This window comes from Fistularia commersonii, chromosome 9, assembly GCF_037954325.1.
Source record: "Fistularia commersonii isolate RoL2024-O1a breed Wild chromosome 9, RoL_Fcom_v1.0, whole genome shotgun sequence".
Taxonomy (NCBI): Eukaryota; Metazoa; Chordata; class Actinopteri; order Syngnathiformes; family Fistulariidae; genus Fistularia; species Fistularia commersonii.
The window spans coordinates 18,998,300-19,070,388 of record NC_141292.1 but is presented as its reverse complement, the minus strand read 5'-3'; positions in this window follow the sequence as shown (position 1 = coordinate 19,070,388).

Genomic DNA, 72,089 nt, shown 5'->3' with positions numbered 1-72,089 from the left:
TTGAAATATGTTGTTTAGGACATGATTTTGCACAATATATTTCAAATTCAGTGTAATCCATCCAAGAGTTTAAAAGTTATAGCCATTCATTGAACAAGTGCTTATCTCACCGAGTTGAAGCGTTTTTGATTCGGAGTGGAAATAACTAATGAATTTCAACAAGCTGGTTTCTGCAGTTTAAATATGTTGTTCAGGACATGATTCTGCACAATATATGTCAAATACAGCGTAATCCAGCCACAAGTTTAAAAGTTATAGCCATTCGTTCAAAAAGTGCTTATCCCATCGAGTTGAAGCTTTTTTGATTCGGAGTGAAAATAACTTATGAATGTCAATAAGAAGCTATCTGCTGTTGAAATATGTTGTTTCGGACATGATTTTGCACAATATATGTCAAATTCAGTGTAATCCAGCCAAGAGTTTAAAAGTTTTAGTCATTCATTGAACAACAGATTATCTAACCGAGTTGAAACGTTTTTGATTTGGAGTGGAAATAACTAATGAATTTCATCAAGCAGGTTTATGCTTTTGAAATATGTTGTTGAGGACATGATTCTGCACAATATATGTCAAATACAGCGTAATCCAGCCACAAGTTTAAAAGTTATAGCCATTCGTTCAAAAAGTGCTTATCCCATCGAGTTGAAGCGTTTTTGATTCGGAGTGAAAATAACTAATGAATGTCATCAAGGAGCTTTTGCTGTTGAAATATGTTGTTTAGGACATGATTCTGCACAATATGTGTCAAATTAAATGTAATCCAACCACAAGTTTAAAAGTTATCGCCTTTCGTTCAATAAGTGCTTATCTCACCGAGTTGAAGCAATTTTGATTCGGAGTGGAAATAACTAATGAATTTCATTAAGCAGGTTTCTGCTGTTGAAATATGTTGTTTAGAACATGATTCTGCACAATATATGTCAAATTCAATGCAATCAAACGACAAGTATAAAAGTTATCGCCATTCGTTCAAAAAGTGCTTACCCCACCGAATTGAAGCGTTTATGATTCGGAGTGGAAATAAAACTAATGAATTTCATCAAGCAGGTTAATGCTTTCGAAATATGTTGTTGAGGACATGATTCTGCACAATATATGTCAAATTCAATGCAATCAAACGACAAGTATAAAACTTATTGCCATTCGTTCAAAAAGTGCTTATCCCACCGAGTTGAAGCGTTTTTGATTCGGAGTGAAAATAACTAATGAATTTCAATAAGAAGCTTTCTGCTGTTGAAATATGTTGTTTCGGACATGATTCTGCACAATATATGTCAAATTCAGTGTAATCCAGCCAAGAGTTTAAAAGTTATAGCCATTCATTGAACAACAGATTATCTCACCGAGTTGAAACGTTTTTGATTTGGAGTGGAAATAACTAATGAATTTCATCAAGCAGGTTTATGCTTTTGAAATATGTTGTTGAGGACATGATTCTGCACAATATATGTCAAATTCAGTGTAATCCAACCACAATTATAAAAGTTATCGCAATCCGTTCAAAAAGTGCTTATCCCACCGAGTTGAAGCGTTTTTGATTCGGAGTGAAAATAACTAATGAATGTCATTAAGAAGCTTTCTGCTGTTGAAATATGTTGTTTAGGACATAATTTTGCACAATATCTTTCAAATTCAGTGTAATCCATCCAAGAGTTTAAAAGTTATAGCCATTCGTTCAAAAAGTGCTTATCCCATCGAGTTGAAGCGTTTTTGATTCGGAGTGGAAATAACTAATGAATTTCATCAAGCTGGTTTCTGCTGTTGAAATATGGTGTTTAGGACATGATTCTGCACGATATATGTCAAATTCTGTGTAATCCAGCCAAGAGTTTAAAAGTTATAGCCATTTGTTCAAAGAGTGGTTATCTCACCGAGTCGAAGCGTTTTTAATATGGAGTGGAAATAACTACTGAATTTCATCAAGCTGGTTTCTGCTGTTGAAATATGTTGTTCAGGACATGATTCTGCAAAATATGTGTGCAATTCAGTTTAATCCAGCCAAAAGTTTAAAAGTTAAAGCCATTTGTTCAAAAAGTGCTTATCTCACCGAGATTAACCGTTTGTGATTCGGAGTGGAAATAACTAATGAATTTCATCAAGCTGGTTTCTGCTGTTGAAATATGTTTTTTAGGACATGATTCTGCACAATATATGTCAAATTCAGTGTAATCCAGCCACAAGTTATAGCCATTCGTTCAAAACGTGCTCATCTCACTGAATAAAAGCGTTTTTGATTCGGAGTGGAAATGACTAATGAATGTCATCAAGCAGGTTTTTGCTGTTGAAATATGTTGTTTAGGACATGATTCTGCATAATATATGTCAAATTCAGTGTAATCCAACCACAAGTTTAAAAGTTATAGCCATTTGTTCAAAAAGTGGTTATCTCACCGAGTCGAAGCGTTTTTGATTCGGAATGGAAATAACTAATGAACTTAATCAAGCAGGTTTCCACTGTTGAAATTTGTTTTTTAGGACATGATTCTGCACAATATATGTCAAATTAAATGTAATCCAACCACAAGTTTGAAAGTTATCGCCATTCGTTCAAAAAGTGCTTATCTCACCGAGATGAAGCGTTTATGATTCGGAGTGGAAATAACTAATGAATTTCATCAAGCAGGTTTCTGCTGTTGAAATATGTTGTTTAGGACATGATTCTGCACAATATATGTCAAATTCAGTGTAATCCAACCACAGGTTTAATTTAATAGTTATCGCCATTCGTTCAAAAAGTGGTTATCCCACCGAGTTGAACCTTTTTTTATTCGGAGTGGAAATAACTAATGAATTTCATCAGGCAGTTTTATGCTTTTGAAATATGTGTTTGAGGACATGATTCTGCACAATATGAGTCAAATTTAGTGTAATACAGCCACAAGTTATAGGCATTCGTTCAAAAAGTGCTTATCTCAACGAGTTGAAGCGTTTTTTATTCGTAGTGGAAATAACTAATGAATTTCATCAAGCTGGTTTCTGCTGTTGAAATATGTTGTTTAGGACATGATTCTGCACAATATATGTCAAATTCAGTGTAATCCAACCACAATTATAAAAGTTATCGCAATCCGTTCAAAAAGTGCTTATCAAACCGAGTTGAAGCGTTTTTGATTCGGAGTGAAAATAACTAATGAATGTCATCAAGAAGCTTTGTGCTTTTGAAATATGTTGTTTAGGACATGATTCTGCACAATATGTGTTAAATTCAGTGTAATCCAGCCACAAGTTTAAAAGTTAAAGCCATTTGTTCAAAAAGTGCTTTTCTCACCGAGATGAACCGTTTTTGATTCGGAGTGGAAATAACTAATGAATTTCATCAAGCTGGTTTCTGCTGTTGAAATATGTTGTTTAGGACATGATTCTGCACAATATATGTCAAATTCAAGGTAATCCAGCAACAAGTTATAGCCATTCGTTCAAAAAGTGCTCATCTCACCAAATTGAAGCGTTTATGATTTGGAGTGGAAATAACTAATGAATTTCATCAAGTAGGTTGATGCTTTTGAAACATGTTGTTGAGGACATGATTCTGCACAATATATGTCAAATACATTGTAATCCAACCACAATTTTAAAAGTTATCGCCATCCGTTCAAAAAGTGCTTATCCCACCGAGTTGAAGCGTTTTTGATTCGGAGTGAAAATAACTAATGAATGTCATCAAGAAGCTTTCTGCTGTTGAAATATGTTGTTTAGGACATGATTCTGCACAATATATGTCAAATTAAATGTAATCCAACCACAAGTTTAAAAGTTATCGCCATTTGTTCAAAAAGTGCTTTTCTCACCGAGATGAGCAATTTTGATTCGGAGTGAAAATAACTAATGAATGTCATCAAGAAGCTTTCTGCTGTTGAAATATGTTGTTTCGGACATGATTCTGCACAATATATGTCAAATTCTGTGTAATCCAACAAAGAGTTTAAAAGTTATAGCCATTCATTGAACAACAGATTATCTCACCGAGTTGAAGCGTTTTTGATTTGGAGTGGAAATAACTAATGAATTTCATCAAGCAGCTTTCTGCTGTTGAAATATGTTATTTAGGACATGATTCTGCACAATATATGTCAAATTCAGTGTAATCCACACAACAATTATAAAAGTTATCGCCATCCGTTCAAAAAGTGCTTATCCCACTGAGTTGAAGCATTTTTGATTCGGAGTGAAAATAACTAATGAATTTCATCAAGCTGGTTTCTGCTGTTTAAATATGTTCTTCAGGACATAATTCTGCACAATATATGTCAAATTCAGCGTAATCCAGGCACAAGTTTAAAAGTTATAGCCATTCGTTCAAAAAGTGCTTGTCCCATCGAGTTGAAGCGTTTTTATTTCGGAGTGGATATAACTAATGAATTTCATCAAGCTGGTTCCTGCTGTTGAGATATGTTTTTTAGGACATGATTCTGCACGATATATGTCAAATTCTGTGTAATCCAGCCAAGAGTTTAAAAGTTATAGCCATTTGTTCAAAAAGTGGTTATCTCACCGAGTCGAAGCGTTTTTGATATGGAGTGGAAATAACTTATGAATTTCATCAAGCTGGTTTCTGCTGTTGAAATATGTTGTTCAGGACATGATTCTGCACAATATGTGTGAAATTCAGTGTAATCCAGCCACAAGTTTAAAAGTTAAACCCATTTGTTCAAAAAGTGCTTATCTCACCGAGATGAACCGTTTGTGATTAGGAGTGGAAATAACTAATGAATTTTATCAAGCTGGTTTCTGCTGTTTAAATATGTTGTTCAGGACATAATTTTTCACAATATATGTCAAATTCAGTGTAATCCAGCCACAAGTTATAGCCATTCGTTCAAAAAGTGCTTATCTCACCGAATTGAAGCGTTTTTGATTCGGAGTGGAAATGACTAATGAATTTCATCAAGCAGGTTCATGCTTTTGAAATATGTTGTTTAGGACATGATTATGCAAAATATATTTCAAATTCAATGTAATCCAACCACAAGTTTAAAAGTTATCGCCATTTTTTCAAAAAGTGCTTATCTCACCGAGTTGAAGCAATTTTGATTCAGAGTGGAAATAACTAATGAATGTCATCAAGAAGCTTTCTGCTGTTGAAATATGTTGTTTCGGACATGATTCTGCACAATATATGTCAAATTCAGTGTAATCCAGCCAAGAGTTTAAAAGTTATAGCCATTCATTGAACAACAGATTATCTCACCGAGTTGAAGCGTTTTTGATTTGGAGTGGAAATAACTAATGAATTTCATCAAGCAGGTTTCTGCTTTTGAAATATGTTGTTGAGGACATGATTCTGCACAATATATGTCAAATTCAGTGTAACCCAACCACAATTTTAAAAGTTATCGCAATCCGTTCAAAAAGTGCTTATCCCACCGAGTTGAAGCGTTTTTGATTCGGAGTGAAAATAACTAATGAATGTCATCAAGAAGCTTTCTGCTTTTGAAATATGTTTTTTAGGACATGATTCTGCACAATATATGTCAAATTCAGTGTAATCCAACCACAATTATAAAAGTTATCGCCATCCGTTCAAAAAGTGCTTATCCCACCGAGTTGAAGCGTTTTTGATTCGGAGTGAAAATAACTAATGAATGTCATCAAGAAGCTTTCTGCTGTTGAAATATGTTGTTTAGGAAATGATTTTGCACAATATATTTCAAATTCAGTGTAATCCATCCACAAGTTTAAAAGTTATAGCCATTCATTGAACAAGTGCTTATTTCACCGAGTTGAAGCGTTTTTGATTCGGAGTGGAAATAACTAATGAATTTCAACAAGCTGGTTTTTGCTGTTTAAATATGTTGTTCAGGACATGATTCTGCACAATATATGTCAAATAAAGCGTAATCCAGCCACAAGTTTAAAAGTTATAGCCATTCGTTCAAAAAGTGCTTATCCCATCGAGTTGAAGCGTTTTTGATTCGGAGTGAAAATAACTTATGAATGTCATCAAGAAGCTTTTTGCTGTTGAAATATGTTGTTTAGGACATGATTCTGCACAATATGTGTCAAATTGAATGTAATCCAACCACAAGTTTAAAAGTTATCGCCATTCGTTCAAAAAGTGCTTATCTCACCGAGTTGAAGCAATTTTGATTCGGAGTGGAAATAACTAATGAATTTCATTAAGCAGGTTTCTGCTGTTGAAATATGTTGTTTAGGACATGATTCTGCACAATATATGTCAAATTCAGTGTAATCCAGCCACAAGTTTAAAAGTTATAGCCATTCGTTCAAAAAGTGCTTATCCCATCGAGTCGAAGCGTTTTTGATTCGGAGTGAAAATAACCAATGAATGTCATCAAGAAGCTTTCTGCTGTTGAAATATGTTGTTTAGGACATGATTCTGCACAATATGTGTCAAATTAAATGTAATCCAACCACAAGTTTAAAAGTTATCGCCATTCGTTCAAAAAGTGCTTATCTCACTGAGTTGAAGCAATTTTGATTCGGAGTGGAAATAACTAATGAATTTCATCAAGCTGGTTTATGCTTTTGAAATATGTTGTTGAGGACATGATTATGCTCAATATATGTCAAATTCAGTGCAATCCAACCACAATTATAAAAGTTATCGCAATCCGTTCAAAAAGTGCTTATCCCACCGAGTTGAAGCGTTTTTGATTCGGAGTGAAAATAACTAATGAATGTCATCAAGAAGCTTTCTGCTTTTGAAATATGTTTTTTAGGACATGATTCTACACAATATATGTCAAATTCAGTGTAATTCAACCACAATTATAAAAGTTATCGCCATCCGTTCAAAAAGTGCTTATCCCACCGAGTTGAAGCGTTTTTGATTCGGAGTGAAAATAACTAATGAATGTCATCAAGAAGCTTTCTGCTGTTGAAATATGTTGTTTAAGACATGATTCTGCACAATATGTGTCAAATTAAATGTAATCCAACCACAAGTTTAAAAGTTATCGCCATTCGTTCAAAAAGTGCTTATCTCACCGAGTTGAAGCGTTTTTGATTCGGAGTGAAAATAACTAATGAATGTCATCAAGAAGCTTTCTGCTTTTAAAATATGTTTTTTAGGACATGATTCTGCACAATATATGTCAAATTCAGTGTAATCCAACCACAATTATAAAAGTTATCGCCATCCGTTCAAAAAGTGCTTAACCCACCGAGTTGAAGCGTTTTTGATTCGGAGTGAAAATAACTAATGAATGTCATCAAGAAGCTTTCTGCTGTTGAAATATGTTGTTTAGGACATGATTTTGCACAATATATTTCAAATTCAGTGTAATCCATCCAAGAGTTTAAAAGTTATAGCCATTCATTGAACAAGTGCTTATCTCACCGAGTTGAAGCGTTTTTGATTCGGAGTGGAAATAACTAATGAATTTCAACAAGCTGGTTTCTGCAGTTTAAATATGTTGTTCAGGACATGATTCTGCACAATATATGTCAAATACAGCGTAATCCAGCCACAAGTTTAAAAGTTATAGCCATTCGTTCAAAAAGTGCTTATCCCATCGAGTTGAAGCTTTTTTGATTCGGAGTGAAAATAACTTATGAATGTCAATAAGAAGCTATCTGCTGTTGAAATATGTTGTTTCGGACATGATTTTGCACAATATATGTCAAATTCAGTGTAATCCAGCCAAGAGTTTAAAAGTTTTAGTCATTCATTGAACAACAGATTATCTAACCGAGTTGAAACGTTTTTGATTTGGAGTGGAAATAACTAATGAATTTCATCAAGCAGGTTTATGCTTTTGAAATATGTTGTTGAGGACATGATTCTGCACAATATATGTCAAATACAGCGTAATCCAGCCACAAGTTTAAAAGTTATAGCCATTCGTTCAAAAAGTGCTTATCCCATCGAGTTGAAGCGTTTTTGATTCGGAGTGAAAATAACTAATGAATGTCATCAAGGAGCTTTTGCTGTTGAAATATGTTGTTTAGGACATGATTCTGCACAATATGTGTCAAATTAAATGTAATCCAACCACAAGTTTAAAAGTTATCGCCTTTCGTTCAATAAGTGCTTATCTCACCGAGTTGAAGCAATTTTGATTCGGAGTGGAAATAACTAATGAATTTCATTAAGCAGGTTTCTGCTGTTGAAATATGTTGTTTAGAACATGATTCTGCACAATATGTGTCAAATTAAATGTAATCCAACCACAAGTTTAAAAGTTATCGCCATTCGTTCAAAAAGTGCTTATCTCACCGAGTCGAAGCGTTTTTAATATGGAGTGGAAATAACTACTGAATTTCATCAAGCTGGTTTCTGCTGTTGAAATATGTTGTTCAGGACATGATTCTGCAAAATATGTGTGCAATTCAGTTTAATCCAGCCAAAAGTTTAAAAGTTAAAGCCATTTGTTCAAAAAGTGCTTATCTCACCGAGATGAACCGTTTGTGATTCGGAGTGGAAATAACTAATGAATTTCATCAAGCTGGTTTCTGCTGTTGAAATATGTTTTTTAGGACATGATTCTGCACAATATATGTCAAATTCAGTGTAATCCAGCCACAAGTTATAGCCATTCGTTCAAAACGTGCTCATCTCACTGAATAAAAGCGTTTTTGATTCGGAGTGGAAATGACTAATGAATGTCATCAAGCAGGTTTTTGCTGTTGAAATATGTTGTTTAGGACATGATTCTGCATAATATATGTCAAATTCAGTGTAATCCAACCACAAGTTTAAAAGTTATAGCCATTTGTTCAAAAAGTGGTTATCTCACCGAGTCGAAGCGTTTTTGATTCGGAATGGAAATAACTAATGAACTTAATCAAGCAGGTTTCCACTGTTGAAATTTGTTTTTTAGGACATGATTCTGCACAATATATGTCAAATTAAATGTAATCCAACCACAAGTTTGAAAGTTATCGCCATTCGTTCAAAAAGTGCTTATCTCACCGAGATGAAGCGTTTATGATTCGGAGTGGAAATAACTAATGAATTTCATCAAGCAGGTTTCTGCTGTTGAAATATGTTGTTTAGGACATGATTCTGCACAATATATGTCAAATTCAGTGTAATCCAACCACAGGTTTAATTTAATAGTTATCGCCATTCGTTCAAAAAGTGGTTATCCCACCGAGTTGAACCTTTTTTTATTCGGAGTGGAAATAACTAATGAATTTCATCAGGCAGTTTTATGCTTTTGAAATATGTGTTTGAGGACATGATTCTGCACAATATGAGTCAAATTTAGTGTAATACAGCCACAAGTTATAGGCATTCGTTCAAAAAGTGCTTATCTCAACGAGTTGAAGCGTTTTTTATTCGTAGTGGAAATAACTAATGAATTTCATCAAGCTGGTTTCTGCTGTTGAAATATGTTGTTTAGGACATGATTCTGCACAATATATGTCAAATTCAGTGTAATCCAACCACAATTATAAAAGTTATCGCAATCCGTTCAAAAAGTGCTTATCAAACCGAGTTGAAGCGTTTTTGATTCGGAGTGAAAATAACTAATGAATGTCATCAAGAAGCTTTGTGCTTTTGAAATATGTTGTTTAGGACATGATTCTGCACAATATATGTCAAATTCAGTGTAATCCAACCACAAGTTTAAAAGTTAAAGCCATTTGTTCAAAAAGTGCTTTTCTCACCGAGATGAACCGTTTTTGATTCGGAGTGGAAATAACTAATGAATTTCATCAAGCTGGTTTCTGCTGTTGAAATATGTTGTTTAGGACATGATTCTGCACAATATATGTCAAATTCAAGGTAATCCAGCAACAAGTTATAGCCATTCGTTCAAAAAGTGCTCATCTCACCAAATTGAAGCGTTTATGATTTGGAGTGGAAATAACTAATGAATTTCATCAAGTAGGTTGATGCTTTTGAAACATGTTGTTGAGGACATGATTCTGCACAATATATGTCAAATACATTGTAATCCAACCACAATTTTAAAAGTTATCGCCATCCGTTCAAAAAGTGCTTATCCCACCGAGTTGAAGCGTTTTTGATTCGGAGTGAAAATAACTAATGAATGTCATTAAGAAGCTTTCTGCTGTTGAAATATGTTGTTTAGGACATAATTTTGCACAATATCTTTCAAATTCAGTGTAATCCATCCAAGAGTTTAAAAGTTATAGCCATTCATTGAACAAGTGCTTATCTCACCGAGTTGAAGCGTTTTTGATTCGGAGTGGAAATAACTAATGAATTTCATCAAGCTGGTTTCTGTTGTTTAAATATATTGTTTAGGACATGATTCTGCACAATATATGTCAAATTCAGCGTAATCCAGCCACAAGTTTGAAAGTTATAGCCATTCGTTCAAAAAGTGCTTATCCCATCGAGTTGAAGCGTTTTTGATTCGGAGTGGAAATAACTAATGAATTTCAACAAGCTGGTTTCTGCTGTTGAAATATGTTGTTTAGGACATGATTCTGCACGATATATGTCAAATTCTGTGTAATCCAGCCAAGAGTTTAAAAGTTACAGCCATTTGTTCAAAGAGTGGTTATCTCACCGAGTCGAAGCGTTTTTAATATGGAGTGGAAATAACTACTGAATTTCATCAAGCTGGTTTCTGCTGTTGAAATATGTTGTTCAGGACATGATTCTGCAAAATATGTGTGCAATTCAGTTTAATCCAGCCAAAAGTTTAAAAGTTAAAGCCATTTGTTCAAAAAGTGCTTATCTCACCGAGATGAACCGTTTGTGATTCGGAGTGGAAATAACTAATGAATTTCATCAAGCTGGTTTCTGCTGTTGAAATATGTTTTTTAGGACATGATTCTGCACAATATATGTCAAATTCAGTGTAATCCAGCCACAAGTTATAGCCATTCGTTCAAAACGTGCTCATCTCACTGAATAAAAGCGTTTTTGATTCGGAGTGGAAATGACTAATGAATGTCATCAAGCAGGTTTTTGCTGTTGAAATATGTTGTTTAGGACATGATTCTGCATAATATATGTCAAATTCAGTGTAATCCAACCACAAGTTTAAAAGTTATAGCCATTTGTTCAAAAAGTGGTTATCTCACCGAGTCGAAGCGTTTTTGATTCGGAATGGAAATAACTAATGAACTTAATCAAGCAGGTTTCCACTGTTGAAATTTGTTTTTTAGGACATGATTCTGCACAATATATGTCAAATTAAATGTAATCCAACCACAAGTTTGAAAGTTATCGCCATTCGTTCAAAAAGTGCTTATCTCACCGAGATGAAGCGTTTATGATTCGGAGTGGAAATAACTAATGAATTTCATCAAGCAGGTTTCTGCTGTTGAAATATGTTGTTTAGGACATGATTCTGCACAATATATGTCAAATTCAGTGTAATCCAACCACAGGTTTAATTTAATAGTTATCGCCATTCGTTCAAAAAGTGGTTATCCCACCGAGTTGAACCTTTTTTTATTCGGAGTGGAAATAACTAATGAATTTCATCAGGCAGTTTTATGCTTTTGAAATATGTGTTTGAGGACATGATTCTGCACAATATGAGTCAAATTTAGTGTAATACAGCCACAAGTTATAGGCATTCGTTCAAAAAGTGCTTATCTCAACGAGTTGAAGCGTTTTTTATTCGTAGTGGAAATAACTAATGAATTTCATCAAGCTGGTTTCTGCTGTTGAAATATGTTGTTTAGGACATGATTCTGCACAATATATGTCAAATTCAGTGTAATCCAACCACAATTATAAAAGTTATCGCAATCCGTTCAAAAAGTGCTTATCCCACCGAGTTGAAGCGTTTTTGATTCAGAGTGAAAATAACTAATGAATGTCATCAAGAAGCTTTGTGCTTTTGAAATATGTTGTTTAGGACATGATTCTGCACAATATGTGTGAAATTCAGTGTAATCCAGCCACAAGTTTAAAAGTTAAAGCCATTTGTTCAAAAAGTGCTTTTCTCACCGAGATGAACCGTTTTTGATTCGGAGTGGAAATAACTAATGAATTTCATCAAGCGGGTTTCTGCTGTTGAAATATGTTGTTTAGGACATGATTCTGCACAATATATGTCAAATTCAAGGTAATCCAGCAACAAGTTATAGCCATTCGTTCAAAAAGTGCTCATCTCACCAAATTGAAGCGTTTATGATTTGGAGTGGAAATAACTAATGAATTTCATCAAGTAGGTTGATGCTTTTGAAACATGTTGTTGAGGACATGATTCTGCACAATATATGTCAAATACATTGTAATCCAACCACAATTTTAAAAGTTATCGCCATCCGTTCAAAAAGTGCTTATCCCACCGAGTTGAAGCGTTTTTGATTCGGAGTGAAAATAACTAATGAATGTCATCAAGAAGCTTTCTGCTGTTGAAATATGTTTTTTAGGACATGATTCTGCACAATATATGTCAAATTCTGTGTAATCCAACAAAGAGTTTAAAAGTTATAGCCATTCATTGAACAACAGATTATCTCACCGAGTTGAAGCGTTTTTGATTTGGAGTGGAAATAACTAATGAATTTCATCAAGCAGCTTTCTGCTGTTGAAATATGTTATTTAGGACATGATTCTGCACAATATATGTCAAATTCAGTGTAATCCACACAACAATTATAAAAGTTATCGCCATCCGTTCAAAAAGTGCTTATCCCACTGAGTTGAAGCATTTTTGATTCGGAGTGAAAATAACTAATGAATTTCATCAAGCTGGTTTCTGCTGTTTAAATATGTTCTTCAGGACATAATTCTGCACAATATATGTCAAATTCAGCGTAATCCAGGCACAAGTTTAAAAGTTATAGCCATTCGTTCAAAAAGTGCTTGTCCCATCGAGTTGAAGCGTTTTTATTTCGGAGTGGATATAACTAATGAATTTCATCAAGCTGGTTCCTGCTGTTGAGATATGTTTTTTAGGACATGATTCTGCACGATATATGTCAAATTCTGTGTAATCCAGCCAAGAGTTTAAAAGTTATAGCCATTTGTTCAAAAAGTGGTTATCTCACCGAGTCGAAGCGTTTTTGATATGGAGTGGAAATAACTTATGAATTTCATCAAGCTGGTTTCTGCTGTTGAAATATGTTGTTCAGGACATGATTCTGCACAATATGTGTGAAATTCAGTGTAATCCAGGAACAAGTTTAAAAGTTAAACCCATTTGTTCAAAAAGTGCTTATCTCACCGAGATGAACCGTTTGTGATTAGGAGTGGAAATAACTAATGAATTTTATCAAGCTGGTTTCTGCTGTTTAAATATGTTGTTCAGGACATAATTTTTCACAATATATGTCAAATTCAGTGTAATCCAGCCACAAGTTATAGCCATTCGTTCAAAAAGTGCTTATCTCACCGAATTGAAGCGTTTTTGATTCGGAGTGGAAATGACTAATGAATTTCATCAAGCAGGTTCATGCTTTTGAAATATGTTGTTTAGGACATGATTATGCAAAATATATTTCAAATTCAATGTAATCCAACCACAAGTTTAAAAGTTATCGCCATTTTTTCAAAAAGTGCTTATCTCACCGAGTTGAAGCAATTTTGATTCGGAGTGGAAATAACTAATGAATGTCATCAAGAAGCTTTCTGCTGTTGAAATATGTTGTTTCGGACATGATTCTGCACAATATATGTCAAATTCAGTGTAATCCAGCCAAGAGTTTAAAAGTTATAGCCATTCATTGAACAACAGATTATCTCACCGAGTTGAAGCGTTTTTGATTTGGAGTGGAAATAACTAATGAATTTCATCAAGCAGGTTTCTGCTTTTGAAATATGTTGTTGAGGACATGATTCTGCACAATATATGTCAAATTCAGTGTAACCCAACCACAATTATAAAAGTTATCGCAATCCGTTCAAAAAGTGCTTATCCCACCGAGTTGAAGCGTTTTTGATTCGGAGTGAAAATAACTAATGAATGTCATCAAGAAGCTTTCTGCTTTTGAAATATGTTTTTTAGGACATGATTCTGCACAATATATGTCAAATTCAGTGTAATCCAACCACAATTATAAAAGTTATCGCCATCCGTTCAAAAAGTGCTTATCCCACCGAGTTGAAGCGTTTTTGATTCGGAGTGAAAATAACTAATGAATGTCATCAAGAAGCTTTCTGCTGTTGAAATATGTTGTTTAGGAAATGATTTTGCACAATATATTTCAAATTCAGTGTAATCCATCCACAAGTTTAAAAGTTATAGCCATTCATTGAACAAGTGCTTATTTCACCGAGTTGAAGCGTTTTTGATTCGGAGTGGAAATAACTAATGAATTTCAACAAGCTGGTTTTTGCTGTTTAAATATGTTGTTCAGGACATGATTCTGCACAATATATGTCAAATAAAGCGTAATCCAGCCACAAGTTTAAAAGTTATAGCCATTCGTTCAAAAAGTGCTTATCCCATCGAGTTGAAGCGTTTTTGATTCGGAGTGAAAATAACTTATGAATGTCATCAAGAAGCTTTCTGCTGTTGAAATATGTTGTTTAGGACATGATTCTGCACAATATGTGTCAAATTGAATGTAATCCAACCACAAGTTTAAAAGTTATCGCCATTCGTTCAAAAAGTGCTTATCTCACCGAGTTGAAGCAATTTTGATTCGGAGTGGAAATAACTAATGAATTTCATTAAGCAGGTTTCTGCTGTTGAAATATGTTGTTTAGGACATGATTCTGCACAATATATGTCAAATTCAGTGTAATCCAGCCACAAGTTTAAAAGTTATAGCCATTCGTTCAAAAAGTGCTTATCCCATCGAGTTGAAGCGTTTTTGATTCGGAGTGAAAATAACCAATGAATGTCATCAAGAAGCTTTCTGCTGTTGAAATATGTTGTTTAGGACATGATTCTGCACAATATGTGTCAAATTAAATGTAATCCAACCACAAGTTTAAAAGTTATCGCCATTCGTTCAAAAAGTGCTTATCTCACTGAGTTGAAGCAATTTTGATTTGGAGTGGAAATAACTAATGAATTTCATCAAGCTGGTTTATGCTTTTGAAATATGTTGTTGAGGAAATGATTATGCACAATATATGTCAAATTCAGTGCAATCCAACCCCAATTATAAAAGTTATCGCAATCCGTTCAAAAAGTGCTTATCCCACCGAGTTGAAGCGTTTTTGATTCGGAGTGAAAATAACTAATGAATGTCATCAAGAAGCTTTCTGCTTTTGAAATATGTTTTTTAGGACATGATTCTACACAATATATGTCAAATTCAGTGTAATTCAACCACAATTATAAAAGTTATCGCCATCCGTTCAAAAAGTGCTTATCCCACCGAGTTGAAGCGTTTTTGATTCGGAGTGAAAATAACTAATGAATGTCATCAAGAAGCTTTCTGCTGTTGAAATATGTTGTTTAAGACATGATTCTGCACAATATGTGTCAAATTAAATGTAATCCAACCACAAGTTTAAAAGTTATCGCCATTCGTTCAAAAAGTGCTTGTCTCACCGAGTTGAAGCGTTTTTGATTCGGAGTGAAAATAACTAATGAATGTCATCAAGAAGCTTTCTGCTTTTAAAATATGTTTTTTAGGACATGATTCTGCACAATATATGTCAAATTCAGTGTAATCCAACCACAATTATAAAAGTTATCGCCATCCGTTCAAAAAGTGCTTAACCCACCGAGTTGAAGCGTTTTTGATTCGGAGTGAAAATAACTAATGAATGTCATCAAGAAGCTTTCTGCTGTTGAAATATGTTGTTTAGGACATGATTTTGCACAATATATTTCAAATTCAGTGTAATCCATCCAAGAGTTTAAAAGTTATAGCCATTCATTGAACAAGTGCTTATCTCACCGAGTTGAAGCGTTTTTGATTCGGAGTGGAAATAACTAATGAATTTCAACAAGCTGGTTTCTGCAGTTTAAATATGTTGTTCAGGACATGATTCTGCACAATATATGTCAAATACAGCGTAATCCAGCCACAAGTTTAAAAGTTATAGCCATTCGTTCAAAAAGTGCTTATCCCATCGAGTTGAAGCTTTTTTGATTCGGAGTGAAAATAACTTATGAATGTCAATAAGAAGCTATCTGCTGTTGAAATATGTTGTTTCGGACATGATTTTGCACAATATATGTCAAATTCAGTGTAATCCAGCCAAGAGTTTAAAAGTTTTAGTCATTCATTGAACAACAGATTATCTAACCGAGTTGAAACGTTTTTGATTTGGAGTGGAAATAACTAATGAATTTCATCAAGCAGGTTTATGCTTTTGAAATATGTTGTTGAGGACATGATTCTGCACAATATATGTCAAATACAGCGTAATCCAGCCACAAGTTTAAAAGTTATAGCCATTCGTTCAAAAAGTGCTTATCCCATCGAGTTGAAGCGTTTTTGATTCGGAGTGAAAATAACTAATGAATGTCATCAAGGAGCTTTTGCTGTTGAAATATGTTGTTTAGGACATGATTCTGCACAATATGTGTCAAATTAAATGTAATCCAACCACAAGTTTAAAAGTTATCGCCTTTCGTTCAATAAGTGCTTATCTCACCGAGTTGAAGCAATTTTGATTCGGAGTGGAAATAACTAATGAATTTCATTAAGCAGGTTTCTGCTGTTGAAATATGTTGTTTAGAACATGATTCTGCACAATATGTGTCAAATTAAATGTAATCCAACCACAAGTTTAAAAGTTATCGCCATTCGTTCAAAAAGTGCTTATCTCACCGAGTCGAAGCGTTTTTAATATGGAGTGGAAATAACTACTGAATTTCATCAAGCTGGTTTCTGCTGTTGAAATATGTTGTTCAGGACATGATTCTGCAAAATATGTGTGCAATTCAGTTTAATCCAGCCAAAAGTTTAAAAGTTAAAGCCATTTGTTCAAAAAGTGCTTATCTCACCGAGATTAACCGTTTGTGATTCGGAGTGGAAATAACTAATGAATTTCATCAAGCTGGTTTCTGCTGTTGAAATATGTTTTTTAGGACATGATTCTGCACAATATATGTCAAATTCAGTGTAATCCAGCCACAAGTTATAGCCATTCGTTCTAAACGTGCTCATCTCACTGAATAAAAGCGTTTTTGATTCGGAGTGGAAATGACTAATGAATGTCATCAAGCAGGTTTTTGCTGTTGAAATATGTTGTTTAGGACATGATTCTGCATAATATATGTCAAATTCAGTGTAATCCAACCACAAGTTTAAAAGTTATAGCCATTTGTTCAAAAAGTGGTTATCTCACCGAGTCGAAGCGTTTTTGATTCGGAATGGAAATAACTAATGAACTTAATCAAGCAGGTTTCCACTGTTGAAATTTGTTTTTTAGGACATGATTCTGCACAATATATGTCAAATTAAATGTAATCCAACCACAAGTTTGAAAGTTATCGCCATTCGTTCAAAAAGTGCTTATCTCACCGAGATGAAGCGTTTATGATTCGGAGTGGAAATAACTAATGAATTTCATCAAGCAGGTTTCTGCTGTTGAAATATGTTGTTTAGGACATGATTCTGCACAATATATGTCAAATTCAGTGTAATCCAACCACAGGTTTAATTTAATAGTTATCGCCATTCGTTCAAAAAGTGGTTATCCCACCGAGTTGAACCTTTTTTTATTCGGAGTGGAAATAACTAATGAATTTCATCAGGCAGTTTTATGCTTTTGAAATATGTGTTTGAGGACATGATTCTGCACAATATGAGTCAAATTTAGTGTAATACAGCCACAAGTTATAGGCATTCGTTCAAAAAGTGCTTATCTCAACGAGTTGAAGCGTTTTTTATTCGTAGTGGAAATAACTAATGAATTTCATCAAGCTGGTTTCTGCTGTTGAAATATGTTGTTTAGGACATGATTCTGCACAATATATGTCAAATTCAGTGTAATCCAACCACAATTATAAAAGTTATCGCAATCCGTTCAAAAAGTGCTTATCAAACCGAGTTGAAGCGTTTTTGATTCGGAGTGAAAATAACTAATGAATGTCATCAAGAAGCTTTGTGCTTTTGAAATATGTTGTTTAGGACATGATTCTGCACAATATGTGTTAAATTCAGTGTAATCCAGCCACAAGTTTAAAAGTTAAAGCCATTTGTTCAAAAAGTGCTTTTCTCACCGAGATGAACCGTTTTTGATTCGGAGTGGAAATAACTAATGAATTTCATCAAGCTGGTTTCTGCTGTTGAAATATGTTGTTTAGGACATGATTCTGCACAATATATGTCAAATTCAAGGTAATCCAGCAACAAGTTATAGCCATTCGTTCAAAAAGTGCTCATCTCACCAAATTGAAGCGTTTATGATTTGGAGTGGAAATAACTAATGAATTTCATCAAGTAGGTTGATGCTTTTGAAACATGTTGTTGAGGACATGATTCTGCACAATATATGTCAAATACATTGTAATCCAACCACAATTTTAAAAGTTATCGCCATCCGTTCAAAAAGTGCTTATCCCACCGAGTTGAAGCGTTTTTGATTCGGAGTGAAAATAACTAATGAATGTCATCAAGAAGCTTTCTGCTGTTGAAATATGTTGTTTAGGACATGATTCTGCACAATATATGTCAAATTAAATGTAATCCAACCACAAGTTTAAAAGTTATCGCCATTTGTTCAAAAAGTGCTTTTCTCACCGAGATGAGCAATTTTGATTCGGAGTGAAAATAACTAATGAATGTCATCAAGAAGCTTTCTGCTGTTGAAATATGTTGTTTCGGACATGATTCTGCACAATATATGTCAAATTCTGTGTAATCCAACAAAGAGTTTAAAAGTTATAGCCATTCATTGAACAACAGATTATCTCACCGAGTTGAAGCGTTTTTGATTTGGAGTGGAAATAACTAATGAATTTCATCAAGCAGCTTTCTGCTGTTGAAATATGTTATTTAGGACATGATTCTGCACAATATATGTCAAATTCAGTGTAATCCACACAACAATTATAAAAGTTATCGCCATCCGTTCAAAAAGTGCTTATCCCACTGAGTTGAAGCATTTTTGATTCGGAGTGAAAATAACTAATGAATTTCATCAAGCTGGTTTCTGCTGTTTAAATATGTTCTTCAGGACATAATTCTGCACAATATATGTCAAATTCAGCGTAATCCAGGCACAAGTTTAAAAGTTATAGCCATTCGTTCAAAAAGTGCTTGTCCCATCGAGTTGAAGCGTTTTTATTTCGGAGTGGATATAACTAATGAATTTCATCAAGCTGGTTCCTGCTGTTGAGATATGTTTTTTAGGACATGATTCTGCACGATATATGTCAAATTCTGTGTAATCCAGCCAAGAGTTTAAAAGTTATAGCCATTTGTTCAAAAAGTGGTTATCTCACCGAGTCGAAGCGTTTTTGATATGGAGTGGAAATAACTTATGAATTTCATCAAGCTGGTTTCTGCTGTTGAAATATGTTGTTCAGGACATGATTCTGCACAATATGTGTGAAATTCAGTGTAATCCAGCCACAAGTTTAAAAGTTAAACCCATTTGTTCAAAAAGTGCTTATCTCACCGAGATGAACCGTTTGTGATTAGGAGTGGAAATAACTAATGAATTTTATCAAGCTGGTTTCTGCTGTTTAAATATGTTGTTCAGGACATAATTTTTCACAATATATGTCAAATTCAGTGTAATCCAGCCACAAGTTATAGCCATTCGTTCAAAAAGTGCTTATCTCACCGAATTGAAGCGTTTTTGATTCGGAGTGGAAATGACTAATGAATTTCATCAAGCAGGTTCATGCTTTTGAAATATGTTGTTTAGGACATGATTATGCAAAATATATTTCAAATTCAATGTAATCCAACCACAAGTTTAAAAGTTATCGCCATTCGTTCAAAAAGTGCTTATCTCACCGAGTTGAAGCAATTTTGATTCGGAGTGGAAATAACTAATGAATGTCATCAAGAAGCTTTCTGCTGTTGAAATATGTTGTTTCGGACATGATTCTGCACAATATATGTCAAATTCAGTGTAATCCAGCCAAGAGTTTAAAACTTATAGCCATTCATTGAACAACAGATTATCTCACCGAGTTGAAGCGTTTTTGATTTGGAGTGGAAATAACTAATGAATTTCATCAAGCAGGTTTATGCTTTTGAAATATGTTTTTTAGGACATGATTCTGCACAATTATATGTCAAATTCAGTGTAATCCAACCACAATTATAAAAGTTATCGCAATCCGTTCAAAAAGTGCTTATCCCACCTAGTTGAAGCGTTTTTGATTCGGAGTGAAAATAACTAATGAATGTCATCAAGAAGCTTTCTGCTTTTGAAATATGTTTTTTAGGTCATGATTCTGCACAATATATGTCAAATTCAGTGTAATCCAACCACAATTATAAAAGTTATCGCCATCCGTTCAAAAAATGCTTATCCCACCGAGTTGAAGCGTTTTTGATTCGGAGTGAAAATAACTAATGAATGTCATCAAGAAGCTTTCTGCTGTTGAAATATGTTGTTTTGGACATGATTTTGCACAATATGTGTCAAATTCAGTGTAATCCATCAAAGAGTTTAAAAGTTATAGCCATTCATTGAACAAGTGCTTATCTCACCGAGTTGAAGCGTTTTTGATTCGGAGTGGAAATAACTAATGAATTTCAACAAGCTGGTTTCTGCTGTTTAAATATGTTGTTCAGGACATGATTCTGCACAATATATGTCAAATTCAGCGTAATCCAGCCACAAGTTTAAAAGTTGGAGCCATTCGTTCAATAAGTGCTTATCTCACCGAGTTGAAGCAATTTTGATTCGGAGTGGAAATAACTAATGAATTTCATTAAGCAGGTTTCTGCTGTTGAAATATGTTGTTTAGAACATGATTCTGCACAATATATGTCAAATTCAATGCAATCAAACGACAAGTATAAAAGTTATCGCCATTCGTTCAAAAAGTGCTTACCCCACCGAATTGAAGCGTTTATGATTCGGAGTGGAAATAAAACTAATGAATTTCATCAAGCAGGTTAATCCTTTCGAAATATGTTGTTGAGGACATGATTCTGCACAATATATGTCAAATTCAATGCAATCAAACGACAAGTATAAAACTTATTGCCATTCGTTCAAAAAGTGCTTATCCCACCGAGTTGAAGCGTTTTTGATTCGGAGTGAAAATAACTAATGAATTTCAATAAGAAGCTTTCTGCTGTTGAAATATGTTGTTTCGGACATGATTCTGCACAATATATGTCAAATTCAGTGTAATCCAGCCAAGAGTTTAAAAGTTATAGCCATTCATTGAACAACAGATTATCTCACCGAGTTGAAACGTTTTTGATTTGGAGTGGAAATAACTAATGAATTTCATCAAGCAGGTTTATGCTTTTGAAATATGTTGTTGAGGACATGATTCTGCACAATATATGTCAAATTCAGTGTAATCCAACCACAATTATAAAAGTTATCGCAATCCGTTCAAAAAGTGCTTATCCCACCGAGTTGAAGCGTTTTTGATTCGGAGTGAAAATAACTAATGAATGTCATTAAGAAGCTTTCTGCTGTTGAAATATGTTGTTTAGGACATAATTTTGCACAATATCTTTCAAATTCAGTGTAATCCATCCAAGAGTTTAAAAGTTATAGCCATTCACTGAACAAGTGCTTATCTCACCGAGTTGAAGCGTTTTTGATTCGGAGTGGAAATAACTAATGAATTTCATCAAGCTGGTTTCTGTTGTTTAAATATGTTGTTTAGGACATGATTCTGCACAATATATGTCAAATTCAGCGTAATCCAGCCACAAGTTTGAAAGTTATAGCCATTCGTTCAAAAAGTGCTTATCCCATCGAGTTGAAGCGTTTTTGATTCGGAGTGGAAATAACTAATGAATTTCAACAAGCTGGTTTCTGCTGTTGAAATATGTTGTTTAGGACATGATTCTGCACGATATATGTCAAATTCTGTGTAATCCAGCCAAGAGTTTAAAAGTTACAGCCATTTGTTCAAAGAGTGGTTATCTCACCGAGTCGAAGCGTTTTTAATATGGAGTGGAAATAACTACTGAATTTCATCAAGCTGGTTTCTGCTGTTGAAATATGTTGTTCAGGACATGATTCTGCAAAATATGTGTGCAATTCAGTTTAATCCAGCCAAAAGTTTAAAAGTTAAAGCCATTTGTTCAAAAAGTGCTTATCTCACCGAGATGAACCGTTTGTGATTCGGAGTGGAAATAACTAATGAATTTCATCAAGCTGGTTTCTGCTGTTGAAATATGTTTTTTAGGACATGATTCTGCACAATATATGTCAAATTCAGTGTAATCCAGCCACAAGTTATAGCCATTCGTTCAAAACGTGCTCATCTCACTGAATAAAAGCGTTTTTGATTCGGAGTGGAAATGACTAATGAATGTCATCAAGCAGGTTTTTGCTGTTGAAATATGTTGTTTAGGACATGATTCTGCATAATATATGTCAAATTCAGTGTAATCCAACCACAAGTTTAAAAGTTATAGCCATTTGTTCAAAAAGTGGTTATCTCACCGAGTCGAAGCGTTTTTGATTCGGAATGGAAATAACTAATGAACTTAATCAAGCAGGTTTCCACTGTTGAAATTTGTTTTTTAGGACATGATTCTGCACAATATATGTCAAATTAAATGTAATCCAACCACAAGTTTGAAAGTTATCGCCATTCGTTCAAAAAGTGCTTATCTCACCGAGATGAAGCGTTTATGATTCGGAGTGGAAATAACTAATGAATTTCATCAAGCAGGTTTCTGCTGTTGAAATATGTTGTTTAGGACATGATTCTGCACAATATATGTCAAATTCAGTGTAATCCAACCACAGGTTTAATTTAATAGTTATCGCCATTCGTTCAAAAAGTGGTTATCCCACCGAGTTGAACCTTTTTTTATTCGGAGTGGAAATAACTAATGAATTTCATCAGGCAGTTTTATGCTTTTGAAATATGTGTTTGAGGACATGATTCTGCACAATATGAGTCAAATTTAGTGTAATACAGCCACAAGTTATAGGCATTCGTTCAAAAAGTGCTTATCTCAACGAGTTGAAGCGTTTTTTATTCGTAGTGGAAATAACTAATGAATTTCATCAAGCTGGTTTCTGCTGTTGAAATATGTTGTTTAGGACATGATTCTGCACAATATATGTCAAATTCAGTGTAATCCAACCACAATTATAAAAGTTATCGCAATCCGTTCAAAAAGTGCTTATCCCACCGAGTTGAAGCGTTTTTGATTCGGAGTGAAAATAACTAATGAATGTCATCAAGAAGCTTTGTGCTTTTGAAATATGTTGTTTAGGACATGATTCTGCACAATATGTGTGAAATTCAGTGTAATCCAGCCACAAGTTTAAAAGTTAAAGCCATTTGTTCAAAAAGTGCTTTTCTCACCGAGATGAACCGTTTTTGATTCGGAGTGGAAATAACTAATGAATTTCATCAAGCGGGTTTCTGCTGTTGAAATATGTTGTTTAGGACATGATTCTGCACAATATATGTCAAATTCAAGGTAATCCAGCAACAAGTTATAGCCATTCGTTCAAAAAGTGCTCATCTCACCAAATTGAAGCGTTTATGATTTGGAGTGGAAATAACTAATGAATTTCATCAAGTAGGTTGATGCTTTTGAAACATGTTGTTGAGGACATGATTCTGCACAATATATGTCAAATACATTGTAATCCAACCACAATTTTAAAAGTTATCGCCATCCGTTCAAAAAGTGCTTATCCCACCGAGTTGAAGCGTTTTTGATTCGGAGTGAAAATAACTAATGAATGTCATCAAGAAGCTTTCTGCTGTTGAAATATGTTGTTTAGGACATGATTCTGCACAATATATGTCAAATTAAATGTAATCCAACCACAAGTTTAAAAGTTATCGCAATTTGTTCAAAAAGTGCTTTTCTCACCGAGATGAGCAATTTTGATTCGGAGTGAAAATAACTAATGAATGTCATCAAGAAGCTTTCTGCTGTTGAAATATGTTGTTTCGGACATGATTCTGCACAATATATGTCAAATTCTGTGTAATCCAACAAAGAGTTTAAAAGTTATAGCCATTCATTGAACAACAGATTATCTCACCGAGTTGAAGCGTTTTTGATTTGGAGTGGAAATAACTAATGAATTTCATCAAGCAGCTTTCTGCTTTTGAAATATGTTATTTAGGACATGATTCTGCACAATATATGTCAAATTCAGTGTAATCCACACAACAATTATAAAAGTTATCGCCATCCGTTCAAAAAGTGCTTATCCCACTGAGTTGAAGCATTTTTGATTCGGAGTGAAAATAACTAATGAATTTCATCAAGCTGGTTTCTGTTGTTTAAATATGTTCTTCAGGACATAATTCTGCACAATATATGTCAAATTCAGCGTAATCCAGGCACAAGTTTAAAAGTTATAGCCATTCGTTCAAAAAGTGCTTGTCCCATCGAGTTGAAGCGTTTTTGTTTCGGAGTGGATATAACTAATGAATTTCATCAAGCTGGTTCCTGCTGTTGAGATATGTTTTTTAGGACATGATTCTGCACGATATATGTCAAATTCTGTGTAATCCAGCCAAGAGTTTAAAAGTTATAGCCATTTGTTCAAAAAGTGGTTATCTCACCGAGTCGAAGCGTTTTTGATATGGAGTGGAAATAACTTATGAATTTCATCAAGCTGGTTTCTGCTGTTGAAATATGTTGTTCAGGACATGATTCTGCACAATATGTGTGAAATTCAGTGTAATCCAGCCACAAGTTTAAAAGTTAAACCCATTTGTTCAAAAAGTGCTTATCTCACCGAGATGAACCGTTTGTGATTAGGAGTGGAAATAACTAATGAATTTTATCAAGCTGGTTTCTGCTGTTTAAATATGTTGTTCAGGACATAATTTTTCACAATATATGTCAAATTCAGTGTAATCCAGCCACAAGTTATAGCCATTCGTTCAAAAAGTGCTTATCTCACCGAATTGAAGCGTTTTTGATTCGGAGTGGAAATGACTAATGAATTTCATCAAGCAGGTTCATGCTTTTGAAATATGTTGTTTAGGACATGATTATGCAAAATATATTTCAAATTCAATGTAATCCAACCACAAGTTTAAAAGTTATCGCCATTCGTTCAAAAAGTGCTTATCTCACCGAGTTGAAGCAATTTTGATTCGGAGTGGAAATAACTAATGAATGTCATCAAGAAGCTTTCTGCTGTTGAAATATGTTGTTTCGGACATGATTCTGCACAATATATGTCAAATTCAGTGTAATCCAGCCAAGAGTTTAAAACTTATAGCCATTCATTGAACAACAGATTATCTCACCGAGTTGAAGCGTTTTTGATTTGGAGTGGAAATAACTAATGAATTTCATCAAGCAGGTTTATGCTTTTGAAATATGTTTTTTAGGACATGATTCTGCACAATATATGTCAAATTCAGTGTAATCCAACCACAATTATAAAAGTTATCGCAATCCGTTCAAAAAGTGCTTATCCCACCTAGTTGAAGCGTTTTTGATTCGGAGTGAAAATAACTAATGAATGTCATCAAGAAGCTTTCTGCTTTTGAAATATGTTTTTTAGGTCATGATTCTGCACAATATATGTCAAATTCAGTGTAATCCAACCACAATTATAAAAGTTATCGCCATCCGTTCAAAAAATGCTTATCCCACCGAGTTGAAGCGTTTTTGATTCGGAGTGAAAATAACTAATGAATGTCATCAAGAAGCTTTCTGCTGTTGAAATATGTTGTTTTGGACATGATTTTGCACAATATGTGTCAAATTCAGTGTAATCCATCAAAGAGTTTAAAAGTTATAGCCATTCATTGAACAAGTGCTTATCTCACCGAGTTGAAGCGTTTTTGATTCGGAGTGGAAATAACTAATGAATTTCAACAAGCTGGTTTCTGCAGTTTAAATATGTTGTTCAGGACATGATTCTGCACAATATATGTCAAATTCAGCGTAATCCAGCCACAAGTTTAAAAGTTGGAGCCATTCGTTCAAAAAGTGCTTATCCCATCGAGTTGAAGCGTTTTTGATTCGGAGTGAAAATAACTTATGAATGTCATCAAGAAGCTTTCTGCTGTTGAAATATGTTGTTTAGGACATGATTCTGCACAATATGTGTCAAATTCAGTGTAATCCAGCCAAGAGTTTAAAAGTTATAGCCATTCATTGAACAACAGATTATCTCACCGAGTTGAAACGTTTTTGATTTGGAGTGGAAATAACTAATGAATTTCATCAAGCGGGTTTCTGCTGTTGAAATATGTTGTTTAGGACATGATTCTGCACAATATATGTCAAATTCAGTGTAATACAGCCACAAGTTTAAAAGTTATAGCCATTTGTTCAAAAAGTGCTTATCTCACCGAATTGAAGCGTTTATGATTCGGAGTGGAAATAAAACTAATGAATTTCATCAAGCAGGTTAATGCTTTCGAAATATGTTGTTGAGGACATGATTCTGCACAATATATGTCAAATTCAATGTAATCAAACGACAAGTATAAAAGTTATCGCCATTCGTTCAAAAAGTGCTCATCCCACCGAGTTGAAGCGTTTTTGATTCGGAGTGAAAATAACTAATGAATGTCAATAAGAAGCTTTCTGCTGTTGAAATATGTTGTTTCGGACAAGATTTTGCACAATATATGTCAAATTCAGTGTAATCCAGCCAAGAGTTTAAAAGTTATAGCCATTCATTGAACAACAGATTATCTCACCGAGTTGAAACGTTTTTGATTTGGAGTGGAAATAACTAATGAATTTCATCAAGCAGGTTTATGCTTTTGAAATATGTTGTTGAGGACATGATTCTGCACAATATATGTCAAATTCAGTGTAATCCAACCACAATTATAAAAGTTATCGCAATCCGTTCAAAAAGTGCTTATCCCACCGAGTTGAAGCGTTTTTGATTCGGAGTGAAAATAACTAATGAATGTCATCAAGAAGCTTTCTGCTTTTGAAATATGTTGTTTAGGACATGATTCTGCACAATATATGTCAAATTCAATGTAATCAAACGACAAGTTTAAAAGTTATCGCCATTCGTTCAAAAAGTGCTTATCTCACCGAGTTGAAGCGTTTTTGATTCGGAGTGAAAATAACTAATGAATGTCATCAAGAAGCTTTCTGCTTTTGAAATATGTTGTTTAGGACATGATTCTTCACAATATATGTCAAATTCAGTGTAATCCAACCACAATTATAAAAGTTATCGCCATCCGTTCAAAAAGTGCTTATCCCACCGAGTTGAAGCGTTTTTGATTCGGAGTGAAAATAACTAATGAATGTCATCAAGAAGGTTACTTCTGTTGAAATATGTTGTTTAGGACATGATTTTGCACAATATATTTCAAATTCAGTGTAATCCATCCAAGAGTTTAAAAGTTATAGCCATTCATTCAAAAAGTGCTTATCCCATCGAGTTGAAGCGTTTTTGATTTGGAGTGGAAATAACTATTGAATTTCATCAAGGTGGTTTCTGCTGTTGAAATATGTTGTTCAGGACATGATTCTGCAAAATATGTGTGAAATTCAGTGTAATCCAGCCAAAAGTTTAAAAGTTAAAGCCATTTGTTCAAAAAGTACTTATCTCACCGAGATGAAACCGTTTGTGATTCGGAGTGGAAATAACTAATGAATTTCATCAAGCTGGTTTCTGCTGTTGAAATATGTTGTTTAGGACATGATTCTGCACAATATATGTCTAATTCAGTGTAATCCAGCCACAAGTTATAGCCATTCGTTCAAAAAGTGCTTATCTCACCGAATTGAAGCGTTTTTGATTCGGAGTGGAAATGACTAATGAATTTCATCAAGCAGGTTCATGCTTTCGAAATATGTTGTTGAGGACATGACTCTGCACAATATATGTCAAATTCAATGTAATCATATGACAAGTATAAAAGTTATCGCCATTCGTTCAAAAAGTGCTCATCCCACCGAGTTGAAGCGTTTTTGATTCGGAGTGAAAATAACTAATGAATGTCAATAAGAAGCTTTCTGCTTTTGAAATATGTTGTTTCGGACATGATTCTGCACAATATATGTCAAATTCAGTGTAATCCAGCCAAGAGTTTAAAAGTTATAGCCATTCATTGAACAACAGATTATCTCACCGAGTTGAAACGTTTTTGATTTGGAACGGAAATAACTAATGAATTTCATCAAGAAGCTTTCTGCTTTTGAAATATGTTGTTTAGGACATGATTCTTCACAATATATGTCAAATTCAGTGTAATCCAACCACAATTATAAAAGTTATCGCCATCCGTTCAAAAAGTGCTTATCCCACCGAGTTGAAGCGTTTTTGATTCGGAGTGAAAATAACTAATGAATGTCATCAAGAAGGTTACTTCTGTTGAAATATGTTGTTTAGGACATGATTTTGCACAATATATTTCAAATTCAGTGTAATCCATCCAAGAGTTTAAAAGTTATAGCCATTCATTCAAAAAGTGCTTATCCCATCGAGTTGAAGCGTTTTTGATTTGGAGTGGAAATAACTATTGAATTTCATCAAGGTGGTTTCTGCTGTTGAAATATGTTGTTCAGGACATGATTCTGCAAAATATGTGTGAAATTCAGTGTAATCCAGCCAAAAGTTTAAAAGTTAAAGCCATTTGTTCAAAAAGTACTTATCTCACCGAGATGAAACCGTTTGTGATTCGGAGTGGAAATAACTAATGAATTTCATCAAGCTGGTTTCTGCTGTTGAAATATGTTGTTTAGGACATGATTCTGCACAATATATGTCTAATTCAGTGTAATCCAGCCACAAGTTATAGCCATTCGTTCAAAAAGTGCTTATCTCACCGAATTGAAGCGTTTTTGATTCGGAGTGGAAATGACTAATGAATTTCATCAAGCAGGTTCATGCTTTCGAAATATGTTGTTGAGGACATGACTCTGCACAATATATGTCAAATTCAATGTAATCATATGACAAGTATAAAAGTTATCGCCATTCGTTCAAAAAGTGCTCATCCCACCGAGTTGAAGCGTTTTTGATTCGGAGTGAAAATAACTAATGAATGTCAATAAGAAGCTTTCTGCTTTTGAAATATGTTGTTTCGGACATGATTCTGCACAATATATGTCAAATTCAGTGTAATCCAGCCAAGAGTTTAAAAGTTATAGCCATTCATTGAACAACAGATTATCTCACCGAGTTGAAACGTTTTTGATTTGGAACGGAAATAACTAATGAATTTCATCAAGCAGGTTTATGCTTTTGAAATATGTTGTTGAGGACATGATTCTGCACAATATATGTCAAATTCAGTGTAATCCAACCACAATTATAAAAGTTATCGCCATTCGTTCAAAAAGTGCTTATCTCACCGAGTTGAAGCGTTTTTGATTCGGAGTGGAAATAACCAATGAATTTCAACAAGCTGGTTTCTGCTGTTTAAATATGTTGTTCAGGACATGATTCTGCACAATATATGTCAAATTCAGCGTAATCCAGCCACAAGTTTAAAAGTTATAGCCATTCGTTCAAAAAGTGCTTATTCCATCGAGTTGAAGCGTTTTTGATTCGGAGTGATAATAACTAATGAATGTCATCAAGAAGGTTTCTTCTGTTGAAATATGTTGTTTAGGACATGATTTTGCACAATATATTTCAAATTCAGTGTAATCCATCCAAGAGTTTAAAAGTTATAGCCATTCATTCAAAAAGTGCTTATCCCATCGAGTTGAAGCGTTTTTGATTTGGAGTGGAAATAACTATTGAATTTCATCAAGGTGGTTTCTGCTGTTGAAATATGTTGTTCAGGACATGATTCTGCAAAATATGTGTGAAATTCAGTGTAATCCAGCCAAAAGTTTAAAAGTTAAAGCCATTTGTTCAAAAAGTACTTATCTCACCGAATTGAAGCGTTTTTGATTCGGAGTGGAAATGACTAATGAATTTCATCAAGCAGGTTCATGCTTTCGAAATATGTTGTTGAGGACATGACTCTGCACGATATATGTCAAATTCAATGTAATCATATGACAAGTACAAAAGTTAGCGCCATTCGTTCAAAAAGTGCTCATCCCACCGAGTTGAAGCGTTTTTGATTCGGAGTGAAAATAACTAATGAATGTCAATAAGAAGCTTTCTGCTGTTGAAATATGTTGTTTCGGACATGATTCTGCACAATATATGTCAAATTCAGTGTAATCCAGCCAAGAGTTTAAAAGTTATAGCCATTCATTGAACAACAGATTATCTCACCGAGTTGAAACGTTTTTGATTTGGAACGGAAATAACTAATGAATTTCATCAAGCAGGTTTATGCTTTTGAAATATGTTGTTGAGGACATGATTCTGCACAATATATGTCAAATTCAGTGTAATCCAACCACAATTATAAAAGTTATCGCCATTCGTTCAAAAAGTGCTTATCTCACCGAGTTGAAGCGTTTTTGATTCGGAGTGGAAATAACCAATGGATTTCAACAAGCTGGTTTCTGCTGTTTAAATATGTTGTTCAGGACATGATTCTGCACAATATATGTCAAATTCAGCGTAATCCAGCCACAAGTTTAAAAGTTATAGCCATTCGTTCAAAAAGTGCTTATTCCATCGAGTTGAAGCGTTTTTGATTCGGAGTGATAATAACTAATGAATGTCATCAAGAAGCTTTCTGCTGTTGAAATATGTTGTTTAGGACATGATTCTGCACAATATGTGTCAAATTAAATGTAATCCAACCACAAGTTTAAAAGTTATTGCCATTCGTTCAAAAAGTGCATATCTCACCGAGTTGAAGCGATTTTGATTCGGAGTGGAAATAACTAATGAATTTCATTTTGCAGGTTTCTGCTGTTGAAAAATTGTTGTTTAGGACATGATTCTGCACAATATATGTCAAATTCAGTGTAATCCAGCAACAAGTTTAAAAGTTATAGCCATTTGTTCAAAAAGTGCTTATCTCACCGAATTGAAGCGTTTATGATTCGGAGTGGAAATAAAACTAATGAATTTCATTAAGCAGGTTAATGCTTTCGAAATATGTTGTTGAGGACATGATTCTGCACAATATATGTCAAATTCAATGTAATCAAACGACAAGTATAAAAGTTATCGCCATTCGTTCAAAAAGTGCTTATCCCACCGAGTTGAAGTGTTTTTGATTCGGAGTGAAAATAACTAATGAATGTCAATAAGAAGCTTTCTGCTGTTGAAATATGTTGTTTCGGACATGATTCTGCACAATATATGTCAAATTCTGTGTAATCCAACCAAGAGTTTAAAAGTTATAGCCATTCATTGAACAACAGATTATCTCACCGAGTTGAAGCGTTTTTGATTTGGAGTGGAAATAATTAATGAATTTCATTAAGCAGGTTTATGCTTTTGAAATATGTTGTTCAGGACATGATTCTGCACATTATATGTCAAATTCAGTGTAATCAAGCCACAAGTTATAGCCATTCGTTCAAAAAGTGCTCATATCACTGAATTGAAGCGTTTTTGATTCGGAGTGGAAATAAACAATGAATTTCATCAAGCTGGTTTCTGCTGTTGAAATATGTTGTTGAGGACATGATTCTGCACAATATATGTCAAATTCAGTGTAATCCAACCACAATTATAAAAGTTATCGCAATCCGTTCAAAAAGTGCTTATCCCACCGAGTTGAAGCGTTTTTGATTCGGAATGAAAATAACTAATGAATGTCATCAAGAAGCTTTCTGCTTTTGAAATATGTTGTTTAGGACATGATTCTGCACAATATGTGTGAAATTCAGTGTAATCCAGCCACAAGTTTAAAAGTTAAAGCCATTTGTTCAAAAAGTGCTTTTCTCACCGAGATGAACCGTTTTTGATTTGGAGTGGAAATAACTAATGAATTTCATCAAGCTGGTTTCTGCTGTTGAAATATGTTGTTTAGGACATGATTCTGCACAATATATGTCAAATTAAGTGTAATCCAGCCACAAGTTATAGCCATTCGTTCAAAAAGTGCTCATCTCACCAAATATAAGCGTTTATGATTTGGAGTGGAAATAACTAATGAATTTCATCAAGTAGGTTGATGCTTTTGAAACATGTTGTTGAGGACATGATTCTGCACAATATATGTCAAATACATTGTATTCCAACCACAATTTTAAAAGTTATCGCCATCCGTTCAAAAAGTGCTGATCCCACCGAGTTGAAGCGTTTTTGATTCGGAGTGAAAATAACTAATGAATGTCATAAAGAAGCTTTCTGCTGTTGAAATATGTTGTTTAGGACATGATTCTGCACAATATATGTCAAATTAAATGTAATCCAACCACAAGTTTAAAAGTTATCGCCATTTGTTCAAAAAGTGCTTATCTCACCGAGATGAGCAATTTTGATTCAGAGTGAAAATAACTAATGGATGTCATCAAGAAGCTTTCTGCTGTTGAAATATGTTGTTTCGGACATGATTCTGCACAATATATGTCAAATTCAGTGTAATCCAACAAAGAGTTTAAAAGTTATAGCCATTCATTGAACAACAGATTATCTCACCGAGTTGAAGCGTTTTTGATTTGGAGTGGAAATAACTAATGAATTTCATCAAGCAGCTTTCTGCTGTTGAAATATGTTATTTAGGACATGATTCTGCACAATATATGTCAAATTCAGTGTAATCCAACAACAATTATAAAAGTTATCGCCATCCGTTCAAAAAGTGCTTATCCCACTGAGTTGAAGCATTTTTGATTCGGAGTGAAAATAACTAATGAATGTCATCAAGAAGCTTTCTGCTGTTGAGATATGTTTTTTAGGACATGATTCTGCACGATATATGTCAAATTCTGTGTAATCCAGCCAAGAGTTTAATAGTTATAGCCATTTGTTCAAAAAGTGGTTATCTCACCGAGTCGAAGCGTTTTTGATATGGAGTGGAAATAACTAATGAATTTCATCAAGCTGGTTTCTGCTGTTGAAATATGTTGTTCAGGACATGATTCTGCACAATATGTATGAAATTCAGTGTAATCCAGCCACAAGTTTAAAAGTTAAACCCATTTGTTCAAAAAATGCTTATCTCACCGAGATGAACCGTTTGTGATTCGGAGTGGAAATAACTAATGAATTTTATCAAGCTGGTTCCTGCTGTTTAAATATGTTGTTCAGGACATAATTTTTCACAATATATGTCAAATTCAGTGTAATCCAGCCACAAGTTATAGCCATTCGTTCAAAAAGTGCTTATCTCAGCAAAATGAGGCGTTTATGATTCGGAGTGGAAACAACTAATGAATGTCATTAAGCAGGTTAATGCTTTTGAAATATGTTGTTGAGGACATGATTCTGCACAATATATGTCAAATTAAATGTAATCCAACCACAAGTTAAAAAGTTATCGCCATTCGTTCAAAAAGTGCTTATCTCACCGAGATGAAGCGTTTATGATTCGGAGTGGAAATAACTAATGAATTTCATCACGCTGGTTTCTGCTGTTGAAATATGTTGTTCAGGACATGATTCTGCACAATATATGTCAAATTCAATGTAATCAAACGACAAGTTTAAAAGTTATCGCCATTCGTTCAAAAAGTGCTTATCCCAACGAGTTGAAGCGTTTTTGATTCGGAGTGAAAATAACTAATGAATGTCATCAAGAAGCTTTCTGCTGTTGAAATATGATGTTTCGGACATGATTCTGCACAATATATGTCAAATTCAGTGTAATCCAGCCAAGAATTTAAAAGTTATAGCCATTCATTGAACAACAGATTATCTCACCGAGTTGAAGAGTTTTTGATTTGGAGTGGAAATAACTAATGAATTTCATCAAGCTGGTTTCTGCTGTTGAAATATGTTGTTCAGGACATGATTCTGCACAATATATGTATAATTCAGTATAATCCAGCAACAAGTTTAAAAGTTATAGCCATTCGTTCAAAAATTGCTTATCTCACAGAGTTGAAGCAATTTTGATTCGGAGTGGAAATAACTAATGAATTTCATCAAGCAGGTTCATGCTTTTGAAATATGTTGTTGAGGACATGATTCTGCACAATATATGTCAAATTCAGTGTAATCCAGCCACAAGTTATAGCCATTCGTTCAAAAAGTGCTTATCTCACCGAATTGAAGCGTTTATGATTCGGAGTGGAAACAGCTAATGAATGTCATCAAGCAGGTTCAGGCTTTTGAAATATGTTGTTGAGGACATGATTCTGCACATTATATGTCAAATTCAGTGTAATCCAACCACAAGTTTAACAGTTATCGCCATTCGTTCAAAAAGTGGTTATCCCACCGAGTTGAAGCTTTTTTTATTCGGAGTGGAAATAACTAATGAATTTCATCAGGCACGTTTATGCTTTTGAAATATGTGTTTGAGGACATGATTCTGCACAATATAAGTCAAATTTAGTGTAATACAGCCACAAGTTATAGCCATTCGTTCAAAAAGTGCTTATCTCAATTAGTTGAAGCATTTTTTATTCGTAGTGGAAATAACTAATGAATTTCATCAAGCAGGTTTATGCTTTTGAAATATGTTGTTGAGGACATGATTCTGCACAATATATGTCAAATTCAGTGTATTCCAACCACAATTTTAAAAGTTAAAGCCATTTGTTCAAAAAGTGGTTATCTCACCGAGTCGAAACGTTTTTGATTCGGAGTGGATATAACTAATGAAGTTCATCAAGCTGGGTTCTGCTGTTGAAATATGTTGTTTATGACATGATTCTGCACAATATATGTCAAATTCAATGTAATCCAGCCACAAGTTATAGCCATTCGTTCAAAAAATGCTCATCTCACCGAAGTGAAGCGTTTTTTTATTCGTAGTGGAAAGAACTAATGAATTTTATCAAGCTGGTTTCTGCTGTTTAAATATGTTGTTCAGGACATTATTTTTCACAATATGTGTCAAATTCAGTGTAATCCAGCCACAAGTTTAAAAGTTATAGCCATTCGTTCAAAAAGTGCTTATCTCACCAAGTTGAAGCGTTTTTGATTAGTGGAAATAAAGAATGGATTTCATCAAGCAGGTTTTTGCTGTTGAAATATGTTGTTTAGGACATGATTCTGCACAATATATGTCAAATTCAGTGTAATCCAGCCAAGAGTTTAAAAGTTATAGCCATTCATTGAACAAGTGCTTATCTCACCGAGTTAAAGCATTTTTGATTTGGAGTGGAAATAACTAATGATTTTCATCAAGCAGGTTTATGCTTTTGAAATATGTTCTTGAGGACATGATTCTGCACAATATATGTCAAATTCAGTGTAATCCAACCACAATTATAAAAGTTATCGCCATCCGTTATAAAAGTTCTTATCCCACCGAGTTGAACCGTTTTTGATTCGGAGTGAAAATAACTAATGGATGTCATCAAGAAGCTTTCTGCTGTTGAAACATGTTGTTTAGGATATGATTCTGCACAAAATGTGTCAAATTAAATGTAATCCAACCGCAAGTTTAAAGGTCATCGCCGTTCGTTAAAAAAGTGCTTATCCCACCGAATTGAAGCAATTTTGATTCGGAGTGGAAATAACTAATGAATTTCATCAAGCAGGTTTATGCTTTTGAAATATGTTTTTGAGGACATGATTCTGCACAATATATGTCAAATTCAGTGTAATCCAACCACAAGTTTAAAAGTTACAGCCATTTGTTCAAAAAGTGCTTATCTCACCGAGTTGAAGCGTTTTTGATTCGGAGTGGAAAAAAACTAATGAATTTCATCAAGCAGGTTCATGCTTTTAAAATATGTTGTTGAGGACATGATTCTGCACAATATATGTCAAATTCAGTGTAATCAAACCACAAGTTTAAAAGTTATCGCCATTCGTTCAAAAAGAGGTTATCCCACCGATTTGAAGCGTTTTTGATTCGGAGAGAAAATAACTAATGAATGTCATCAAGAAGCTTTCTGCTGTTGAAATATGTTGTTTCGGATATGATTCTGCACAATATATGTCAAATTCAGTGTAATCCAGCCAAGAGTTTAAAAGTTATAGCCATTCATTGAACAACAGATTATCTCACCGAGTTGAAGCGTTTTTGATTTGGAGTAGAAATAACTAATGATTTTAATCAAGCAGGTTTATGCTTTTGAAATATGTCGTTGAGGACATGATTCTGCACAATATATGTCAAATTCAGTGTAATCCAGCCAAGAGTTTAAAAGTTATAGCCATTCATTGAACAAGTGCTTATCTCACCGAGTTAAAGCGTTTTTGATTTGGAGTGGAAATAACTAATGAATTTCATCAAGCAGGTTTATGCTTTTGATACATGTTGTTGAGGACATGATTCTGCACAATATATGTCAAATTCAGTGTAATCCAACCACAATTATAAAAGTTATCGCCATCCGTTCAAAAAGTGCTTATGACACCGAGTTGAAGCGTTTTTGATTTGGAGTGAAAATAACTAATGAAGGTCATCAAGAAGCTTTCTGCTGTTGAAACATGTTGTTTAGGACATGATTCTGCACAAAATATGTCAAATTAAATGTAATCCAACCACAAATTAAAAGGTCATTGCCGTTCGTTAAAAAAGTGCTTATCCCACCGAATTGAAGCAATTTTGATTTGAGTGGAAATAACTAATGAATTTCATCAAGCAGGTTTATGCTTTTGAAATATGTTGTTGAGGACATGATTGTGCAGAATTGATGTTAAATTCAATGTAATCCAACCACAAGTTTAAAAGTTATTGCCATTTGTTCAAAAAGTGGTTATCTCACCGAGATGAAGCGCTTTTGATTTGGAGTTGAAATAACTAATGAATATCATCAAGCTGGTTTCTGCTGTTGAAATATGTTGTTCAGGACATGATTTTGCACAATATATGTCAAATCCAATGTAATCCAACCACAAGTTTAAAAGTTATTGCCATTTGTTCAAAAAGTGGTTATCTCACCGAGATGAAGCGTTTTTGATTTGGAGTTGAAATAACTAATGAATTTCATCAAACTGGTTTCTGCTGTTGAAATATGTTGTTCAGGACATGATTCTTCACAATATATGTCAAATTCAGTGTAATCCAGCCACAAGTTTAAAAGTTATAGCCATTTGTTCAAAAAGAGCTTATCTCACCGAATTGAAGCGTTTATGATCCGGAGTGGAAAAAAAACTAATATATTTCATCAAGCAGGTTCATGCTTTTGAAATATGTTGTTGAGGACATGATTCTGCACAATATATGTCAAATTCAATGTAATCAAACCACAAGTTTAAAAGTTATCGCCATTCGTTCAAAAAGTGCTTATCCCACCGATTTGAAGCGTTTTTGATTCGGAGAGAAAATAACTAATGAATGTCATCAAGAAGCTTTCTACTGTTGAAATATGTTGTTTCGGACATGATTCTGCACAATATATGTCAAATTCAGTGTAATCCAGCCAAGAGTTTAAAAGTTATAGCCATTCATTGAACAACAGATTTTCTCACCGAGTTGAAGCGTTTTTGATTTGGAGTGGAAATAACTAATGAATTTCATCAAGCAGGTTTATGCTTTTGAAATATGTTGTTGAGGACATGATTCTGCACAATATATGTCAAATTCAGTGTAATCAAACCACAAGTTTAAAAGTTATCGCCATTCGTTCTAAAAGTGCTTATCCCACCGAGTTGAAGCGTTTTTGATTCGGAGTGAAAATAACTAATGAATGTCATCAAGAAGCTTTCTGCTGTTGAAATATGTTGTTTAGGACATGATTCTGCACAATATATGTCAAATACAGTGTAATCCAGCCACAAGTTTAAAAGTTATAGCCATTTGTTCAAAAAGTGCTTATCTCACTGAATTGAAGCGTTTATGATTCGGAGTAGAAATACCTAATGAATTTCATCAAGCTGGTTTCTGCTGTTGAAATATATTGTTTAGGACATGATTCTGCACAATATCTGTCAAATTCAGTGTAATCCAGCCACAAGTTTAAAAGTTATAGCCATTCGTTCAAAAAGTGCTCATCTCACCGAATTGAAGCGATTTTGATTTGGAGTGGAAATAACTAATGAATTTCATCAAGCAGGTTTATGCTTTTAAATATGTTGTTGAGGACATGATTCTGCACAATATATGTCAAATTCAGTATAATCCAACAAAAAGTTTAAAAGTTATAGCCATTCATTGAACAAGTGCTTATCTCACCGAGTTAAAGCGTTTTTGATTTGGAGTGGAAATAACTAATGAATTTCATCAAGCAGGTTTATGCTTTTGATACATGTTGTTGAGGACATTATTCTGCACAATATATGTCAAATTCAGTGTAATCCAGCCACAAGTTTAAAAGTTATAGCCATTTGTTCAAAAATTGCTTATTTCACCGAGATGAAGCGTTTTTGATTCGGAGTGGAAATAACTAATGAATTTCATCAAGCTGGTTTCTGCTGTTGAAATATGTTGTTGAGGACATGATTCTGCACAATATATGTCAAATTCAGTGTATTCCAACCACAATTTTAAAAGTTATCGCCATTCGTTCATAAAGTGCTTATCCCATCGAGTTGAAGCGTTTTTGATTCGGAGAGAAAATAACTAATGAATGTCATCAAGAAGCTTTCTGCTGTTGAAATATGTTGTTTCGGACATGATTCTGCACAATACATGTCAAATTTAGTGTAATCCAGCCAAGAGTTTAAAAGTTATAGCCATTCATTGAACAACAGATTATCTCACCGAGTTGAAGCGTTTTTGATTTGGAGTAGAAATAACTAATGATTTTCATCAAGCAGGTTTATGCTTTTGAAATATGTTGTTGAGGACATGATTCTGCACAATATATGTCAAATTCAGTGTAATCCAGCCAAGAGTTTAAAAGTTATAGCCATTCATTGAACAAGTGCTTATCTCACCGAGTTAAAGCGTTTTTGATTTGGAGTGGAAATAACTAATGAATTTCATCAAGCAGGTTTATGCTTTTGATACATGTTGTTGAGGACATGATTCTGCACAATATATGTCAAATTCAGTGTAATCCTACCATAATTATAAAAGTTATCGCCATCCGTTCAAAAGGTGCTTATAAAACCGAGTTGAAGCGTTTTTGATTCGGAGAGAAAATAACTAATGAATGTCATCAAGAAGCTTTCTGCTGTTGAAATATGTTGTTTCGGACATGATTCTGCACAATATATGTCAAATTCAATGTAATCCAGCCACAAGTTATAGCCATACGTTCAAAAAATGCTCATCTCACCGAAGTGAAGCGTTTTTGATTAGTGGAAATAAATAATGAATTTCATCAAGCAGGTTTTTGCTGTTGAAATATGTTGTTTAGGACATGAATCTGCATAATATATGTCAAATTCAGTGAAATCCAGCCACAAGTTTAAAAGTTATAGCCATTTGTTCAAAAATTGCTTATCTCACCGAGATGAAGCGTTTTTGATTCGGAGTGGAAATAACTAATGAATTTCATCAAGCAGGTTTCTGCTGTTGAAATATGTTGTTGAGGACATGATTCTGCACAATATATGTCAAATTCAGTGTATTCCAACCACAATTTTAAAAGTTATCGCCATTCGTTCATAAAGTGCTTATCCCATCGAGTTGAAGCGTTTTTGATTCGGAGAGAAAATAACTAATGAATGTCATCAAGAAGCTTTCTGCTGTTGAAATATGTTGTTTCGGACATGATTCTGCACAATACATGTCAAATTTAGTGTAATCCAGCCAAGAGTTTAAAAGTTATAGCCATTCATTGAACAACAGATTATCTCACCGAGTTGAAGCGTTTTTGATTTGGAGTAGAAATAACTAATGATTTTCATCAAGCAGGTTTATGCTTTTGAAATATGTTGTTGAGGACATGATTCTGCACAATATATGTCAAATTCAGTGTAATCCAGCCAAGAGTTTAAAAGTTATAGCCATTCATTGAACAAGTGCTTATCTCACCGAGTTAAAGCGTTTTTGATTTGGAGTGGAAATAACTAATGAATTTCATCAAGCAGGTTTATGCTTTTGATACATGTTGTTGAGGACATGATTCTGCACAATATATGTCAAATTCAGTGTAATCCTACCATAATTATAAAAGTTATCGCCATCCGTTCAAAAGGTGCTTATAAAACCGAGTTGAAGCGTTTTTGATTCGGAGAGAAAATAACTAATGAATGTCATCAAGAAGCTTTCTGCTGTTGAAATATGTTGTTTCGGACATGATTCTGCACAATATATGTCAAATTCAATGTAATCCAGCCACAAGTTATAGCCATACGTTCAAAAAATGCTCATCTCACCGAAGTGAAGCGTTTTTGATTAGTGGAAATAAATAATGAATTTCATCAAGCAGGTTTCTGCTGTTGAAATATGTTGTTTAGGACATGATTCTGCATAATATATGTCAAATTCAGTGAAATCCAGCCACAAGTTTAAAAGTTATAGCCATTTGTTCAAAAATTGCTTATCTCACCGAGATGAAGCGTTTTTGATTCGGAGTGGAGATAACTAATGAATTTCATCAAGCAGGTTTCTGCTGTTGAAATATGTTGTTGAGGACATGATTCTGCACAATATATGTCAAATTCAGTGTATTCCAACCACAATTTTAAAAGTTATCGCCATTCGTTCATAAAGTGCTTATCCCATCGAGTTGAAGCGTTTTTGATTCGGAGAGAAAATAACTAATGAATGTCATCAAGAAGCTTTCTGCTGTTGAAATATGTTGTTTCGGACATGATTCTGCACAATACATGTCAAATTTAGTGTAATCCAGCCAAGAGTTTAAAAGTTATAGCCATTCATTGAACAACAGATTATCTCACCGAGTTGAAGCGTTTTTGATTTGGAGTAGAAATAACTAATGATTTTCATCAAGCAGGTTTATGCTTTTGAAATATGTTGTTGAGGACATGATTCTGCACAATATATGTCAAATTCAGTGTAATCCAGCCAAGAGTTTAAAAGTTATAGCCATTCATTGAACAAGTGCTTATCTCACCGAGTTAAAGCGTTTTTGATTTGGAGTGGAAATAGCTAATGAATTTCATCAAGCAGGTTTATGCTTTTGATACATGTTGTTGAGGACATGATTCTGCAAAATATATGTCAAATTCAGTGTAATCCAGCCAAGAGTTTAAAAGTTATAGCCATTCATTGAACAACAGATTATCTCACCGAGTTGAAGCGTTTTTGATTTGGAGTGGAAATAACTAATGATTTTCATCAAGCAGGTTTATGCTTTTGAAATATGTTGTTGAGGACATGATTCTGCACAATATATGTCAAATTCAGTGTAATCCAACCACAATTATAAAAGTTATCGCCATCCGTTCAAAAAGTGCTTATAACACCGAGTTGAAGGGTTTTTGATTCAGAGTGAAAATAAGTAATGAAGGTCATCAAGAAGCTTTTTGCTGTTGAAACATGTTGTTTAGGACATGATTCTGCACAAAATATGTCAAATTAAATGTAATCCAACCACAAGTTTAAAGGTCATCGCCGTTCGTTAAAAAAGTGCTTATCCCACCGAATTGAAGCAATTTTGATTTGAGTGGAAATAACTAATGAATGTCATCAAACTGGTTTCTGCTGTTGAAATATGTTGTTCAGGACATGATTCTGCACAATATATGTCAAATTCAGTGTAATCCAGCCACAAGTTTAAAAGTTATAGCCATTTGTTCAAAAAGTGCTTATCTCACCGAATTGAAGCGTTTATGATCCGGAGTGGAAAATAACTAATATATTTCATCAAGCAGGTTCATGCTTTTGAAATATGTGTTTGAGGACATGATTCTGCACAATATATGTCAAATTCAGTGTAATCCAACCACAAGTTTAACAGTTATCGCCATTCGTTCAAAAAGTGGTTATCCCACCGAGTTGAAGCTTTTTTTATTCGGAGTGGAAATAACTAATGAATTTCATCAGGCAGGTTTATGCTTTTGAAATATGTGTTCTAGGAAATGATTCTGCACAATACAAGTCAAATTTAGTGTAATACAGCCACAAGTTATAGCCATTCGTTCAAAAAGTGCTTATCTCAATTAGTTGAAGCGTTTTTTATTCGTAGTGGAAATAACTAATGAATTTCATCAAGCAGGTTTATGCTTTTGAAATATGTTGTTGAGGACATGATTCTGCACAATATATGTCAAATTCAGTGTATTCCAACCACAATTTTAAAAATTAAAGCCATTTGTTCAAAAAGTGGTTATCTCACCGAGTCGAAACGTTTTTGATTCGGAGTTGATATAACTAATGAAGTTCATCAAGTTGGTTTCTGCTGTTGAAATATGTTGTTTATGACATGATTCTGCACAATATATGTCAAATTCAATGTAATCCAGCCACAAGTTATAGCCATACGTTCAAAAAATGCTCATCTCACCGAAGTGAAGCGTTTTTTTATTCGTAGTGGAAAGAACTAATGAATTTTATCAAGCTGGTTTCTGCTGTTTTAATATGTTGTTCAGGACATTATTTTTCACAATATATGTCAAATTCAGTGTAATCCAGCCACAAGTTTAAAAGTTATAGCCATTTGTTCAAAAAGTGCTTATCTCACCGAGTTGAAGCGTTTTTGATTAGTGGAAATAAATAATGAATTTCATCAAGCAGGTTTTTGCTGTTGAAATATGTTGTTTAGGACATGATTCTGCATAATATATGTCAAATTCAGTGTAATCCAGCCACAAGTTTAAAAGTTATAGCCATTTGTTCAAAAATTGCTTATCTCACCGAGATGAAGCGTTTTTGATTCGGAGTGGAAATAACTAATGAATGTCATCAAGAAGCTTTCTGCTGTTGAAATATGTTGTTTCGGACATGATTCTGCACAATACATGTCAAATTTAGTGTAATCCAGCCAAGAGTTTAAAAGTTATAGCCATTCATTGAACAACAGATTATCTCACCGAGTTGAAGCGTTTTTGATTTGGAGTAGAAATAACTAATGATTTTCATCAAGAAGGTTTATGCTTTTGAAATATGTTGTTGAGGACATGATTCTGCACAATATATGTCAAATTCAGTGTAATCCAGCCAAGAGTTTAAAAGTTATAGCCATTCATTGAACAAGTGCTTATCTCACCGAGTTAAAGCGTTTTTGATTTGGAGTGGAAATAACTAATGAATTTCATCAAGCAGGTTCATGCTTTTGATACATGTTGTTGAGGACATGATTCTGCACAATATATGTCAAATTCAGTGTAATCCTACCATAATTATAAAAGTTATCGCCATCCGTTCAAAAGGTGCTTATAAAACCGAGTTGAAGCGTTTTTGATTCGGAGAGAAAATAACTAATGAATGTCATCAAGAAGCTTTCTGCTGTTGAAATATGTTGTTTCGGACATGATTCTGCACAATATATGTCAAATTCAATGTAATCCAGCCACAAGTTATAGCCATACGTTCAAAAAATGCTCATCTCACCGAAGTGAAGCGTTTTTGATTAGTGGAAATAAATAATGAATTTCATCAAGCAGGTTTTTGCTGTTGAAATATGTTGTTTAGGACATGATTCTGCATAATATATGTCAAATTCAGTGAAATCCAGCCACAAGTTTAAAAGTTATAGCCATTTGTTCAAAAATAACTTATCTCACCGAGATGAAGCGTTTTTGATTCGGAGTGGAAATAACTAATGAATTTCATCAAGCAGGTTTCTGCTGTTGAAATATGTTGTTGAGGACATGATTCTGCACAATATATGTCAAATTCAGTGTATTCCAACCACAATTTTAAAAGTTATCGCCATTCGTTCATAAAGTGCTTATCCCATCGAGTTGAAGCGTTTTTGATTCGGAGAGAAAATAACTAATGAATGTCATCAAGAAGCTTTCTGCTGTTGAAATATGTTGTTTCGGACATGATTCTGCACAATACATGTCAAATTTAGTGTAATCCAGCCAAGAGTTTAAAAGTTATAGCCATTCATTGAACAACAGATTATCTCACCGAGTTGAAGCGTTTTTGATTTGGAGAGAAAATAACTAATGAATGTCATCAAGAAGCTTTCTGCTTTTGAAATATGTTGTTGAGGACATGATTCTGCACAATATATGTCAAATTCAGTGTAATCCAGCCAAGAGTTTAAAAGTTATAGCCATTCATTGAACAAGTGCTTATCTCACCGAGTTAAAGCGTTTTTGATTTGGAGTGGAAATAACTAATGAATTTCATCAAGCAGGTTTATGCTTTTGATACATGTTGTTGAGGACATGATTCTGCACAATATATGTCAAATTCAGTGTAATCCTACCATAATTATAAAAGTTATCGCCATCCGTTCAAAAGGTGCTTATAAAACCGAGTTGAAGCGTTTTTGATTCGGAGAGAAAATAACTAATGAATGTCATCAAGAAGCTTTCTGCTGTTGAAATATGTTGTTTCGGACATGATTCTGCACAATATATGTCAAATTCAGTGTAATCCAGCCAAGAGTTTAAAAGTTATAGCCATTCATTGAACAACAGATTATCTCACCGAGTTGAAGCGTTTTTGATTTGGAGTAGAAATAACTAATGATTTTCATTAAGCAGGTTTATGCTTTTGAAATATGTTGTTGAGGACATGATTCTGCACAATATATGTCAAATTCAGTGTAATCCAGCCAAGAGTTTAAAACTTATAGCCATTCATTGAACAAGTGCTTATCTCACCGAGTTAAAGCGTTTTTGATTTGGAGTGGAAATAGCTAATGAATTTCATCAAGCAGGTTTATGCTTTTGATACATGTTGTTGAGGACATAATTCTGCACAATATATGTCAAATTCAGTGTAATCCAACCACAATTATAAAAGTTATAGCCATTTGTTCAAAAAGTGCTTATCTCACCGAATTGAAGCGTTTATGATCCGGAGTGGAAAATAACTAATATATTTCATCAAGCAGGTTCATGCTTTTGAAATATGTGTTTGAGGACATGATTCTGCACAATATATGTCAAATTCAGTGTAATCCAACCACAAGTTTAACAGTTATCGCCATTCGTTCAAAAAGTGGTTATCCCACCGAGTTGAAGCTTTTTTTATTCGGAGTGGAAATAACTAATGAATTTCATCAGGCAGGTTTATGCTTTATAAATATGTGTTCTAGGACATGATTCTGCACAATACAAGTCAAATTTAGTGTAATACAGCCACAAGTTATAGCCATTCGTTCAAAAAGTGCTTATCTCAATTAGTTGAAGCGTTTTTTATTCGTAGTGGAAATAACTAATGAATTTCATCAAGCAGGTTTATGCTTTTGAAATATGTTGTTGAGGACATGATTCTGCACAATATATGTCAAATTCAGTGTATTCCAACCACAAGTTTAAAAGTTATAGCCATCTTTTCAAAATTTGGGTATCTCACTGAGTCGAAACGTTTTTGATTCGGAGTGAAAATAACTAATGAATGTCATCCAGAAGCTTTCTGCTGTTGAAATATGTTGTTAAGAACACAATTCTGCACAATATATGTCAAATTCAGTGTAATACAGCCACAAGTTTAAAAGTTATAGCCATTTGTTCAAAAAGTGCTTATCTCACCGAATTGAAGCGTTTTTTATTCATAGTGGAAATAACTAATGAATTTCATCAAGCAGGTTTATGCTTTTGAAATATGTTGTTGAGGACATGATTCTGCACAATATATGTCAAATTCAGTGTATTCCAACCACAATTTTAAAAATTATAGCCATCCGTTCAAAAAGTGCTTATCCCACCGAGTTGAAGCGTTTTTGATTCGGAGTGAAAATAACTAATGAATGTCATCAAGAAGCTTTCTGCTGTTGAAATATGTTGTTTAGGATATGATTCTGCACAATATGTGTCAAATTAAATGTAATCCAACCACAAGTTTAAAAGTTAAAGCCATTTGTTCAAAAAGTGGTTATCTCACCGAGTCGAAACGTTTTTGATTTGGAGTGGAAATAACTAATGAATTTCATCAAGCTGGTTTCTGCTGTTGAAATATGTTGTTTATGACATGATTCTGCACAATATATGTCAAATTCAATGTAATCCAGCCACAAGTTATAGCCATTCGTTCAAAAAGTGCTCATCTCACCGAATTGAAGCGTTTATGGTTTGGAGTGGAAATAACTAATGAGTATCATTAAGCAGGTTTCTGCTGTTGAAATATGTTGTTTAGGACATGATTCTGCACAATATATGTCAAATTCAGTGTAATCCAGCCACAAGTTTAAAAGTTATAGCCATTTGTTCAAAAAGCGCTTATCTTACCGAATTGAAGCGTTTATGATTCGGAGTGGAAATAAAACTAATGAATTTCATCAAGCAGGTTTATGGTTTCGAAATATGTTGTTGAGGACATGATTCTGCACAATATATGTCAAATTCAATGTAATAAAACAACAAGTTTAAAAGATATCGCCATTCGTTCAAAAAGTGCTTATCCCACTGAGTTGAAACGTTTTTGATTCGGAGTGAAAATAACTAATGAATGTCATCAAGAAGCTTTCTGCTGTTGAAATATGTTGTTTCGGACATGATTCTGCACAATATATGTCAAATTCAGTGTAATCCAGCCAAGAATTTAAAAGTTATAGCCATTCATTGAACAACAGATTATCTCACCGAGTTGAAGCGTTTTTGATTTGGAGTGGAAATAACTAATGAATTTCATCAAGCAGGTTTATGCTTTTGAAATATGTTCTTGAGGACAGGATTCTGCACAACATATGTCAAATTCAGTGTAATCCAACCACAATTATAGAAGTTATCGCCATCCGTTCAAAAAGTGCTTATCCCACCGAGTTGAAGCGTTTTTGATTCGGAGTGAAAATAACTAATGAATGTCATCAAGAAGCTTTCTGCTTTTGAAATATGTTGTTTAGGACATGATTCTGCACAACATATGTCAAATTCAATGTAATCCAACCACAATTATAAAAGTTATCGCCATCCGTTCAAAAAGTGCTTATCCTACCGAGTTGAAGCGTTTTTGATTCGGAGTGAAAATAACTAATGAATGTCATCAATAAGGTTTCTGCTGTTGAAATATGTTATTTAGGAAATGATTCTGCACAATTTATGTCAAATTCAGTGTAATCCAGCCACAAGTTTAAAAGTTATAGCCATTCATTGAATAACTGCTTATCTCACCGAGTTGAAGCGTTTTTGATTCGGAGTGGAAATAACTAATGAATTTCATCAAGCTGGTTTCTGCTGTTGAAATATGTTGTTAAGGACATGATTCTGCACAATATATGTCAAATTCAATGTAATCAAACCACAATTTTAAAAGTTATCGGCATTCGTTCAAAAAGTGCTTATCCCACCGATTTGAAGCGTTTTTGATTCGGAGAGAAAATAACTAATGAATGTCATCAAGAAGCTTTCTGCTTTTGAAATATGTTGTTTCGGACATGATTCTGCAAAATATATGTCAAATTCAGTGTAATCCAGCCAAGAGTTTAAAAGTTATAGCCATTCATTGAACAACAGATTATCTCACCGAGTTGAAGCGTTTTTGATTTGGAGTGGAAATAACTAATGATTTTCATCAAGCAGGTTTATGCTTTTGAAATATGTTGTTGAGGACATGATTCTGCACAATATATGTCAAATTCAGTGTAATCCAACCCCATGATAAAAGTTTTCGCCATTCGTTCAAAAAGTGCTTATCCCACCGAGTTGAAGCGTTTTTGATTCGGAGTGAAAATAACTAATGAATGTCATCAAGAAGCTTTCTGCTGTTTAAATATGTTGTTTAGGACATGATTCTGCACAATATATGTCAAATTCAGTGTAATCAAACCACAATTTTAAAAGTTATCGCCATTCGTTCAAAAAGTGCTTACCCCACCGAGTTGAAGCGTTTTTGATTCGGAGTGGAAATAACTAATGAATTTCATCAAGCTGGATTCTGCTGTTGAAATATGTTGTTCAGGACATGATTCTGCACAATATATGTCAAATTCAGTGTAATCCAACCACAAGTTTAACAGTTATCGCCATTCGTTCAAAAAGTGGTTATCCCACCGAGTTGAAGCTTTTTTTATTCGGAGTGGAAATAACTAATGAATTTCATCAGGCAGGTTTATGCTTTTGAAATATGTGTTTGAGGACATGATTCTGCACAATATAACTCAAATTTAGTGTAATACAGCCACAAGTTATAGCCATTCGTTCAAAAAATGCTCATCTCACCGAATTGAAGCGTTTTTTTATTCGCAGTGGAAAGAACTAATGAATTTTATCAAGCTGATTTCTGCTGTTCAAATATGTTGTTCAGGACATTATTTTTCACAATATATGTCAAATTCAGTGTAATCCAACCACAATTTTAAAAGTTATCGCCATCCGTTCAAAAAGTGCTTATCTCACCGAGTTGAAGCGTTTATGATTCGGAGTGGAAACAACTAATGAATGTCATCAAGCAGGTTCATGCTTTTGAAATATGTTGTTGAGGACATGATTCTGCACAATATATGTCAAATTCAGTGTAGTCCAGCCACAAGTATAACAGCTATCACCATTCGTTCAAAAAGTGGTTATCCCACCGAATTGAAGCGTTTATGATTCGGAGTGGAAAAAAAACTAATGAATTTCATCAAGCAGGTTTATGCTTTTGAAATATGTTGTTGAGGACATGATTCTGCACAATATATATCAAATTCAATGTAATCAAACGACAAGTTTAAAAGTTATCGCCATTCGTTCAAAAAGTGCTTATCCCACCGAGTTGAAGCGTTTTTGATTCGGAGTGAAAATAACTAATGAATGTCATCAAGAAGCTTTCTGCTGTTGAAATATGTAGTTTCGGACATGATTCTGCACAATATATGTCAAATTCACTGTAATCCAGCCAAGAGTTTAAAAGTTATAGCCATTCATTGAACAAGTGCTTATCTCACCGAGCTAAAGTGTTTTTGATTTGGAGTGGAAATAACTAATGAATTTCATCAAGCAGGTTTATGCTTTTGAAATATGTTGTTGAGGACATGATTCTGCACAATATATGTCAAATTCAATGTAATCAAACCACAAGTTTAAAAGTTATCGCCATTCGTTCAAAAAGTGGTTATCCCACCGATTTGAAGCGTTTTTGATTCGGAGAGAAAATAACTAATGAATGTCATCAAGAAACTTTCTGCTGTTGAAATATGTTTCGGACATGATTCTGCACAAAATATGTCAAATTAAATGTAATCCAACCACAAGTTTAAAGGTCATCGCCGTTCGTTAAATAAGTGCTTATCCCATCGAATTGAAGCAATTTTGATTTGAGTGGAAATAACTAATGAATGTCATCAAACTGGTTTCTGCTGTTGAAATATGTTGTTCAGGACATGATTCTGCACAATATATGTCAAATTCAGTGTAATCCAGCCACAAGTTTAAAAGTTATAGCCATTTGTTCAAAAAGTGCTTATCTCACCGAATTGAAGCGTTTATGATCCGGAGTGGAAAAAAACTAATATATTTCATCAAGCAGGTTCATGCTTTTGAAATATGTTGTTGAGGACATGATTCTGCACAATATATGTCAAATTCAGTGTAATCCAACCACAAGTTTAACAGTTATCGCCATTCGTTCAAAAGTGGTTATCCCACCGAGTTGAAGCTTTTTGTATTCGGAGTGGAAATAACTAATGAATTTCATCAGGCAGGTTTATGCTTTTGAAATATGTGTTTGAGGACATGATTCTGCACAATATAAGTCAAATTTAGTGTAATACAGCCACAAGTTATAGCCATTCGTTCGAAAAGTGCTTATCTCAATTAGTTGAAGCGTTTTTTATTCGTAGTGGAAATAACTAATGAATTTCATCAAGCAGGTTTATGCTTTTGAAATATGTTGTTGAGGACATGATTCTGCACAATATATGTCAAATTCAGTGTATTCCAACCACAATTTTAAAAGTTAAAGCCATTTGTTCAAAAATTGGGTATCTCACCGAGTCGAAACGTTTTTGATTCGGAGTGGATATAACTAATGAAGTTCATCAAGCTGGTTTCTGCTGTTGAAATATGTTGTTTATGACATGATTCTGCACAATATATGTCAAATTCAATGTAATCCAGCCACAAGTTATAGCCATTCGTTCAAAAACTGCTCAACTCACCGAAGTGAAGTGTTTTTTTATTCGTAGTGGAAAGAACTAATGAATTTTATCAAGCTGGTTTCTGCTGTTTAAATATGTTGTTCAGGACATTATTTTTCACAATATATGTCAAATTCAGTGTAATCCAGCCACAAGTTTAAAAGTTATAGCCATTCGTTCAAAAAGTACTTATCTCACCGAGTTGAAGCGTTTTTGATTAGTGGAAATAAATAATGAATTTCATCAAGCAGGTTTTTGCTGTTGAAATATGTTGTTTAGGACATGATTCTGCATAATATATGTCAAATTCAGTATAATCCAGCCACAAGTTTAAAAGTTATAGCCATTTGTTCAAAAATTGCTTATCTCACCGAGATGAAGCGTTTTTGATTCGGAGTGGAAATAAATAATGAATTTCATCAAGCTGGTTTCTGCTGTTGAAATATGTTGTTGAGGACATGATTCTGCACAATATATGTCAAATTCAGTGTATTCCAACCACAATTTTAAAAGTTATCGCCATTCGTTCATAAAGTGCTTATCCCACCGAGTTGAAGCGTTTTTGATTCGGAGTGAAAATAACTAATGAATGTCATCAAGCAGGTTTATGCTTTTGAAATATTTTTTTGAGGACATGATTCTGCACAATATATGTCAAATTCAGTGTAATCCAACCACAAGTTTAAAAGTTACAGCCATTTGTTCAAAAAGTGCTTATCTCACCGAGTTGAGGCGTTTTTGATTCGGAGTGGAAAAAAACTAATGAATTTCATCAAGCAGGTTCATGCTTTTGAAATATGTTGTTGAGGACATGATTCTGCACAATATATGTCAAATTCAGTGTAATCAAACCACAAGTTTAAAAGTTATCGCCATTCATTCAAAAAGAGGTTATCCCACCGATTTGAAGCGTTTTTGATTCGGAGAGAAAATAACTAATGAATGTCATGAAGAAGCTTTCTGCTATTGAAATATGTTGTTTCGGACATGATTCTGCACAATATATGTCAAATTCAGTGTAATCCAGCCAAGAGTTTAAAAGTTATAGCCATTTGTTCAAAAAGTGCTTATGTCACCGAATTGAAGCGTTTATGATCCGGAGTGGAAAAAAACTAATATATTTCATCAAGCAGGTTCATGCTTTTGAAATATGTTGTTGAGGACATGATTCTGCACAATATATGTCAAATTCAGTGTATTCCAACCACAATTTTAAAAGTTATCGCCATTCGTTCATAAAGTGCTTATCCCACCGAGTTGAAGCGTTTTTGATTCGGAGTGAAAATAACTAATGAATTTCATCAAGCAGGTTCATGCTTTTGAAATATGTTGTTGAGGACATGATTCTGCACAATATATGTCAAATTCAGTGTAATCAAACCACAAGTTTAAAAGTTATCGCCATTCATTCAAAAAGAGGTTATCCCACCGATTTGAAGCGTTTTTGATTCGGAGAGAAAATAACTAATGAATGTCATGAAGAAGCTTTCTGCTGTTGAAATATGTTGTTTCTGACATGATTCTGCACAATGTATGTCAAATTCAGTGTAATCCAGCCAAGAGTTTAAAAGTTATAGCCATTCATTGAACAACAGATTATCTCACCGAGTTGAAGCGTTTTTGATTTGGAGTAGAAATAACTAATGATTTTAATCAAGCAGGTTTATGCTTTTGAAATATGTCGTTGAGGACATGATTCTGCACAATATATGTCAAATTCAGTGTAATCCAACCACAATTATAAAAGTTATCGCCATCCGTTCAAAAAGTGCTTATAACACCGAGTTGAAGCGTTTTTGATTCGGAGTGAAAATAACTAATGAAGGTCATCAAGAAGCTTTCTGCTGTTGAAACATGTTGTTTAGGACATGATTCTGCACAAAATATGTCAAATTAAATGTAATCCAACCACAAGTTTAAAGGTCATCGCCGTTCGTTAAAAAAGTGCTTATCCCGCCGAATTGAAGCAATTTTGATTTGAGTGGAAATAACTAATGAATTTCATCAAGCAGGTTTATGCTTTTGAAATATGTTTTTGAGGACATGATTCTGCACAATATATGTCAAATTCAGTGTAATCCAACCACAAGTTTAAAAGTTACAGCCATTTGTTCAAAAAGTGCTTATCTCACCGAGTTGAAGCGTTTTTGATTCGGAGTGGAAAAAAACTAATGAATTTCATCAAGCAGGTTCATGCTTTTGAAATATGTTGTTGAGGACATGATTCTGCACAATATATGTCAAATTCAGTGTAATCAAACCACAAGTTTAAAAGTTATCGCCATTCATTCAAAAAGAGGTTATCCCACCGATTTGAAGCGTTTTTGATTCGGAGAGAAAATAACTAATGAATGTCATCAAGAAGCTTTCTGCTGTTGAAATATGTTGTTTCGGACATGATTCTGCACAATATATGTCAAATTCAGTGTAATCCAGCCAAGAGTTTAAAAGTTATAGCCATTCATTGAACAACAGATTATCTCACCGAGTTGAAGCGTTTTTGATTTGGAGTAGAAATAACTAATGATTTTAATCAAGCAGGTTTATGCTTTTGAAATATGTCGTTGAGGACATGATTCTGCACAATATATGTCAAATTCAGTGTATTCCAACCACAATGATAAAAGTTATCGCCATCCGTTCAAAAAGTGCTTATCCCACCGAGTTGAAGCGTTTATGATTCGGAGTGAAAATAACTAATGAATGTCATTAAGAAGCTTTCTGCTTTTGAAATATGTTGTTTAGGACATGATTCTGCACAATATATGTCAAATTCAATGTAATCAAACCACAAGTTTAAAAGTTATCGCCATCCGTTCAAAAAGTGCTTATCCCACCGAGTTGAAGCGTTTATGATTCGGAGTGAAAATAACTAATGAATGTCATTAAGAAGCTTTCTGCTTTTGAAATATGTTGTTTAGGACATGATTCTGCACAATATATGTCAAATTCAGTGTAATCCAGCCACAAGTTTAAAAGTTATAGCCATTTGTTCAAAAAGTGCTTATCTCACTGAATTGAAGCGTTTATGATTCGGAGTAGAAATACGTAATGAATTTCATCAAGCTTGTTTCTGCTGTTGAAATATGTTGTTTAGGACATGATTCTGCACAATATCTGTCAAATTCAGTGTAATCCAGCCACAAGTTTAAAAGTTATAGCCATTCGTTCAAAAAGTGCTCATCTCACCGAATTGAAGCGATTTTGATTTGGAGTGGAAATAACTAATGAATTTCATCAAGCAGGTTTATGCTTTTAAATATGTTGTTTAGGACATGATTTTGCACAATATATGTCAAATTCAGTATAATCCAACAAAAAGTTTAAAAGTTATCGCCATTCGTTCAAAAAGTGGTTATCCCACCGAGTTGAAGCTTTTTTTATTCGGAGTGGAAATAACTAATGAATTTCATCAGGCAGGTTTATGCTTTTGAAATATGTGTTTGAGGACATGATTCTGCACAATATAAGTCAAATTTAGTGTAATACAGCCACAAGTTATAGCCATTCGTTCAAAAAGTGCTTATCTCAACGAGTTGAAGCGTTTTTTATTCGTAGTGGAAATAACTAATGAATTTCATCAAGCAGGTTTATGCTTTTAAATATGTTGTTTATGACATGATTCTGCACAATATATGTCAAATTCTGTGTAATCCAGCAACAAGTTTAAAAGTTATAGCCATTTTTTCAAAAATTGGGTATCTCACTGAGTCGAAGCGTTTTTGATTCGGAGTGAAAATAACTAATGAATATCATCAAAAAGCTTTCTGCTGTTGAAATATGTTGCTAAGAACATGATTTTGCACAATATATGTCAAATTCAGTGTAATCCAACCACAAGTTTAAAAGTTATAGCCATTTGTTCAAAAAGTGCTTATCTCACCGAATTGAAGCGTTTTATATTCGTAGTGGAAATAACTAATGAATTTCATCAAGCAGGTTTATGCTTTTGAAATATGTTGTTGAGGACATGATTCTGCACAATATATGTCAAATTCAGTGTATTCCAACCACAATTTTAAAAATTATCGCCATCCGTTCAAAAAGTGCTTATCCCACCGAGTTGAAGCGTTTTTGATTCGGAGTGAAAATAACTAATGAATGTCATCAAGAAGGTTTCTGCTGTTGAAATATGTTGTTTAGGACATGATTCTGCACAATATGTGTCAAATTCAATGTAATCCAACCACAAGTTTAAAAGTTAAAGCCATTTCTTCAAAAAGTGGTTATCTCACCGAGTCGAAACGTTTTTGATTCGGAGTGGAAATAACTAATGAATTTCATCAAGCTGGTTTCTGCTGTTGAAATATGTTGTTTATGACATGATTCTGCACAATATATGTCAAATTCAATGTAATCCAGCCACAAGTTATAGCCATTCGTTCAAAAAGTGCTCATCTCACCGAATTCAAGCGTTTATGATTTGGAGTGGAAATAACTAATGAGTATCATTAAGCAGGTTTCTGCTGTTGAAATATGTTGTTTAGGACATGATTCTGCACAATATATGTCAAATTCAGTGTAATCCAGCCACAAGTTTAAAAGTTATCGCCATTCGTTCAAAAAGAGGTTATCCCACCGATTTGAAGCGTTTTTGATTCGGAGAGAAAATAACTAATGAATGTCATCAAGAAGCTTTCTGCTGTTGAAATATGTTGTTTCGGAAATGATTCTGCACAATATATGTCAAATTCAGTGTAATCCAGCCAAGAGTTTAAAAGTTATAGCCATTCATTGAACAACAGATTTTCTCACCGAGTTGAAGCGTTTTTGATTTGGAGTGGAAATAACTAATGAATTTCATCAAGCAGGTTTATGCTTTTGAAATATGTTGTTGAGGACATGATTCTGCACAATATATGTCAAATTCAATGTAATCCAACCACAAGTTTAAAAGTTACAACCATTTGTTCAAAAAGTGCTTATCTCACCGAGTTGAAGCGTTTTTGATTCGGAGTGGAAAAAAAACTAATGAATGTCATCAAGCAGGTTCATGCTTTTGAAATATGTTGTTGAGGACATGATTCTGCACAATATATGTCAAATTCAGTGTATTCCAGCCAAGAGTTTAAAAGTTATAGCCATTCATTGAACGAGTGCTTATCTCACCGAGTTAAAGCGTTTTTGATTTGGAGTGGAAATAACTAATGAATTTCATCAAGCAGGTTTATGCTTTTGATACATGTTGTTGAGGACATGATTCTGCATAATATATGTCAAATTCAGTGTAATCCAACCACAATTATAAAAGTTATCGCCATCCGTTCAAAAAGTGCTTATAACACCGAGTTGAAGCGTTTTTGATTCGGAGTGAAAATAACTAATGAAGGTCATCAAGAAGCTTTCTGCTGTTGAAACATGTTGTTTAGGACATGATTCTGCAGAAAATATGTCAAATTAAATGTAATCCAACCACAAGTTTAAAGGTCATCGCCGTTCGTTAAAAAAGTGCTTATCCCACCGAATTGAAGCAATTTTGATTTGAGTGGAAATAACTAATGAATTTCATCAAGCAGGTTTATGCTTTTGGAATATGTTGTTGAAGACATAATTGTGCAGAATTGATGTTAAATTCAATGTAATCCAACCACAAGTTTAAAAGTTATAGCCATTTGTTCAAAAAGTGCTTATCTCACCAAATTGAAGAGTTTATGATCCGGAGTGGAAAAAAAAACTAATATATTTCATCAAGCAGGTTCATGCTTTTGAAATATGTTGTTGAGGACATGATTCTGCACAATATATGTCAAATTCAATGTAATCAAACCACAAGTTTAAAAGTTATCGCCATTCGTTCAAAAAGTGCTTATCCCACCGATTTGAAGCGTTTTTGATTCGGAAAGAAAATAACTAATGACTGTCATCAAGAAGCTTTCTGCTGTTGAAATATGTTGTTTCGGACATGATTCTGCACAATATATGTCAAATTCAGTGTAATCCAGCCAAGAGTTTAAAAGTTATAGCCATTCATTGAACAACAGATTTTCTCACCGAGTTGAAGCGTTTTTGATTTGGAGTGGAAATAACTAATGAATTTCATCAAGCAGGTTTATGCTTTTGAAATATGTTGTTGAGGACATGATTCTGCACAATATATGTCAAATTCAGTGTATTCCAAACACAATGATAAAAGTTATCGCCATCCGTTCAAAAAGTGCTTATCCCACCGAGTTGAAGCATTTATGATTCGGAGTGAAAATAACTAATGAATGTCATCAAGAAGCTTTCTGCTATTGAAATATGTTGTTTAGGATATGATTCTGCACAATATATGTCAAATTCAATGTAATCAAACCACAAGTTTAAAAGTTATCGCCATTCGTTCTAAAAGTGCTTATCCCACCGAGTTGAAGCGTTTTTGATTCGGAGTGAAATTAACTAATGAATGTCAACAAGAAGCTTTCTGCTGTTGAAATATGTTGTTTAGGACATGATTCTGCACAATATATGTCAAATTCAGTGTAATCCAACCACAATGATAAAAGTTATCGCCATTCGTTCAAAAAGTGCTTATCCCACCGAGTTGAAGCGTTTTTGATTCGGAGTGAAAATAACTAATGAATGTCATTAAGAAGCTTTCTGCTGTTGAAATATGTTGTTTAGGACATGATTCTGCACAATATATGTCAAATTCAATGTAATCAAACCACAAGTTTAAAAGTTATCGCCATTCGTTCTAAAAGTGGTTATCTCACCGAGATGAAGCGTTTTTGATTTGGAGTTGAAATAACTAATGAATTTCATCAAGCTGGTTTCTGCTGTTGAAACTAGTTGTTCAGGACATGATTCTGCACAATATATGTCAAATTCAGTGTAATCCAACCACAAGTTTAACAGTTATCGCCATTCGTTCAAAAAGTGGTTATCCCACCGAGTTGAAGCTTTTTTTATTCGGAGTGGAAATAACTAATGAATTTCATCAGGCAGGTTTATGCTTTTGAAATATGTGTTTGAGGACATGATTCTGCACAATATAAGTCAAATTTAGTGTAATACAGCCACAAGTTATAGCCATTCGTTCAAAAAGTGCTTATCTCAACGAGTTGAAGCGTTTTTTATTCGTAGTGGAAATAACTAATGAATTTCATCAAGCAGGTTTATGATTTGAAATATGTTGTTGAGGACATGATTCTGCACATTATATGTAAAATTCAGTGTATTCCAACCACAATTTTAAAAGTTAAAGCCATTTGATCAAAAAGTGGTAATCTCACCGAGTCGAATCGTTTTTGATTCGGAGTGGAAATAACTAATGAATTTCATCAAGCTGGTTTCTGCTGTTGAAATATGTTGTTTATGACATGATTCTGCACAATATATGTCAAATTCAATGTAATCCAGCCACAAGTTATAGCCATTCGTTCAAAAAATGCTCATCTCACCGAATTGAAGCGTTTTTTTATTCGTAGTGGAAAGAACTCATGAATTTTATCAAGCTGGTTTCTGCCGTTCAAATATGTTGTTCAGGACATTATTTTTCACAATATATGTCAAATTCAGTGTAATCCAGCCACAAGTTTAAAAGTTAAAGCCATTCGTTCAAAAAGTGCTTATCTAACCGAGTTGAAGCGTTTTTGATTCGGAATGGAAATAACTAATGAATTTCATCAAGCTGGTATCTGCTGTTGAAATATGTGTTTGAGGACATGATTCTGCACAATATATGTCAAATTTATTGTAATACAGCCACAAGATATAGCCATTCGTTCAAAAAGTGCTTATCTCAACGAGTTGAAGCGTTTTTGATTTGGAGTGGAAATAACTAATGAATTTCATCAAGCAGGTTTATGCTTTTGAAATATGTTGTTGAGGACATGATTCTGCACAATATATGTCAAATTCAGTGTATTCCATCCACAATTTTTAAAGTTATCGCCATCCGTTCAAAAAGGGCTTATCCGACCGAGTTGAATCGTTTTTGATTCGGAGTGAAAATAACTAATGAATGTCATCAAGAAGCTTTCTGCTGTTGAAATATATTGTTTAGGACATGATTCTGCACAAAATATGTCAAATTCAATGTAATAAAACCACAAGTTTAAAGGTCATCGCCGTTCGTTAAAAAAGTGCTTACTCCACCGAATTTAAGCAATTTTGATTCGGAGTGGAAATAACTAATGAATTTCATCAAGCTGGTTTCTGCTGTTGAAATATGTTGTTAAGGACATGATTCTGCACAATATATGTCAAATTCAGTGTAATCCAACCACAAGTTTAAAAGTTATAGCCATTTGTTCAAAAAGTGCTTATCCCACCGATTTGAAGCGTTTTTGATTCGGAGAGAAAATAACTAATGAATGTCATCAAGAAGCTTTCTGCTTTTGAAATATGTTGTTTCGGACATGATTCTGCACAATATATGTCAAATTCAGTGTAATCCAGCCAAGAGTTTAAAAGTTATAGCCATTCATTGAACAACAGATTATCTCACCGAGTTAAAGCGTTTTTGATTTGGAGTGGAAATAACTAATGATTTTCATCAAGCAGGTTTATGCTTTTGAAATATGTTGTTGAGGACATGATTCAGCACAATATATGTCAAATTCAGTGTATTCCAACCACAATTTCTAAAGTTATCGCCATCCGTTCAAAAAGTGCTTATCCCACCGAGTTGAAGCGTTTTTGATTCGGAGTGAAAATAACTAATGAATGTCATCAAGAAGCTTTCTGCTGTTGAAATATGTTGTTTAGGACATGATTCTGCACAATATGTGTCAAATTAAATGTAATCCAACCACAAGTTTAAAAGTTAAAGGCATTTGTTCAAAAAGTGGTTAACTCACCGAGTCCAAACGTTTTTGATTCGGAGTGGAAATAACTAATGAATTTCATCAAGCTGGTTTCTGCTGTTGAAATATGTTGTTTAGGACATGATTCTGCACAATATATGTCAAATTCGGTGTAATCCAACCACAATTTTAAAAGTTATCGCCATCCGTTCAAAAAGTGCTTATCTCACCGAGTTGAAGCATTTATGATTCGGAGTGGAAACAACTAATGAATGTCATCAAGCAGGTTCATGCTTTTTAAATATGTTGTTGAGGACATGATTCGCCACAATATATGTCAAATTCAGTGTAATCCATCCACAAGTTTAACATCTATCACCATTCGTTCAAAAAGTGGTTATCCCACCGAATTGAAGCGTTTATGATTCGGAGTGGAAAAAAAACTAATGAATTTCATCAAGCAGGTTTATGCTTTTGAAATATGTTGTTGAGGACATGATTCTGCACAATATATATCAAATTCAATGTAATCAAACGACAAGTTTAAAAGTTATCGCCATTCGTTCAAAAAGTGCTTATCCCACCGAGTTGAAGCGTTTTTGATTCGGAGTGAAAATAACTAATGAATGTCATCAAGAAGCTTTCTGCTGTTGAAATATGTAGTTTCGGACATGATTCTGCACAATATATGTCAAATTCACTGTAATCCAGCCAAGAGTTTAAAAGTTATAGCCATTCATTGAACAAGTGCTTATCTCACCGAGTTAAAATGTTTTTGATTTGGAGTGGAAATAACTAATGAATTTCATCAAGCAGGTTTATGCTTTTGAAATATGTTGTTGAGGACATGATTATGCACAATATATGTCAAATTCAGTATAATCCAACCACAATTATAAAAGTTATCGCCATCCGTTCAAAAAGTGCTTATCCCACCGAGTTTAAGCGTTTTTGATTCGGAGTGAAAATAACTAATGAATGTCATGAAGAAGCTTTCTGCTGTTGAAACATGTTGTTTAGGACATGATTCTGCACAAAATATGTCAAATTCAATGTAATCCAACGACAATTTTAAAGGTCATCGCCGTTCGTTAAGAAAGTGCTTATCCCACCGAATTGAAGCAATTTTTATTCGGAGTTGAAACAACTAATGAATTTCATCAAGCAGGTTTATGCTTTTGAAATATGTTGTTGAGGACATGATTCTGCACAATTTATGTTAAATTCAATGTATTCCAACCACAAGTTTAAAAGTTATTGCCATTTGTTCAAAAAGTGGTTATCTCACCGAGATGAAGCGTTTTTGATTTGGAGTTGAAATAACTAATGAATTTCATCAAGCTGGTTTCTGCTGTTGAAATATGTTGTTCAGGACATGATTCTGCAAAATGTTTGTCAAGTTCAGTGTAATCCAACCACAAGTTTAAAAGTTATTGCCATATGTTCAAAAATTGGGTATCTCACCGAGTCGAAGCGTTTTTGATTCGGAGTGGAAATAACTAATGAATTTCATCAAGAAGGTTTCTGCTGTTGAAATATGTTGTTGAGGACATGATTCTGCACAATATATGTCAAATTCAATGTAATCAAACCACAAGTTTAAAAGTTATCGCCATTCGTTCAAAAAGTGGTTATCCCACCGATTTGAAGCGTTTTTGATTCGGAGAGAAAATAACTAATGAATGTCATCAAGAAACTTTCTGCTGTTGAAATATGTTGTTTCGGACATGATTCTGCACAATATATGTCAAATTCAGTGTAAACCAGCCAAGAGTTTAAAAGTTATAGCCCTTCATTGAACAACAGATTATCTCACCGAGTTGAAGCGTTTTTGATTTGGAGTGGAAATAACTAATGATTTTCATCAAGCAGGTTTATGCTTTTGAAATAAGTTGTTGAGGACATGATTCTGCACAATATATGTCAAATTCAGTGTAATCCAAAGATAATAATAAAAGTTATCGCCATCCGTTCAAAAAGTGCTTATCCCACCGAGTTGAAGCGTTTTTGATTCGGAGAGAAAATAACTAATAAATGTCATCAAGAAGCTTTCTGCTGTTGAAATATGTTGTTTAGGACATGTTTCTGCACAATATATGTCAAATTCAGTGTAATCAAACCACAATTTTAAAAGTTATCGCCATTTGTTCAAAAAGTGCTTACCGTACCGAGTTGAAGCGTTTTTGATTCGGAGTGAAAATAACTAATGAATGTAATCAAGAAGCCTTCTGCTGTTGAAATATGTTGTTTAGGACATGATTTTGCACAATATATGTCAAATTCAATGAAATCCAACCACAAGTTTAAAAGTTATTGCCATTTGTTCAAAAAGTGGTTATCTCACCGAGATGAAGCGTTTTTGATTTGGAGTTGAAATAACTAATGAATTTCATCAAGCTGGTTTCTGCTGTTGAAATAAGTTGTTGATGACATGATTCTGCACAATATATGTCAAATTCAGTGTAATCCAACCACAAGTTTAACAGTTATCGCCATCCGTTCAAAAAGTGCTTATCCAACCGAGTTGAAGCGTTTTTGATTCGGAGTGAAAATAACTAATGAATGTCATCAAGAAGCTTTCTGCTGTTGAAATATATTGTTTAGGACATGATTCTGCACAAAATATGTCAAATTCAATGTAATCCAACCACAAGTTTGAATGTCATCGCCGTTCGTTAAAAAAGTGCTTACTCCACCGAATTGAAGCAATTTTGATTCGGAATGGAAATAACTAATGAATTTCATCAAGCAGGTTCATGCTTTTGAAATATGTTGTTGAGGACATGATTCTACACAATTTATGTTAAATTCAATGTAATCCAACCACAAGTTTAAAAGTTATCGCCATTTGTTCAAAAAGTGGTTATCTAACCGAGATGAAGCGTTTTTGATTTGGAGTTGAAATAACTAATGAATTTCATCAAGCTGGTTTCTGCTGTTGAAATATGTTGTTAAGGACATGATTCTGCACAATATATGTCAAATTCAGTGTAATCCAACCACAAGTTTAAAAGTTACAGCCATTTGTTCAAAAAGTGCTTATCCCACCGATTTGAAGCGTTTTTGATTAGGAGAGAAAATAACTAATGAATGTCATCAAGAAACTTTCTGCTGTTGAAATATGTTGTTTCGGACATGATTCTGCACAATATATGTCAAATTCAGTGTAATCCAGCCAAGAGTTTAAAAGTTATAGCCATTCATTGAACAACAGATTATCTCACCGAGTTGAAGCGTTTTTGATTCGGAGTGAAAATAACTAATGAATGTGATCAAAAAGCTTTCTGCTGTTCAAATATGTTGTTTAGGACATGATTCTGCACAATATATGTCAAATTCAGTGTAATCAAACCACAAGTTTAAAAGTTATAGCCATTTGTTCAAAAAGTGCTTATCTCACCGAATTGAAGCGTTTATGATTCGGAGTGGAAAAAAACTAATATATTTCATCAAGCAGGTTCATGCTTTTGAAATATGTTGTTTCGGACATGATTCTGCACAATATATGTCAAATTCAATGTAATCAAACCACAAGTTTAAAAGTTATCGCCATTCATTGAACAACAGATTTTCTCACCGAGTTGAAGCGTTTTTGATTTGGAGTGGAATAACTAATGAATTTCATCAAGCAGGTTTATGCTTTTGAAATATGTTGTTGAGGACATTATTCTGCACAATATATGTCAAATTCGGTGTAATCCAACCACAATGATAAAAGTTATCGCCATTTGTTCAAAAAGTGCTTATCCCACCGAGTTGAAGCGTTTTTGATTCGGAGTGAAAATAACTAATGAAGGTCATCAAGAAGCTTTATGCTGTTGAAATATGTTGTTTCGGACATGATTCTGCACAATATATGTCAAATTGAGTGTAATCCAGCCACAAGTTTAAAAGTTATAGCCATTTGTTCAAAAAGTGCTTATCTCACTGAATTGAAGCGTTTATGATTCGGAGTGGAAATAACTAATGAATTTCATCAAGCTGGTTTCTGCTGTTGAAATATGTTGTTTAGGACATGATTCTGCACAATATATTTCAAATTTATTGTAATACAGCCACAAGTTATAGCCTTTCGTTCAAAAAGTGCTTATCTCAACGAGTTGAAGCGTTTTTTATTCGTAGTGGCAATAACTAATGAATTTCATCAACCAGGTTTATGCTTTTGAAATATGTTGTTGAGGACATGATTCTGCACAATATATGTCAAATTCAGTGTATTCCAACCACAATTTTTAAAGTTACCGCCATCCGTTCAAAAAGTGCTTATCCCACCGAATTGAAGCGTTTTTGATTAAGAGTGAAAATAACTAAAGAATGTCATCAAGAAGATTTCTGCTGTTGAAATATGTTGTTTAGGACATGATTTTGCACAATATGTGTCAAATTAAATGTAATCCAACCACAAGTTTAAAAGTTAAAGCCATTTGTTCAAAAAGTGGTTATCTCACCGAGTCCAAACGTTTTTGATTCGGAGTGGAAATAACTAATGAATTTCATCAAGCTGGTTTCTGCTGTTGAGATATGTTGTTTAGGACATGATTCTGCACAATATATGTCAAATTCAGTGTAATCCAACCACAATTTTAAAAGTTATCGCCATCCGTTAAAAAAGTGCTTATCTCACCGAGTCTAAGCGTTTATGATTCGGAGTGGAAACAACTAATGAATGTCATCAAGCAGTTTCATGCTTTTGAAATATGTTGTTGAGGACATGATTCTGCACAATATATGTCAAATTCAGTGTAATCCAGCCACAAGTTTAACAGCTATCACCATTTGTTCAAAAAGTGGTTATCCCACCGAATTGAAGCGTTTATGATTCGGAGTGGAAAAAAAACTAATGAATTTCATCAAGCAGGTTTATGCTTTTGAAATATGTTGTTGAGGACATGATTCTGCACAATATATATCAAATTCAATGTAATCAAACGACAAGTTTAAAAGTTATCGCCATTCGTTCAAAAAGTGCTTATCCCACCGAGTTGAAGCGTTTTTGATTCGGAGTGAAAATAACTAATGAATGTCATCAAGAAGCTTTCTGCTGTTGAAATATGTTGTTGAGGACATGATTCTGCACAATATATGTCAAATTCAGTGTAATCCAGCCAAGAGTTTAAAAGTTATAGCCATTCATTGAACAAGTGCTTATCTCACCGAGTTAAAGTGTTTTTGATTTGGAGTGGAAATAACTAATGAATTTCATCAAGCAGGTTTATGCTTTTGAAATATGTTGTTGAGGACATGATTCTGCACAATATATGTCAAATTCACTGTAATCCAACCACAATTATAAAAGTTATCGCCATTCGTTCAAAAAGTGCTTATCCCACTGAGTTGAAGGGTTTTTGATTCGGAGTGAAAATAACTAATGAATGTCATCAAGAAGCTTTCTGCTGTTGAAACATGTTGTTTAGGACATGATTCTGCACAAAATATGTCAAATTCAATGTAATCCAACCACAAGTTTAAAGGTCATCGCCGTTCGTTAAAAAAATGCTTATCCCACCGAATTGAAGCAATTTTGATTCGGAGTGGAAATAACTGATGAATTTCATCAAGCAGGTTTATGCTTTTGAAATATGTTGTTGAGGACATGATTCTGCACAATTTATGTTAAATTCAATGTAATCCAACCACAAGTTTAAAAGTTACAGCCATTTGTTCAAAAAGTGCTTATCTCACCGAGTTGAAGCGTTTTTGATTCGGAGTGGAAAAAAACTAATGAATTTCATCAAGCAGGTTTATGCTTTTGAAATATGTTGTTGAGGACATGATTCTGCACAATATATGTCAAATTCAATGTAATCAAACAACAAGTTTAAAAGTTATCGCCATTCGTTCAAAAAGTGCTTATCCCACCGATTTGAAGCGTTTTTGATTCGGAGAGAAAATAACTAATGAATGTCATCAAGAAGCTTTCTGCTGTTGAAATATGTTGTTGAGGACATGATTCTGCACAATATATGTTAAATTCAGTGTAATCCAGCCAAGAGTTTAAAAGTTATAGCCATTCATTGAACAACAGATTATCTCACCGAGTTGAAGCGTTTTTGATTCGGAGAAGAAATAACAAATATTTTCATCAAGCAGTATTCTGCGTTTGAAATATGTTGTTGAGGACATGATTCTGCACAATATATGTCAAATTCAATGTAATCCAACCACAAGTTTAAAAGTTATCGCAATTCGTTCAAAAAGTGCTTATCCCACCGAGTTGAAGCGTTTTTGATTCGGAGTGAAAATAACTAATGAATGTCATCAAGAAGCTTTCTGCTGTTGAAATATGTTGTTAAGAACATGATTCTGCACAATATATGTCAAATTCAGTGTAATCAAACCTCAATTTTAAAAGTTATCGCCATTCGTTCAAAAAGTGCTTACCCCACCGAGTTGAAGCGTTTTTGATTTGGAGTGAAAATAACTAATGAATGTCATCAAGAAGCCTTCTGCTGCTGAAATATGTTGTTTAGGACATGAATCTGCACATTATATGTCAAATTCAATGTAATCCAACCACAAGATTAAAAGTTATTGCCATTTGTTCAAAAAGTGGTTATCTCACCGAGATGAAGCGTTTTTGATTTGGAGTTGAAATAACTAATGAATTTCATCAAGCTGGTTTCTGCTATTGAAATATGTTGTTCAGGACATGATTCTGCACAATATATGTCAAATTCAATGTAATCCAGCCACAAGTTTAAAAGTTATAGCCATTTGTTCAAAAAGTGCTTATCTCACCGAATTGAAGCGTTTATGATTCGAAGTGGAAAAAAACCAATATATTTCGTCAAGCAGGTTCATGCTTTTGAAATATGTTGTTTCGGACATGATTCTGCACAATATATGTCAAATTCAATGTAATCAAACCACAAGTTTAAAAGTTATCGCCATTTGTTCAAAAAGTGCTTATCTCACTGAATTGAAGCGTTTATGATTCGGAGTGGAAATAATTAATGAATTTCATCAAGCTGGTTTCTGCTGTTGAAATATGTTGTTTAGGACATGATTCTGCACAATATATGTCAAATTCAGTGCAATCAAACCACAAGTTTAAAAGTTATCGCCATTTGTTCAAGAAGTGCTCATCTCACCGAATTGAAGCGAATTTGATTTGGAGTGGAAATAACTAATGAATTTCATCAAGCAGGTTTATGCTTTTAAATATGTTGTTGAGGACATGATTCTGCACAATATATGTCAAATTCAGTATAATCCAACCAAAAGTTTAAAAGTTATCGCCATTCGTTCAAAAAGTGGTTATCCCACCGAGTTGAAGCTTTTTTTATTCGGAGTGGAAATAACTAATGAATTTCATCAGGCAGGTTTATGCTTTTGAAATATGTGTTTGAGGACATGATTCTGCACAATATATGTCTAATTCTGTGTAATCCAGCCAGAAGTTTAAAAGTTATAGCCATTGTTTCAAAAATTGGGTATCTCACCGAGTCGAAGCGTTTTTGATTCGGAGTGGAAATAACAAATATTTTCATCAAGCAGGATTCTGCGTTTGAAATATGTTGTTGAGGACATGATTCTGCACAATATATGTCAAATTCAATGTAATCCAACCACAAGTTTAAAAGTTATCGCAATTCGTTCAAAAAGTGCTTATCCCACCGAGTTGAAGCGTTTTTGATTCGGAGTGAAAATAACTAATGAATGTCATCAAGAAGCTTTCTGCTGTTGAAATATGTTGTTAAGAACATGATTTTGCACAATATATGTCAAATTCAGTGTAATCCAGCTACAAGTTTAAAAGTTATAGCCATTTGTTCAAAAAGTGCTTATCTCACCGAATTGAAGCGTTTATGATTCGGAGTGGAAAAAAAACTAATGAATTTCATCAAGCAGGTTTATGCTTTTGAAATATGTTGTTGAGGAAATGATTCTGCACAATATATGTCAAATTTAATGTAATCTAACGACAGGTTTAATAGTTATCGCCACTCGTTCAAAAAGTGCTTATCCCACCGAGTTGAAGGCTTTTTTGATTCGGAGTGAAAATAACTAATGAATGTCATCAAGAAGCTTTCTGTTGTTGAAATATGTTGTTTCGGACATGATTCTGCACAATATATGTCAAATTCAATGTAATTCAACCACAAGTTTAAAAGTTATAGCCATCCGTTCAAAAAGTGCTTATCCCAACGAGTTGAAGCGTTTTTGATTCGGAGTGAAAATAACTAATGAATGTCATCAAGAAGCTTTCTGTTGTTGAAATATGTTGTTGAGGACATGATTCTGCAAAATATATGTCAAATTCAATGTAATCCAACCATAAGTTTAAAAGTTATAGCCATCCGTTCAAAAAGTGCTTATCCCAACGAGTTGAAGCGTTTTTGATTCGGAGTGAAAATAACTAATGAATGTCATCAAGAAGCTTTATGTTGTTGAAATATGTTGTTTAGGACATGATTCTGCACAATATATGTCAAATTCAATGTAATCCAACCACAAGTTTAAAAGTTATAGCCATTCGTTCAAAAAGTGCTTAACACACCGAGTTGAAGCGTTTTTGATTCGGAGTGAAAATAACTAATGAATGTCATCAAGAAGCTTTCTGCTGTTGAAATATGTTGTTTCGGACATGATTCTGCACAATATATGTCAAATTCAGTGTAATCCAGCCAAGAGTTTAAAAGTTATAGCCATTCATTGAACAAGAGCTTATCTCAACGAGTTGAAGCGTTTTTGATTCGGAGTGGTAATAACTAATGAATTTCATCAAGCAGGTTTATGCTTTTGAAATATGTTGTTTCGGACATGATTCTGCACAATATATGTGAAAAAGCTGTGTAATTCAGCCACAAGTTTAAAAGTTATAGCCATTTGTTCAAAAACTGGGTATCTCACCGAGTCGAAGTTTTTTTGATTTGGAGTGGAATAACTGATGAATTCCATCAAGCAAGTTTCTGCTGTTGAAATATGTTTTTTAGGACATGATTCTACACAATATATGTCAAATTCAGTGTATTCCAGCCACAAGTTTGAAAGTTATAGCCATTTGTTCAAAAAGTGGTTATCTTACCGAGTCGAAGCGTTTTTGATTCGGAGTGGAAATAACTAATGAATTTCATCAAGCTGGTTTCTGCTGTACAAATATGGTGTTAAGGACATGATTTTGCACAATATATGTCAAATTCAGTGTAATCCAGCCACAAGTTATAGCCATTCGTTCAAAAAGTGCTTATCCCACCGAGTTGAAGCGTTTTTGATTCGGAGTGAAAATAACTAATGAATGTCATCAAGAAGCTTTCTGCTGTTGAAATATGTTGTTGAGGACATGATTCTGCACAATATATGTCAAATTCAGTGTAATCCAGCCAAGAGTTTAAAAGTTATAGCCATTCATTGAACAAGTGCTTATCTCACCGAGTTAATGTGTTTTTGATTTGGAGTGGAAATAACTAATGAATTTCATCAAGCAGGTTTATGCTTTTGAAATATGTTGTTGAGGACATGATTCTGCACAATATATGTCAAATTCACTGTAATCCAACCACAATTATAAAAGTTATCGCCATTCGTTCAAAAAGTGCTTATCCCACTGAGTTGAAGGGTTTTTGATTCGGAGTGAAAATAACTAATGAATGTCATCAAGAAGCTTTCTGCTGTTGAAACATGTTGTTTAGGACATGATTCTTCACAAAATATGTCAAATTCAATGTAATCCAACCACAAGTTTAAAGGTCATCGCCGTTCGTTAAAAAAATGCTTATCCCACCGAATTGAAGCAATTTTGATTCGGAGTGGAAATAACTGATGAATTTCATCAAGCAGGTTTATGCTTTTGAAATATGTTGTTGAGGACATGATTCTGCACAATTTATGTTAAATTCAATGTAATCCAACCACAAGTTTAAAAGTTACAGCCATTTGTTCAAAAAGTGCTTATCTCACCGAGTTGAAGCGTTTTTGATTCGGAGTGGAAAAAAACTAATGAATTTCATCAAGCAGGTTTATGCTTTTGAAATATGTTGTTGAGGACATGATTCTGCACAATATATGTCAAATTCAATGTAATCAAACAACAAGTTTAAAAGTTATCGCCATTCGTTCAAAAAGTGCTTATCCCACCGATTTGAAGCGTTTTTGATTCGGAGAGAAAATAACTAATGAATGTCATCAAGAAGCTTTCTGCTGTTGAAATATGTTGTTGAGGACATGATTCTGCACAATATATGTTAAATTCAGTGTAATCCAGCCAAGAGTTTAAAAGTTATAGCCATTCATTGAACAACAGATTATCTCACCGAGTTGAAGCGTTTTTGATTCGGAGAAGAAATAACAAATATTTTCATCAAGCAGTATTCTGCGTTTGAAATATGTTGTTGAGGACATGATTCTGCACAATATATGTCAAATTCAATGTAATCCAACCACAAGTTTAAAAGTTATCGCAATTCGTTCAAAAAGTGCTTATCCCACCGAGTTGAAGCGTTTTTGATTCGGAGTGAAAATAACTAATGAATGTCATCAAGAAGCTTTCTGCTGTTGAAATATGTTGTTAAGAACATGATTCTGCACAATATATGTCAAATTCAGTGTAATCAAACCTCAATTTTAAAAGTTATCGCCATTCGTTCAAAAAGTGCTTACCCCACCGAGTTGAAGCGTTTTTGATTTGGAGTGAAAATAACTAATGAATGTCATCAAGAAGCCTTCTGCTGCTGAAATATGTTGTTTAGGACATGAATCTGCACATTATATGTCAAATTCAATGTAATCCAACCACAAGATTAAAAGTTATTGCCATTTGTTCAAAAAGTGGTTATCTCACCGAGATGAAGCGTTTTTGATTTGGAGTTGAAATAACTAATGAATTTCATCAAGCTGGTTTCTGCTATTGAAATATGTTGTTCAGGACATGATTCTGCACAATATATGTCAAATTCAATGTAATCCAGCCACAAGTTTAAAAGTTATAGCCATTTGTTCAAAAAGTGCTTATCTCACCGAATTGAAGCGTTTATGATTCGAAGTGGAAAAAAACCAATATATTTCGTCAAGCAGGTTCATGCTTTTGAAATATGTTGTTTCGGACATGATTCTGCACAATATATGTCAAATTCAATGTAATCAAACCACAAGTTTAAAAGTTATCGCCATTTGTTCAAAAAGTGCTTATCTCACTGAATTGAAGCGTTTATGATTCGGAGTGGAAATAATTAATGAATTTCATCAAGCTGGTTTCTGCTGTTGAAATATGTTGTTTAGGACATGATTCTGCACAATATATGTCAAATTCAGTGCAATCAAACCACAAGTTTAAAAGTTATCGCCATTTGTTCAAGAAGTGCTCATCTCACCGAATTGAAGCGAATTTGATTTGGAGTGGAAATAACTAATGAATTTCATCAAGCAGGTTTATGCTTTTAAATATGTTGTTGAGGACATGATTCTGCACAATATATGTCAAATTCAGTATAATCCAACCAAAAGTTTAAAAGTTATCGCCATTCGTTCAAAAAGTGGTTATCCCACCGAGTTGAAGCTTTTTTTATTCGGAGTGGAAATAACTAATGAATTTCATCAGGCAGGTTTATGCTTTTGAAATATGTGTTTGAGGACATGATTCTGCACAATATATGTCTAATTCTGTGTAATCCAGCCAGAAGTTTAAAAGTTATAGCCATTGTTTCAAAAATTGGGTATCTCACCGAGTCGAAGCGTTTTTGATTCGGAGTGGAAATAACAAATATTTTCATCAAGCAGGATTCTGCGTTTGAAATATGTTGTTGAGGACATGATTCTGCACAATATATGTCAAATTCAATGTAATCCAACCACAAGTTTAAAAGTTATCGCAATTCGTTCAAAAAGTGCTTATCCCACCGAGTTGAAGCGTTTTTGATTCGGAGTGAAAATAACTAATGAATGTCATCAAGAAGCTTTCTGCTGTTGAAATATGTTGTTAAGAACATGATTTTGCACAATATATGTCAAATTCAGTGTAATCCAGCTACAAGTTTAAAAGTTATAGCCATTTGTTCAAAAAGTGCTTATCTCACCGAATTGAAGCGTTTATGATTCGGAGTGGAAAAAAAACTAATGAATTTCATCAAGCAGGTTTATGCTTTTGAAATATGTTGTTGAGGAAATGATTCTGCACAATATATGTCAAATTCAATGTAATCTAACGACAGGTTTAATAGTTATCGCCACTCGTTCAAAAAGTGCTTATCCCACCGAGTTGAAGGCTTTTTTGATTCGGAGTGAAAATAACTAATGAATGTCATCAAGAAGCTTTCTGTTGTTGAAATATGTTGTTTCGGACATGATTCTGCACAATATATGTCAAATTCAATGTAATTCAACCACAAGTTTAAAAGTTATAGCCATCCGTTCAAAAAGTGCTTATCCCACCGACTTGAAGCGTTTTTGATTTCGAGTGAAAATAACTAATGAATGTCATCAAGAAGCTTTCTGTTGTTGAAATATGTTGTTGAGGACATGATTCTGCAAAATATATGTCAAATTCAATGTAATCCAACCACAAGTTTAAAAGTTATAGCCATCCGTTCAAAAAGTGCTTATCCCAACGAGTTGAAGCGTTTTTGATTCGGAGTGAAAATAACTAATGAATGTCATCAAGAAGCTTTATGTTGTTGAAATATGTTGTTTAGGACATGATTCTGCACAATATATGTCAAATTCAATGTAATCCAACCACAAGTTTAAAAGTTATAGCCATTCGTTCAAAAAGTGCTTATCACACCGAGTTGAAGCGTTTTTGATTCGGAGTGAAAATAACTAATGAATGTCATCAAGAAGCTTTCTGCTGTTGAAATATGTTGTTTCGGACATGATTCTGCACAATATATGTCAAATTCAGTGTAATCCAGCCAAGAGTTTAAAAGTTATAGCCATTCATTGAACAAGAGCTTATCTCAACGAGTTGAAGCGTTTTTGATTCGGAGTGGTAATAACTAATGAATTTCATCAAGCAGGTTTATGCTTTTGAAATATGTTGTTTCGGACATGATTCTGCACAATATATGTGAAAAAGCTGTGTAATTCAGCCACAAGTTTAAAAGTTATAGCCATTTGTTCAAAAACTGGGTATCTCACCGAGTCGAAGTTTTTTTGATTTGGAGTGGAATAACTGATGAATTCCATCAAGCAAGTTTCTGCTGTTGAAATATGTTTTTTAGGACATGATTCTACACAATATATGTCAAATTCAGTGTATTCCAGCCACAAGTTTGAAAGTTATAGCCATTTGTTCAAAAAGTGGTTATCTTACCGAGTCGAAGCGTTTTTGATTCGGAGTGGAAATAACTAATGAATTTCATCAAGCTGGTTTCTGCTGTACAAATATGGTGTTAAGGACATGATTTTGCACAATATATGTCAAATTCAGTGTAATCCAGCCACAAGTTATAGCCATTCGTTCAAAAAGTGCTTATCTCACCGAATTGAAGCGTTTATGATTCGGAGTGGAAATAACTAATGAATTTCATCAAGCAGGTTTCTGGAGTTGAAATATGTTGTTTAGGACATGATTCTGCACAATATATGTCAAATTCAATGTAATCCAACCACAAGTTTAAAAGTTAT